General features: G+C 38.3%; 3 protein-coding genes and 1 long non-coding RNA gene across 9 annotated transcripts; 2 read left to right on the top strand and 2 right to left on the bottom strand.

The window, feature by feature from the left end:
- Positions 1–12,345: 12,345 nt before the first annotated feature.
- Positions 12,346–15,053, bottom strand: LOC122142991. Of its 3 annotated transcripts, XR_006158908.1 has the most exons (9): positions 15,016–15,053; positions 14,634–14,698; positions 14,138–14,300; positions 13,882–14,063; positions 13,605–13,764; positions 13,411–13,503; positions 12,930–13,137; positions 12,728–12,821; positions 12,346–12,436 (listed from the first exon to the last, which is right to left on the bottom strand). XR_006158908.1 is itself a non-coding variant. In XM_042753935.1 (7 exons), exons 2-6 carry the CDS (start codon positions 14,685–14,687, stop codon positions 13,415–13,417), a joined length of 648 nt encoding a protein of 215 aa, XP_042609869.1. In that variant the 5' UTR covers positions 14,688–14,698; positions 15,016–15,053; the 3' UTR covers positions 12,869–13,137; positions 13,411–13,414. The 3 variants fall into 3 exon arrangements, 1 of the variants encoding a protein (XP_042609869.1); XR_006158909.1 differs by lacking the exon at positions 14,138–14,300; XM_042753935.1 differs by lacking the exons at positions 12,346–12,436; positions 12,728–12,821 and having other exon boundaries at positions 12,869–13,137.
- A 14,640-nt stretch (positions 15,054–29,693) lies between these two features.
- On the top strand, positions 29,694–44,549 carry LOC109047651. Of its 4 annotated transcripts, none has more exons than XR_006158904.1 (10): positions 29,694–30,575; positions 31,166–31,268; positions 31,633–31,751; positions 31,825–31,917; positions 34,337–34,441; positions 35,482–37,462; positions 39,141–39,245; positions 42,222–42,305; positions 42,410–42,466; positions 43,662–44,549. XR_006158904.1 is itself a non-coding variant. In XM_042753934.1 (5 exons), exons 1-5 carry the CDS (start codon positions 37,051–37,053, stop codon positions 43,892–43,894), a joined length of 891 nt encoding a protein of 296 aa, XP_042609868.1. In that variant the 5' UTR covers positions 37,014–37,050; the 3' UTR covers positions 43,895–44,529. The 4 variants fall into 4 exon arrangements, 1 of the variants encoding a protein (XP_042609868.1); XR_006158906.1 differs by having other exon boundaries at positions 31,828–31,917; positions 43,662–44,546; XR_006158905.1 differs by lacking the exon at positions 29,694–30,575 and having other exon boundaries at positions 30,596–31,268.
- A 9,669-nt stretch (positions 44,550–54,218) lies between these two features.
- Positions 54,219–58,202, bottom strand: LOC109047383. Its single transcript, XM_019065097.2, has 2 exons — positions 54,550–58,202; positions 54,219–54,391 (listed from the first exon to the last, which is right to left on the bottom strand). Exon 1 carries the CDS (start codon positions 58,200–58,202, stop codon positions 54,771–54,773), a length of 3,432 nt encoding a protein of 1,143 aa, XP_018920642.2. The 3' UTR covers positions 54,219–54,391; positions 54,550–54,770.
- Positions 58,203–61,897: 3,695 nt separating this feature from the next.
- LOC122142990 lies at positions 61,898–67,007 on the top strand. The gene is made up of 5 exons (XR_006158907.1): positions 61,898–63,556; positions 63,811–63,930; positions 65,160–65,206; positions 65,642–65,729; positions 66,031–67,007. It is a non-coding gene; the product is annotated as an uncharacterized LOC122142990 (long non-coding RNA).
- Positions 67,008–72,089: the final 5,082 nt, after the last annotated feature.

The following is a 72,089-nucleotide window of genomic DNA, read 5'->3' on the forward strand; positions in this document are numbered from 1 at the left end:
CATTTTTAAAAAATGCCAGAAGTTGCAAACAGATTTAGAATTCAAACCACTTGAGACCTTAGAGGGAACTCAAAGAAACACTATGATGCCAAGGTAGAACTTTAAATGCCTTTGATGGACTGTCCATTTAAGCACGTTTGCATCTTTGCACTCAATCACAAAGTGGATCCACAACTGTAATATTTCACCCTAAAAAAATAAAAATGCCAGCAGCTACAACAGATTTAAAATTCAAGACAATTGAGACCTTAGAGGGAACTCAAAGAAACACTATGATGCCAAGGTAGAACATTAAATGCCTTTGATGGACTTTGTCCATTTAAGCACGTTTGCGTCTTCATATACAATTACAAAGTGGATCTACATCTGTAATATTTCCATCTAAAAACAACCCACAAATCGCTAGTAGATACAGCAGACCTAGAAATCAAGCCACTTCTATGTTAACTTGATGTAGATTTTTCTATTAATACAATTTCTTGGAGAAGAAAACTACTGAAAATGTTGACTCATATCACTTCACGCATCACAATAAACACTGCAGGATTGTGTCTTTACTGTCTGTTACAAAGTGGATCCACCAATGTAATATTTCCCCCTAAAAACATTTTTAAAAAATGCCAGAAGTTGCAACAGATTTAGAATTCAAACCACTTGAGACCTTAGAGGGAACTCAAAGAAACACTATGATGCCAAGGCAGAACTTTAAATGCCTTTGATGGACTGTCCATTTAAGCACGTTTGCGTCTTTGCACTCAATTACAAAGTGGATCCACAGCCATAATATTTACCGCTAAAAAATAAAAACGACGCCAGTAGCTAAAACAGGTTTAGAATTCAAGCCAAATGACTACCTTGAGGGCACTCAAAGAAACACTATGATGCCAAGGTAGAACATTAAATGCCTTTGATGGACTTTGTCCATTTAAGCACGTTTGCGTCTTTGTACACAATTACAAAGTGGATCCACATCTGTAATATTTCCCCCTAAAAACAACCCACAAATCGCTAGTAGATACAACAGACCTAGATATCAAGCCACTTCTATGTTAACTTGATGTAGATTTTTCTATTAATACAATTTCTTGGAGAGGAAAAGTACTCAAAATTTTGACTCATATCACTTCACGCATCACAATAAACACTGCAGGAATGTGTCTTTACTGTCTGTTACAAAGTGGATCCACCAATGTAATATTTCCCCCTAAAAACATTTTTTAAAAATGCCAGAAGTTGCAACAGATTTAGAATTCAAACCACTTGAGACCTTAGAGGGAACTCAAAGAAACACTATGATGCCAAGGTAGAACTTTAAATGCCTTTGATGGACTGTCCATTTAAGCACGTTTGCATCTTTGCACTCAATCACAAAGTGGATCCACAACTGTAATATTTCACCCTAAAAAAAATAAAAATGCCAGCAGCTACAACAGATTTAAAATTCAAGACAATTGAGACCCTAGAGGGAACTCAAAAGAAACACTATGATGCCAAGGTAGAACTTTAAATGCCTTTGATGGACTTTGTCCATTTAAGCACGTTTGCGTCTTCATACACAATTACAAAGTGGATCTACATCTGTAATATTTCCATCTAAAAACAACCCACAAATCGCTAGTACATACAGCAGACCTAGAAATCAAGCCACTTCTATGTTAACTTGATGTAGATTTTTCTATTAATACAATTTCTTGGAGAAGAAAACTACTCAAAATGTTGACTCATATCACTTCACGCATCACAATAAACACTGCAGGATTGTGTCTTTACTGTCTGTTACAAAGTGGATCCACCAATGTAATATTTCCCCCTAAAAACATTTTTAAAAAATGCCAGAAGTTGCAACAGATTTAGAATTCAAACCACTTGAGACCTTAGAGGGAACTCAAAGAAACACTATGATGCCAAGGCAGAACTTTAAATGCCTTTGATGAACTGTCCATTTAAGCACGTTTGCGTCTTTGCACTCAATTACAAAGTGGATCCACAGCCATAATATTTACCGCTAAAAAATTAAAAACGCCAGTAGTTAAAACAGGTTTAGAATTCAAGCCAATTGACACCCTAGAGGGCACTCAAAAAAACACTATGATGCCAAGGTAGAACATTAAATGCCTTTGATGGACTGTCCATTTAAGCACGTTTGCGTCTACATACACAATTACAAAAGTGGAACCACATCTGTAATATTTCCGCCTAAAAAACAACCCACAAATCGCTAGTAGATACAACAGACCTAGAAATCAAGCCACTTCTATGTTAACTTGATCTAGATTTTTCTATTAATACAATATCTTAGAGAGGAAAACTACTCAAAATTTTGACTCATATCACTTCACGCATCACAATAAACACTGCAAGATTGTGTATTTACTGTCTGTTACAAAGTGGATCCACAAATGTAATATTTCCCCCTAAAAACATTTGTAAAAAATGCCAGAAGTTGCAACAGATTTAGAATTCAAACCACTTGAGACCTTAGAAGGAACTCAAAGAAACACTATGATGCCAAGGTAGAACTTTAAATGCCTTTAATTGGCTGTCCACTTGAGCACGTTTGCGTCTTTACACTCAATTACAAAGTGGATCCAAAGCCATAATATTTACCGCTAAAAAATTAAAAACGACAGTAGATAAAACAGGTTTAGAATTCAAGCCAATTGACTACCTAGAGGGCACTCAAAGAAACACTATGATGCCAAGGTAGAACATTAAATGCCTTTGATGGACTTTTTCCATTTAAGCACGTTTGCGTCTTTGTACACAATTACAAAGTGGATCCACATCTGTAATATTTCCCCCTAAAAAAAACAACCCACAAATCGCTAGTAGATACAACAGACCTAGATATCAAGCCACTTCTATGTTAACTTGATCTAGATTTTTCTATTAATACAATTTCTTGGAGAGGAAAAGTACTCAAAATTTTGACTCATATCACTTCACGCATCACAATAAACACTGCAGGTTTGTGTCTTTACTGTCTGTTACAAAGTGGATCCACCAATGTAATATTTCCCCCTAAAAACATTTTTAAAAAATGCCAGAAGTTGCAACAGATTTAGACCTTAGAGGGAACTCAAAGAAACACTATGATGCCAAAGACCCAAACTAGCAGTAGTTTTTATGGTCTGCGAAACAATAAAAAATAAGATTTTGAGTAATTTTGATCTCGAAGAAATTGTTTTAAAAGAAAAATCTTAATCAATGTTATGTTTTCTTAAGCTATGTTAACTTGATCTAGATTTTTATATTAATACAATATCTTGGAGAGGAAAACTACTCAAATTTTTTACTCATATCACTTCACGCATCACAATAAACACTGCAAGATTGTGTCTTTACTGTCTGTTACAAAGTGGATCCACAAATGTAATATTTCCCCCTAAAAACATTTTTAAAAAATGCCAGAAGTTGCAACAGATTTAGAATTCAAACCACTTGAGACCTTAGAGGACACTCAAAGAAACACTATCATGCCAGGGTAGAACATTAAATTCCTTTGATGGACTTTGTCCATTTAAGCACGTTTGCGTCTTTATACACAATTACAAAGTGGATCCACATCCGTAATATTTCCGCCTAAAAACAACCCACAAATCGCTGACAGATACAACAGACATAGAAATCAAGCCACTTCTATGTTAAATTGATCTAGATTTATTTATTAATACAATTTCTTGGAGAAGAAAACTACTCAAAATTTTGACTCATATCACTTCACGCATCACAATAAACACTGCAGGTTTGTGTCTTTACTGTCTGTTACAAAGTGGATCCACCAATGTAATATTTCCCCCTAACAAAACATTTTTAAAAAATGCCAGAAGTTGCAACAGATTTAGAATTCAAACCACTTGAGACCTTAGAGGGAACTCAAAGAAACACTATGATGCCAAGGTAGAACATTAAATGCCTTTGATGGACTTTGTCCATTTAAGCACGTTTGCGTCTTTGTACACAATTACAAAGTGGATCCACATCTGTAATATTTCCCCTTAAAAACAACCCACAAATCGCTAGTAGGTACAACAGACCTAGATATCAAGCCACTTCTATGTTAACTTGATCTAGATGTTTCTATTAATACAATTTCTTGGAGATGGAAAAGTACTCAAAATTTTGACTCATATCACTTCACGCATCACAATAAACACTGCAGGATTGTGTCTTTACTGTCTGTTACAAAGTGGATCCACCAATGTAATATTTCCCCCTAAAAACATTTTTAAAAAAATGCCAGAAGTTGCAAACAGATTTAGAATTCAAACCACTTGAGACCTTAGAGGGAACTCAAAGAAACACTATGATGCCAAGGTAGAACTTTAAATGCCTTTGATGGACTGTCCATTTAAGCACGTTTGCATCTTTGCACTCAATCTCTGTGTGGATCCACAAATGTAATATTTCCCCCTAAAAAAAATAAAAATGCCAGCAGCTACAACAGATTTAAAATTCAAGACAATTGTGACCCTAGAGGGCACTCAAAGAAACACTATGATGCCAAGGTAGAACATTAAATGCCTTTGATGGACTTTGTCCATTTAAGCACATTTGCGTCTTCATACACAATTACAAAGTGGATCCACATCTTTAATATTTCCATCTTAAAAACAACCCACAAATCGCTAGTAGATACAGCAGACCTAGAAATCAAGCCACTTCTATGTTAACTTGATGTAGATTTTTCTATTAATACAATTTCTTGGGAGAAAAAAACTACTCAAAATTTTTGACTCATATCACTTCACGCATCACAATAAACACTGCAGGATTGTGTCTTTACTGTCTGTTACAAAGTGGATCCACCAATGTAATATTTCCCCCTAAAAACATTTTTAAAAAATGCCAGAAGTTGCAACAGATTTAGAATTCAAACCACTTGAGACCTTAGAGGGAACTCAAAGAAACACTATGATGCCAAGGTAGAAATTTAAATGCCTTTGATGGACTGTCCATTTAAGCACGTTTGCATCTTTGCACTCAATCACAAAGTGGATCCACAACTGTAATATTTACCCGCTCTATAATTAAAACGCCAGCAGCTAAAACAGATTTAAAATTCAAGACAATTAAGACCTTAGAGGGCACTCAAAGAAACACTATGATGCCAAGGTAGAACATTAAATGCCTTTGATGGACTTTGTCCATTTAAGCACGTTTGCGTCTTTGCACTCAATTACAAAGTGGATCCAGATATGTAATATTTCCCCCTAAAAACAACCCACAAATTGCTAGTAGATAAAACAGACCTAGAAATCAAGCCACTTCTATGTTAACTTGATCTAGATTTTTCTATTAATACAATTTCTTGGAGAGGAAAAGTACTCAAAATTTTGACTCATATCACTTCACGCATCACAATAAACACTGCAGGATTGTGTCTTTACTGTCTGTTACAAAGTGGATCCACCAATGTAATATTTCCCCCTAAAAACATTTTTAAAAAATGCCAGAAGTTGCAACAGATTTAGAATTCAAACCACTTGAGACATTAGAGGGAACTCAAAGAAACACTATGATGCCAAGGTAGAACTTTAAATGCCTTTGATGGACTTTGTCCATTTAAGCACGTTTGCATCTTTGCACTCAATCACAAAGTGGATCCACATCCGTAATATTTCACTCTAAAAAAATAAAAATGCCAGCAGCTAAAACAGATTTAAAATTCAAGACAATTCAGACCCAAGAGGGCACTCAAAGAAACACTATGATGCCAAGTTAGAACTTTAAATGCCTTTAGTGGTGTGTACTTTTGAGCGTTTGCGTCTTTACACTCAATTACAAAGTGGATCCAAATCCATAATATTTACAGCTAAAAAAATAAAAACGCCAGTAGCTAAAACAGGTTTAGAATTCAAGCCAATTGACTACCTAGATGGCACTCAAAGAAACACTATGATGCCAAGGTAGAACATTAAATGCCTTTGATGGACTTTGTCCATTTAAGCACGTTTGCGTCTTTGTACACAATTACAAAGTGGATCCACATCTGATATTTTTCTCCTAAAAACAACCCACAAATCGCTAGTAGATACAACACACCTAGATATCAAGCCAATTCTATGTTAACTTGATCTAGATTTTTCTATTAATACAATTTCTTGGAGAGGAAAAGTACTCAAAATTTTGACTCATATCACTTCACGCATCACAATAAACACTGCAGGATTGTGTCTTTACTGTCTGTTACAAAGTGGATCCACCAATGTAATATTTCAACAATTCCCCCTAAAAACATTTTTTAAAAATCCCAGAATTTGCAACAGATTTAGAATTCAAACCATTGAGACCTTAGAGGGAACTCAAAGAAACACTATGATGCCAAGGTAGAACTTTAAATGCCTTTGATGGACTGTCCATTTAAGCACGTTTGCATCTTTGCACTCAGTCACAAAGTGGATCCACATCCGTAATATTTCACCCTAAAAAAATTATTTTTGCCAGAAGTTGCAACAGATTTAAAATTCAAGACAATTGAGACCCTAGAGGGCACTCAAAGAAACACTATGATGCCAAGGTAGAACATTAAATGCCTTTGATGGACTTTGTCCATTTAAGCACGTTTGCGTCTTCATACACAATTACAAAGTGGATCTACATCTGTAATATTTCCATCTAAAAACAACCCACAAATCGCTAGTAGATACAGCAGACCTAGAAATCAAGCCACTTCTATTTTTAACTTGATGTAGATTTTTCTATTAATACAATTTCTTGGAGAAGAAAACTACTCAAACCACTTGACTCATATCACTTCAAGATCACAAAGAAACACTATGATGCCAAGGTAGAACTGTTATGCCAAATGGATCCCACCAATGGACTTTGTCCATTAAGGCACGTTTGCGTCTTCATACCAAAAAGTTGCAAAATTTGGAATCAAAGCCATCTGTAATAGAGGGCATTCAAAAAAAAAAAAAATGCCAAGGTACAAGACGCTAGTAGCACGTTTTACAAATTACAAAGTGGCACTAGAAATATTTACCGTCTAAAAACAACCCACTATTTTAACCTTAGACGTTTGAACTAAGGGCACTTCAATTAAAAACACTATTGATTGCCAAGGTAGAAAACTACTCAAAATGTTGCCTTTGATATCACTTCACGCATCCAATAAACACGCTTGCAGGATTGTGTCTTTACTGTCTGTTACAAAGTGGATCCACCAATGTAATATTTCCCCCTAAAAACATTTTTAAAAAATGCCAGAAGTTAACAACAGATTTAAAATTCAAGACAATTCTATAATCAAAGAGGGCACTCAAAGAAACACTATGATGCCAAGGTAGAACATTAAATGCCTTTGATGGACTTTGTCCATTTAAGCACGTTTGCGTCTTCATACACAATTACAAAGTGGATCCACATCTATAATTTTTCCTCCTAAAAGGATTAAAAAATCCCAGAAGTTGCAACAGATTTAGAATTCAAACCACTTGAGACCCTAGAGCGCACTCAAAGAAACACTATGATGCCAAATACCCAAACTAGCAGTAGTCTATGGTCTGCGAAACAATAAAAAATAAGATTTTGAGCAATTTTGGTCTTCAAGAAATTGTTTTAAAAGAAAAATCTTAATCAATGTTATGTTATCTTAAGCTATGTTAACTTGATCTAGATTTTTATATTAATACAATATCTTGGAGAGGAAAAACTACTCAAAATTTTTACTCATATCACTTCACGCATCACAATAAACACTGCAAGATTGTGTCTTTACTGTCTGTTACAAAGTGGATCCACAAATGTAATTTTTTCCCCTAAAAACATTTTTAAAAAATGCCAGAAGTTGCAACAGATTTAGAATTCAAACCACTTGAGACCTTAGAGGGAACTCAAAGAAACACTATGATGCCAAGGTAGAACTTTAAATGCCTTTGATGGACTGTCCATTTAAGCACGTTTGCGTCTTTGCACTCAATTACAAAGTGGATCCACATCCGTAATATTTCACCCTAAAAAAATAAAAATGCCAGCAGCTAAAACAGATTTAAAATTCAAGACAATTAAGACCCAAGAGGGCACTCAAAGAAACACTATGATGCCAAGGTAGAACATTAAATGCCTTTGATGGACTTTGTCCATTTAAGCACGTTTGCGTCTTTATACACAATTACAAATTGGATCCACATCTATAATTTTTCCTCCTAAAAGGATTAAAAAATCCCAGAAGTTGCAACAGATTTAGAATTCAAACCACTTGAGACCCTAGAGCGCACTCAAAGAAACACTATGATGCCAAGGTAGAACTTTAAATGCCTTTGATGGACTTTGTCCATTTAAGCATGTTTTAACTTGATCTAGATTTTTATATTAATACAATTTCTTGGAGAGGAAAACTACTCAAAACTTTTACTCATATCACTTCACACATCACAATAAACACTGCAAGATTGTGTCTTTACTGTCTGTTACAAAGTGGATCCACAAATGTAATTTTTCCCCCTAAAAAACATTTTTAAAAAATGCCAGAAGCTGCAACAGATTTAGAATTCAAAACCACTTGAGACCTTAGAGGGAACTTAAAGAAACACTATGATGCCAAGGTAGAACTTTAAATGCCTTTGATGGACTGTCCATTTAAGCACGTTTGCGTCTTTGCACTCAATTACAAAGTGGATCCACAGCCATAATATTTACCGCTAAAAAAAAAAAAACGCCAGTAGCTAAAACAGGTTTAGAATTCAAGCCAATTGGCACCCTAGAGGGCACTCAAAAAAACACTATGATGCCAAGGTAGAACATTAAATGCCTTTGATGGACTTTGTCCATTTAAGCACGTTTGCGTCTTTATACACAATTACAAAGTGGATCCACATCTGTAATATTTCCGCCTAAAAACAACCGTCAAATCGCTAGTAGGTACAACAGACCTAGAAATCAAGCCACTTCTATGTTAACTTGATCTAGATTTTTCTATTAATACAATTTCTTGGAGAGGAAAACTACTCAAAATTTTTACTCATATCACTTCACGCATCACAATAAAGACTGCAGGTTTGTGTCTTTACTGTCTGTTACAAAGTGGATCCACCAATGTAATATTTCCCCCTAAAAACATTTTTTAAAAATGCCAGAAGTTGCAACAGATTTAGAATTCAAACCACTTGAGACCTTAGAGGGAACTCAAAGAAACACTATGATGCCAAAGACCCAAACTTGCAGTAGTTTTTATGGTCTGCGAAACTATAAAAAATAAGATTTTGAGTAATTTTGGTCTCCAAGAAATTGTTTTAAAAGAAAAATCTTAATCAATGTTATGTTATCTTAAGCTATGTTAACTTGATCTAGATTTTTATATTAATACAATATCTTGGAGAGGAAAACTACTCATAATTTTTACTCATATCACTTCACGCATCACAATAAACACTGCAAGATTGTGTCTTTACTGTCTGTTACAAAGTGGATCCACAAATGTAATTTTTCCCCCTAAAAACATTTTAAAAAAATGCTAGAAGTTGCAACAGATTTAGAATTCAAACCACTTGAGACCTTAGAGGGAACTCAAAGAAACACTATGATGCCAAACACCCAAACTTGCAGTAGTTTTTATGGTCTGCGAAACAATAAAAAATAAGATTTTGAGTAATTTTGGTCTCCAAGAAATTGTTTTAAAAAAAAAATGTTAATCAATTTTGTTTTTTATTAATTTTTGTTAACTTGATCTAGATTTTTATATTAATACAATATCTTGGAGAGGAAAACTACTCATAATTTTTACTCATATCACTTCACGCATCACAATAAACACTGCAAGATTGTGTCTTTACTGTCTCCCTTACAAAAATAACCTACAGGAATCCTGCAGGAATATTATGCAGATTTCCTTCAGGATTTCGTACAGAATTTTCAGCTCATTTTCCTGAAGGAATACCTGCAGGAATTTTATGAAGGAATACCTGCAGGAATTTTATGAAGGAATACCTGCAGGAATTTTATGAAGGAATACCTGCAGGAATTATATCCCTGCAGGGTTTTAAAATATAATATTCAAAGTTCCTGCAGGACTGTTGTGGATATATATGCAGTTATACAGGTCTTCTTATGTCTTCTGTAGGATTACAGTTTTTCTCATTTGCTAAGACACACTAAATGAAACTGGGATCCGCTTGATCTTCATCATCACATTATTAGCACAGCAGAAGTCTTCTCTTGCAAATGTTTTAACACTTTTTCATTTGTTTCACACATTTTTCACACCCTTTTTCAAAACAGTTACCACAGATCTCATTGAAAGGCCCCAAACTCTATTGGATTCACTGTGTTGAACAAAAGAAAAAAATCTATTCACAGCTGATAGAAACTACTTCCATAATTATAAATCTCTATGCACCTGGTGTGAAACTCATTTGCACAACTCTTCAATCAGCAATCAGTCCTCATCCATCTATAAAAGATGCCACCCTCTGTGTTGCTATTTGCAAGCATGGATCAAAGAGGCCATAGGCACGGAAGGAGAGTAAGAGGCCATGGCAGAGGGGCCCGAGGAAGAGGAGTTTGTATGCGTGGTGGAGGAGCTGCAGCAGCAAGAGGACAAAATCGAGCTCAAGTTTCAAATGAAATTCGGGCAACAATTATTGACCATGTCATCAATCATGGCTTGTCCTTTAGAAAGGCTGGAGAAAGGGTCCAGCCCATTCTGAGTCGGAGCACTGTGGCATCTATTGTCAGGCTTTTTCGGAATGAGAACAGGTAATTCACAGTGTTACTGTAATGTATACCACTGTGGTATTTCAGCTTTACTGTATTGCCCTGTTAGCAGAACAAACTGTGTCTACAGTAATGCAGATGTTTTATCAATCCCATTTATGTGACTCTCATACAGTAATGTCAATTTTGACATGCTTTTTGCTTTTACTTTATAGAATCCACACATTGCCACACACTGGTGGCAGAGGAAAGATATTTAGTATTGAAACAGGAGTCTGCCATTGTAGATATGGTAGTGGCAAACAATGCAATCAGACTGCGTGAAATCCAGGCAGCAGTAATTGCAGATCAGGGAGCATTTAGGAATATATGCAGTGTGAGTTTGGCAACTATAGATCGAGTCCTTAAACGAAACCATGTCAGAATGAAGCAGCTGTACAGAGTTCCATTTCAAAGAAACTCTGACATCGTAAAGGAGGCACGATTCCAGTATGTGCAGGTACAGATTTTTTTTTGTAATACCTTGTTTACCATAGTTACATGCGACTGGAATAATTTTCTTTATGAATTTGCTCTTTCTCTTAGAGAATAATGGAGCTTGAAGCTGAAGGGGCACATCACAAATTCATTTTTGTGGATGAAGCCGGCTTCAACCTCTGTAAAGTGAGGCGACGCGGGAGGTTGAGGAACATTATTGGGCAGAGGGCCACTGTCACAGTGCCAGGTCAGAGGGGTGCCAATATCACCATGTGTGCTGCCATCTCCAATGATGGAGTCCTTTGCCACATACCAACTATTGGCCCATACAATACAGAACGCCTCATCACATTTCTTGATGCATTTGAAAGACTTACTGATTCCCACCCGAAGAGAGAGGGCTGTTGAGGCCTGGCATGACTCTGTATGTCATAATTTGGGACAATGTGGCTTTCCACCACTCTCTGCCTTGTGAATGAATGGTTTGCAGCACAGCCTCGTATTATGATACAATTCCTCCCTGCATACTCGCCTTTTCTGAACCCAATCGAGGAGTTCTTGTCTGCTTGGAGGTGGAAGGTGTATGATCACCGGCCATATGAGCAGATGCCCCTCCTGGAGGCAATGAATGCTGGTTGCCTGGCAATAGGTGCAGAGGACTGCCAGGGATGGATACGCCATGCAAGGAGGTATTTCCCTCGGTGCATTGCAAGGGAAAACATTCAATGCGATGTTGATGAGAACCTGTGGCATAATCGTCAAGAACGAATGGACTAAATGTGAAAGATAAAATGTATATATCTTTTTTTTTTTTTTTTTTTTTTTTTTTAAAGGTATTTCCACCCATAAGTTTCCTTTGGTAGCTTTTTTTTTCCAGTATCCATTTGAGTTTGTAAAGTATCATATTTCATATTGATGGCTGCATTTTGTATTTTGTTGTCCATTGGTAATGATTGATTGAAAGAATAAATTAATTTGACCACAAGTTGTGGTGTTTGATGGAAATATTTGCTTATGTTGCATGTTTTTAATGTGTTTTTTGAGTGTTTAGAGCATTTTGCTAACAAAATGAGTCATTTTGGCCATTGAGCTTCAGTTTTATCCTGTGTGTTAACGGTTTTGAAAATGTGATGTCAGAGTGGGCAAATGTATTTAAGCAATCTAGAAAAACTGTAATGAAGGGGGTTTTGCTTAAAAACAAACAATGTATTTTCACAAATTATTTATTGTATTTATTGAAACTGTAAGAGCAGAGCGAAGCAGAGACCAATTCACAGCCAAATGAAGCCTCTACACTGTTTTCCTGAAAAACAAGAAAAAAAGAGAAATTTAAAAATTTGTGTGTGAGAGAGAGAGAGAGAGCATGAGCGTGTGTGTGTGTGTGTGTGTGTGTGTGTGTGTGTGTGTGTGTGAGAGAGATAGAGAAAGAGAGATCATTAACGTGTGTGTGTGTGTGTGTGTGTGAGAGAGAGAGAGAGAGGGAGAGCATGAGTATGTGTTTGTGTGTGAGAGAGCATGAGGGTGTGTGAGGTGAGAGAGAGAGAGAGAGAGAGCGAGCATGAGCGAGTGTGTTGTGTGTATGACAAATTATTACCTTACTCGTAACTTGTGCTCATCATTTAACTTTTCTCTTAGTGCTGCCCTGATGAACTTTTTTGGAACATCAGGGAACTTTTTTTGTACTGTGTCTGTAAATGCACATTCCACTGATCATATGTGATAACATTATTACAATTTTGCACTATAACTGCAACATCATGTTTGCGTAAAGAAAAAAAGCAGGACATTTTTCTCACCTAGGATCAGCACAACTTTGTCCTGGTCAAGAGCTGGCTTTGCCATAGCGCCTGTGTTAGCATTGCCAGCCCTTCCAGACAGCCCATGTGTGGCCAGTGTCTCTCTCCCAAACACTGCCACTGCCAGATCTTTCACCATGGCAGAACATGATGTGCCCCCCCGTCCACAACTTGTCAGGACGGCTGAACTAATTCCTAGCCCCTGTGTCTGTCAAGAAAAAAAGTTAGGGACACTGTATCTAAAAGCATATAACTTTACATACTGTGCAAAAGTGTTAGGCTTGTTAGATTCTTCAACAAAAAAGTGATATATTTTGGTTTAGTGTGCCAGCTGTTTTATAGTCAAGGGGGTGATCATACCAAATGTGTATTTTGTTACAAAAGTAAAATGAAATATGAAGTTAACATGCCTTCTACGACTTCTGCACAACACTTTACGTGAATATAGGCTATATAAACAAACTAATATATTTGTATTCACCTTTTCAGGGGGATTCTTCTGACTTGAATCTTGTGGTTGGTTGAGCAACAAGAGTGTCCTGGTTCATGCTGCACTTGAGCATTGGAAGAATTTCTTAAAAATACAAAATAAATGATTACTAACAGACAACCACACTGACTGATAAATTAATATATAGATGGATAGACAGAAATACATGAAGAAAAAAATAATACCTTGTTGCAGAGCTATATTAAGTGCTCTTAGATTCTCATTTTCTTTTTTTAATTTGAGAATTTCTCTCTCAAGTTGAGTTTCTCGGCTTGAATGCTCTCCAGCTTGACTCTCCATGCTGTTAATCTCTTGCATTAACATACTGTCCTTTCGGTGGATGACCTAAAGATGGACACACAATATTAGTGTCATTAGTGTCATATCGGTGTCATTAATATTTGTGATTTAAATAAGCATAATGAAAAATAAGAGTAGTCATTTAAAAGATGTAGGTATTACTTGATGTTTGACTGGAGGCTCTTGATCAGATGATGAGGACGTTTTGGAGTGAGATGGGGAATGAGTTGGAGTGTACGTTTTTTTTTTCTTTGCTACTCTTTTTGCATCATTTTGCAAACATGGCTGATTTTTTCTTTTCCCCTCTAGCCTAAACATCCTCCTCCTGAGGGTATCTTTGCTCTCTGAAGGGACAAAAATAAAGTAGGAAATACATATCTTCTATATCATGATTAAGTCTTGTTTGCTGAACTTTTACCATCAATATCTATAACTGTGGCTGGGGAACTTTCCTCTTCATAAGCCACATCCACAACATCTCCAGGTTCAAACTTTTTTTTTAGTATGTCCTTTTTAGGGACAATATCATAGGTGGGAGGCTCCTCCCTCCATTCCACCAGAACCCATGTTTTGCTCATTTTCTAAATAAATAAATAATTACATACATACGTATTTACATACATACAATTGAACGAACATGAATACATTTATTCATTAATATAATAAATAATAATAATAATAATAATAATAATATATGTATATATGTTATTTTGTTTATGTTTTTATGTATTTTTATATATATATATTGAATGTGTGTATGTATGTATGTATATATATATATATATATGAATTGTATCATTTTTTATATATATATATATATATATATAATTATTATTATTACAAAACTCTAAAGTCTCATCATTCACATTCATCTGTTGCTCTTCAGCTGATTGTATCCATGACAACAGTGTTACCTTTAACGCAACCAGGCCAGCCAGCGACTCACGGTCTCGTCCGGTGCAGATCATTTATTTCTAATCTAAGGTAACAAAAAGGTACAATGATATCAATTATTAGCAAAAAAAAAGTAATGTTTTTTGTTAGCAATAGTTAAAGCTTACTTTTTATAGTCATTTATTAAAAAAAGTTTTGATGTAGGCGGTATATGGTAGTTATAGGCTATAATATAATACATTGGCCTATAATGTACCATCGACAGCAAAAAAAAAAAGAAAGAAAAGAAAAACATCTTCATATGTTTTAGTGTTACAAATACACATTATTTTAGAAATTTATAACAAAACAGTAATTTAAAGCATTATAACGATATAATTATATAATAAAAGGCGGACTTACCTTCACGATACAAAGTGACAGTTGATGAATGACGTGCAATGATGTCACGTGAATCGGCTACGCGAAGCAGATGGGCGTCAATGAAACACGTCACCTCAGTGAAAAGATTAATTTACCGGTTCTTTATGTAAATTACACGAGCTTCTTTTTGTCAGGGTGAAAGACAACACTAAGACTTTTACGACCAAACTTTTCTTTTCTTTAAAAAAAATTGCCTTCTAAAATAAAAAATATGTCTTCCAATTAACTAAGTCCATTTTGTCAAATACCCAGATTCGTTATTGTAGTCATTTTTAGGAAATGTTCTCATTTGGATTAAGCTATTCGGGTAATGCAAAAAATATATTCTTTATTATATTTACAAAGAAATAACACTGACGTGTTTCCTTTTGAAGGATATGGAGTATAAAGTGTACTTAAATGAAAGGCACCTGTTCCCGCAGCTACAAAAAGGCGATGGACACAGAATATAATAGGTTGCTGAATGCAAATAACTGTATTTTAAGCAATTTGTTTCTTATTGTACAATTACATATTGACTTACATTAATCAAATAAGCAAGAAGTCTGCTCTTTTTTTCTTCTTCAGGAGCAAAAAAGAGAAGATCATACAAGACATGGCTTATTACCGATATAGTTGAAGTAATTCAGGTTTTAATGTTGGCCTAAAAAACATTTTTCAATGATAAATTCATGGCCATTTGTTGTAGTCAAGAAACCATGTCTAACATGCTCCTGTATGTTTATAATTTCATACTTATAGGAAAACATTTCCAATGATGACAGTGGTGACAATATCAGCAAATCTGACAGGAACTGCCCTGATGCTCATGTGAGAATAGGTTTTTTTTATTTTTTTTATTTTTCAAAGTTAATCTTCTTTAGAATTGTGCTTCCTTGTTGTCATAAGGTTGGCAATTCTTTGATCCTTTATCAGCCAGAACATTTACAAAATTTAAGTACATGCATAAAACTAGTGGCTCCAAGTACCTGTACATGTCTCACAGGGAAACTTTTCTACTGATGAAGAGAATGAGGTCGTCAGCGATGCTGATGGAAACTTTTCAGATGCTGATGTGAGAATGAATTTCTGATATTTTTTTTTAATCCAGTGCTTTTGCATACATTTTGTAAATATCGGTGTTCATATGGATTTTTGTTTTAATGTGCAATAAATGCACAATTTCTGACAGGAGGGCTTTTCTGCTGATGACGAGGGTGATGTTTTTAGCACAGCTGATGAGAACTTTCCACAGACTCATGTGAGAATAAAGTTTAGAATATGTATCTAGTCTATAGCCTCATGCTTTTTTTAAAGCTCACACTTCTTTATGTGTCAGCTTGTAATTAGTGCAATATTTTACTTTCTAGATTGTCAGAAACCACAGTGCAGTTTGTGAGGGAAGCACAGAAGAAAGAGAGGAGTGTGCCAGTGAGGAAAAAATATATCCAAATGCCAAAATCACTAATGAAGAATCTCTGCTGTGCATACTTGCCTACAGCCTCAGGCATACAACATCCAAAGTGGCTTTGAGTGACTTGTTAGATCTTATCAATCTCCACTGTCCTGATTCAACCAATGGTGTTCCAGATAGCTTATACAAGTTCATGAAATCCTTTCACTGTGACACTTTTGAAGTCCAGTATATTTGCCCATCCTGCCAATATTTGTTTGGTAGTGAAATCCCCACCCATTGTGCTTCATGCAATGGTACCCCAGGGGACATGGAAAACTTAATCAAATCTGGCTCTGTCTTTATCAAGTTATCTATTTCAGATCAATTAAGAGGTAAATTTCAAGATACAGATTTTTGTCAGTCTTTGAATTACAAATGGTCAAGGACAAAGCGCAACTCACAAAATGTTTGAAGACATATTTGATGGCACTATGTACAAATCGATTGATGCACTGAATGACCCAAAATTGGCGAATATTTCAGTGTCCTGGAATGTTGATGGTGTTTTCCAATTTTCAAATCTTCTCCTTTTCATATCTGGCCTCTTCAAGTCACAATCAACGAGCTCCCCCCTAATCTGAGGGCAAAGCATGTCATTCTTGGCGGTTTGTGGTTTGGGCCCAAAAAAGCCAGAAATGAACTCGTTTCTGCAATCATTTGTTGATGAATTGCATAGTCTTGAAAACCAAGGGTTACCTTGTCAGTGGAAAGGTGAAAAAGCAGTAGTCCATGTATACAGTTTGCTTTGCATTTGTGATTCAGTGGCTAGTTGTGCTGTACAGAATGTCAAGCAATTTAATGGAGAGCATGGTTGTAACTGGTGTTATCAAAAGGGTGAAGTTGTAAAAAAGGGTAATGGGTTTACAAGGGTGTATCCTTTGCAGTCAACAGGGCCAGAGCTGAGATCACACAGAAAACACACTGAAGCAAGCTGTTGGTTCTGGAACATGCATAAATGGTGTAAAAGGTCCATCTCCTCTAATGCTGCTGATGTTTTTTAATATGGTTTCTGGATTTGCATATGATTACATGCATGGCATATTACTTGGTGTTTGTCGCCAGCTGACTACCCTATGGTTTGACTCCAAATACCATACAGAGCCTTGGTACATTGGAAGAGAAAACGAGCAGATTGAAAGAAGGTTACTTGCCATTAAACCACCTACAAGTATAACAAGACCACCCCGCTCAATTTCTTTGCGTAAATATTGGAAAGCTTCGGAATACAAGACACTTTCTCTTATTTTACCAGCCTTCCCTGTTTGTTCGGCATTTTTACCCCAGACAATATCTTGACCATTTACTACTTCTAGTACAGGCTACATACATTCTCCTTCAAGATTCAATTTCCCCCCACGACATTGACAAAGCTGATGGCCTTTTAAAAGCATTTGTGGGCCGTTTTGAGTCTCAGTATGGAAAGTGTCATGTGTCTTATAATGTCCACATACTTGTACATGCAGCAGCATCTGTGAAAAATTGGGGTCCTTTATGGAGTCACAGTGCATTCTTATATGGGTCTCAGAATGGACACCTTCAGAAACTCTTTCATGGCACACAAGCTGTAGCAGAACAAATTGTTAACATGTTTAACCTTTACCAACATGTTCCACGACTCATTGCTGCTGTATTCAATGATGAACAAACACAGCAAAGCAAAAGCTTTGTTGAAAAAATGTTGGGAGGCACCAGTATTGTGACAAAGTGTATTGGTAGTTCTAGCGTGATGTTTCTTGGATGCCCACATGTACGACAGCCAACCCCAAGAGAGTCTCATATCCTTCAAGAGTCAGGTTTTAGTGCAAATAAAGCTTTCAGTTTTTATTCTAGGGCTGTGGTTAATGGCAAGCGAATTCATTCAAAAGGAGCTAAATCTTTATCTAAAAGAATCAACCATGCAGTTCAAACCAAACATGGGTCTATAGCATTAGTACGATCATTTATAGACGCAGGCAACGCACAAGGAGAGGGTCATGCCTTCATTGATGTTATGAAAACAACAAGTAATGACATCAGCAAAGACAGAGAATCAGGGATAACAGCAAAAAGCATTTTAAAAGAAAGAGGGATTGACTCAGTTGAACTTATCAAATGCACAGACATACATTCAACCTGTGTCTACTTCAAGGACCTACCAGGTCTTGCAAATAATTTTTTTTGCATCCAACCAAATAGATGGGAGTTAGATTAAAAACAAAATAGTTGCATCTTCATGTTATAAAAGGTAAAAATGTACAGTATACAGACTCATATCTCTTGAATGTTGACATGTCGTGGATGTTTGCAGAAATGTATAATTTTTAAATGATTTAGAGAAATGTTTTTTTTTTTTTTATATAATTGCCTATTTATTCGTACTCTTAATTTTTTAATTTACTTGTTAAGACTCATTTTGTCTCATTGCTGCCAACAGCCAGAGCATAATATATCCAAAATAGTTCCATGAAATGTACTTGAATCTAATTAAATAAAAATTGTATGAATAAAACTACAGCAACTATCAGAGTTTTATTCTCTAGTCTAGACATAACCTATCCTGAATCCAAAACCTGTTTTTCATTTACAAGGAAAACTCCTGTAAGCAAACATTTTGTTTCTGCGTGAGGTGCACGGCAGTCCTGCAGGAAATTTTTTTAAAATTCCTGTATGATTTTTCACTTGTGCTGTACAGCGCAGTATGTGCAGCAGTATGTGTAGGACATTCCTACATGTTCTAGAATGAACCCTTCAGTACAACAGAAACATGCAACACACGTGAAAAAATCCTGCAGGACTGTATAATTCCTGCAGGACTGTTGTGCAGTACAAGTGAAAAATCCTGCAGGATTTTATAATTCCTGCAGATTTTTTTTAAAATCCTGCAGGATTTTATAATTCCTGCAGGACTGATGTGCAGTACAAGTGAAAAATCCTGCAGGATTTTATAATTCCTGCAGGACTGATGTGCAGTACAAGTGAAAAATCCTGCAGGATTTTATAATTCCTGCAGATTTTTTAAAAAATCCTGCAGGATTTTATAATTCCTGCAGGACTGATGTGCAGTACAAGTGAAAAATCTGAGCTGAGCTCCGTCAGCATGAGAGATCCATCTCGGATTATTCCATCGAGTTCCGAACTCTGGCGGTGGAGTGCCATTGGAACGAGGAGGCACAGTGGGACATGTTCCTGCATGGGCTGGCTGACTGCGTCCAGAAGGAGATCTACGCCCTGGATCTTCCGACGTCACTAAATGGGCTGATCGAACTGGCTTTGCGGGTCGACGTACGTCTGACGCGAGTAGAGAGGCGGAACTTACCCAGCTCCACATCCAGGACCCAGACTGACGTGCGGTCCAGCGGCGGGTACGCGGCCAGCCCCTCCTACGATCACGAGCCCATGCAGGTAGAGCGAGCTCCGCTTTCCCGGGAGGAGAAGGAGAGGCGGAGGTCCCTGGGCCTGTGCCTCTACTGCGGGGGAACCGGACATCACGCTTACACCTGTCCGGCAAAAGGCCAAGCCCGGTAGTACGTATGAGGCTATCGGGTGGGATCTCCGCCGAGAAGACCTCATCATCCACGCTCCCCCCGGTAAGACTAAAATGGTCAGCACAGACTTACGACTGTCAAGCACTAATGGACTCAGGGGCGGAAGGTAACTTCATGGACAGTACACTGGCACACAGACTACACATTCCCCTCAGAACCCTCCCGCACCACATCACGGTTCACACCCTCAATGGACAGAAACTACCAGTCATATCGCACGTCACTGAAGACAGCACCCTCATCACATCAGGCAACCACTCTGAAACTATTTCCTTCCACATTCTTGACTCTCCCCTGGCACTATATTGATCACCCCTGACCCAACACATCAGTTTGTGGTAGAGGTCGATGCGTCAGAGGTGGGGGAAGGAGCGGTGTTATCGCAACGTTCTCCCTTAGACGACAAGGTCCACCCTTGCGCGTATTTGTCATATAGTTTATCTCCTGCCGAACGAAATTACGATATTGGTAACCGAGAATTGTTGGCAGTTAAGATGGCATTGGAGGACTGGCGACACTGGTTAGAAGGATCGGGGGTTCCTTTTATTGTATGGACAGTCCACAAAAATCTAGAACACATTAGCACTGCCAAAAGGTTGAACTCCAGGCATGCTTGGTGGGTACTTTTTTTCGGACGTTTTGATTTTACTATCTCGTACCGTCCGTACCGCCCGGGTTCCAAAAATATTAAACCCGACTCTTTGTCACGTATTTTTGACCATTCCGAACGCCCGTCCACTCCCGAGTGTATTTTTCCTGAGACATTAGTGGTCTCCACACTCACATGGGAGATCGAATCGAAGGTCAGAACGGCCTTAGAAGGGGTAACGCCTCCACCCGGGTCCCCATCGAATCGCTTATTTGTGCCGGAGGGATTAAGGTCCAACGTTATCCAGTGAGGACATTGCTCTAATGTAGCTTGCCTCCAGGGGTTAACCGCACTAGATTTTTAGTCAAGCAACGATTCTGGTGGCCCCTTATGGCTCGCGACATTCACAGTTTTGTTTTGGCTTGCTCGGTTTGTGCCACTGGTAAGACTTCCAATCGGCCCCCTGATGGGTTACTTCAACCGCTGCCGCTCCCTTCGAGACCCTGGTCCCACATCGCTCTAGATTTTATTACCGCCCTCCCGCCCTCCAGGGCAACACGGTAGTTTTAACCGTGGTGGACCGGTTCTCGAAGGCGGCCCACTTTATTCCCTTGCCCAAATTACCCTCAGCCAAGCAGACAGCGTTGACCGTCGTAGATCACGTCTTTCGTTTACATGGCCTCCCGATAGACGTGGTTTCCGACAGGGGACCCCAATTTGTGTCCAAATTTTGGCGAGAAATCTGTAAATTGCTGGGAGCGACTGTAAGTCTGTCCTCAGGGTTTCATCCCCAGAGCAATGGTCAAACCGAGAGAGCCAACCAAGATTTGGAAAGGGTGTTGCGATGTTTGGTTTCCAAGAATCCTTACTCCTGGAGCCAACAATTGTCTATGGTGGAGTACGCCCACAATACCTTACCAATATCAGCTACGGGCCTATCTTCATTTGAGTGTAGTGTAGGTTACCAGCCACCTATTTTTCCCAGTCTGGAATATGAAGTCATGGTCCCCTCCGTTCACGCCTTCGTCCAGAGGTGTCACCGCACTTGGACTAGAGCCCGCGAGACTCTACTCCAAGTGGGGGCGCGCACCAAGGCTAAAGCCGATCTCCACCGGTCTAGGCCTCCCGTATACGCCCTGGGTTAAAAAGTGGGTCTTTCTACTAGGAACATTCCTCTCCGTTCCGTCTCTAACAAATTGGCTCCCAAATTTATTGGCCCGTTTACTGTCACCAAGATCATTAGCCCGGTGGCAGTCCGCCTCAAACTTCCTCCTGCGTACAGGAGAATTCATCCCGCCTTCCATGTGTCTAAAAGCACGTTAGTGTCTTTGAACTAAGTTACGAAGTGGATCCACATCTGTAATATTTCCCCCTAAAAAATAAAAAATGCCAGCAGCTAAAACAGATTTAAAATTCAAGACAATTGAGCCCTTAAATGTGAATTAAACATTGAAAGTTAATGTGATATAAAAACTGCTACTAATCTTTCATTGATCAGAAAGAGAGCAAATAACATTTACATAATCAAAGATCATTTTCACTGACAGTCTAGAGTTCAATCACTCTCAGAAACTCCCATTAAAATCACTGAAACTGTTAACACTGTGAAATCAATATCTTATTAACAGATTTGTACACACATCTGCACTTTGTTGTTTCTGACGAGAGAATTCAACAGAAAGAGGTCTCCAGTCAGCGAGCGAGTGAAGGAAGCACCGGCATTTTAGTGATGACTCATCTGAAAGCCTCTGATTGGCCATTGCATTCAAAAGCTCAACAGCATCTTGTGTGATTGGTTATAATGCGCAGAGATGTAAAAACGCATCTATGTCTGGCTCAGCGCCAGCCAGCGAACACAGATCTGAATTTAGCAGCTGATGATATGACTCGCTGAACGTAATAACACCTGTATGATTGTATTAAAATTAATAAAATCTTAATCGGCTATTTTTTGTCTTTTGGAAGCTGCATTCAACTTGGTTCCCATCTGTTATAAATCACACATACAACAAACTAATGTCAAAGTGGTATCGTGTACTGTAATCGAATGTAGCCGAAGTTATTACCTGTTGAACAGCACACGCGGTGTTCATCTAATAAAGATCTTCATCGATAGCAATAATAGCCTTTGCAGATTTGCTTTCAATTCAGTGCAGTTCCTATAGCCACGTTTTCAACGCTGCTGATGTTAAACGTTACAACTCTGAGTGAACCGCTTCAGATGCTCAGCGCGTGCGGCAGGGATCTGAATGAATCATTCAAACTGATTCACATGAACCAATTCACTCGTTTGCCAATTGGTTTGATCAAGCCTTTGAACAGAATTGACTCAAAAGAATGAATCATTCGTGAATGAGCATCGCACATTTATTTGATCAAAAAGCTCCAGCTCATACTCTGGGACCATCCTGGACTGCATGCTACAACTGAGTGCATGAAAAAACTTTCCGTGATTGATTTTTATTTGTCTCCCACCAGTTTTCAATGGAACCCCCTTAAAAACACCATCTTGAACAGCCTGACAGGCTATCTGGTAATGAGGGCCTGGTGTCTCCATCATTGCTAAGAAAACCGTTTAACTTTTTTTAATCCTTCTGAGAGAAGAATTTCTCTGTTTTGTAATTCTTCAGACAAGTCTTTAAGCTCTTCTAGAGCATCCAACATTAGTCCCAAATTGACAACAAGACCCTCTTAGGATAATTTAGCTGCAAGCCGGTCATACATGCACCTTTTAGTCACTGCAAGTTCTGTAATGCTAGATAGGCCTATATATAACCACTATTTAGCATTTAATGTTTTGAGGTTGATTTTGAATTAGTCAGATGTTAGATAATTATATACTTTTTAAATATTTTATTTTTAAATATCAAATTGGTGTAAAACTAATCTGAACATTTTAGTAACTAAGCAGAATTGTATTAGGTTTAGTAACAACTATATTATATATTGTTTAGATGGTACAATTTCTGATTAAGATACTTTTTTATTGCTTGACACAAATTTTATGATTTCAATTCAGTTCAGTGCTTGTGATTTGATTCAGTATTGACTCATTTGGATAAATATTAGGTAGCCTACACAAGATGTATTCATTTTTCTCAAGACAAGAAAAAAAAAACTCACCCAGCCCAGACATATAATGCATTTTTAAATTTATTATAACAACTGTATTTAAAATTGTTCATTAGCCAGAGATCATCCGTTCACGTGACGCTGTAGGGATCTGTCACGTCACATTTACAAGCGCCAAAACGGTATTTATTGCTTGAATTTCGAAATAAAATTGACAGAATCTGAGAGATTAGATTTTTTTTAGAACATAAGTATCCTGCTCTGTCTTGTCTGTCGGTCTCTGTGTCCTCTTTGCTTTGCGATTTTACTGTGCATGAGAAAATGTATGTGTGGCGTCACGTGAGAGTTGGCAGCTATGGACTTAGCAGACAAATCAAATGAAAAACTAAACAGTACAAGCGAGGCTACATTAGTCACATTAGAAAATGAAGTTGTAGGTTGTGTTTGAATAATTACGTATCTTTAGGTAAATTAAACCAAATAGAGGTCGGGATCGTTACGTCACGTCGCAATGCATTGTGGGAATCCGGGTACGAAAGTAGATGTACTGTATAATAGCGTATAGTAAGCGGTAGGTAACGTCGGTCATTTGGTCATTAATTTTGGTTATTTTTTGGAAAATGCTTCAGTATTGCTGTATTGTGAACTACTGTAATCGGTCTCATGATCGACAGGACAAACGCCTCGTGAATCATATTAGTTTTCACCATTTTCCTACTTGAAAAAAAAACACAAGGAGTGTCTGAAATCACCAAGAGGCTTGTCTTGGGTCGCCGCTGTACGGAGGAAAACCATCACCTTTGATAATATTTCCACATCCATAATTCACAGTAACCATGTATTGTGCTCTCTCTCTCTCATTACATTTTCTCTAGTTTTTGGCCAGTAAGGGAGTCAGTTTAGTGTCTATATGTTTTGTTTAAAAAAATTATTTTGACCCAATCCTGAACTTAATTTGCATTTTGATATTTTTGTGCTGACTGTATTTACCAATTTGAACAACTTGTTTCAAAATAATAAAAAAAGAAACGAAGTCAAGTGTGACAAATTTATTTATGTCATTCTCCTGGACCCTAGACCTGGGACGTAATGCACAATAAGAACATGTGTACAGAACATGGATTTTTAAACAATAAGAAGAAGTGCAGAACATGTAAGTAAACAAGTAAAAAAGTGTAACAAACCCGCATAGACAAGCTTCATAGCTTGCAGAAACTGTGACACAGAAGTGTGTGTACATGTGTGTCACCACTGATGCTTGGTTAACGTTAACATTACCTAGTGCGAACGATTGTTTTCTCCACGTTTAATATGCAGATCTTGCACCCATCCATTTGTGAAGTGCAGGTGAGCCTCCAGTGACTTGACATTTTTTAATTGATAGGAGGTGTAAGCGCTCATTGCACAGACCGGGTAGGAGAAAATATAGGAAACTGAGGCTTGGTAAACTTTCATAATTATTACACCAAACATTGTGTTCATAGGGATCGATTCCGCTTATAACCACGATTTTTTTAAGTAGCATGTTTGGCTTCGTTATTAAGTTTGTCCGTATATGGTATAGCCAACTTTATTTTTGTCACGTTCTATAACTTTTTCTTGACACTGGCTGGCTATGCTATTATCTTATTACAAACCAGCTTTGCATTGCCTCTAAAATTGCCGCTGTTACCCACAATGCACCATTCCATGACGTCTACGCCCGAGCTCTATACACAAATCCGGCGAAACACAGAAGTAAAGCAGTGCCGCCATTACTGCGTGCCTTGCTGCTAAGGAAGTAGCAGAAATAGTGTGTTGGTCCCGTAGGCAGCTATAGCAGATGTTAGTTGTACGAAAAGTAATTTTTATTAGGGGTGCGCCAATCTAGATCAGCCCATCGTTAATGCGCATCTCGTCAGTAAAGCCTGTTCTCTAATCAGCGGTAAATTCCATCAGGTGTGTGATTTCACATAGAGCAGCTGTTACTACACAGAGCTGTTGTTAACTGAGTGTTTGCGCTAGTGTGTGGTGGTGATTTGATTGGGTTTGGGCGGTTTTTAATTTGCATCTCTTCAGTAAAGCCGGTTCTTGCTCTATGTGAAATCACGCACCTGATGGAATTTACCGCTGATTAAGAGAACCAGCTTTTCTGACGAAATGCGCATTAACGATCGAACCCCTAATTTTTATTTAGTTTTTTTAGTACGTATGCTGTTCAGTGATGCCGGGAAGAGCGTGTTGTGTGGCAGCACAAAACTACAGGCCTGGAATAAAATCGTTCGTGAAATTCACGAACCTTTGTTGCACATTGACTGTCCATGTTTACGGCCATATGGATTACACAGAGTTCCTGGTCGAGCGGAGGACCAAGGTGTGTGTCAAAGGTGGATGAAACACATAAACCGAGATGGCTTCAAGCCAAACAAGAATACTGTGACAGAATCTGAGAGCTGAGATTTTTTTTCTATCATAAGTAACCTGCTCTGTCTAGTCTGTTGGTAGGGTGACCAGATATCCCGAAAAATTCGGGACAGTCCCGAAATCTAAACTATTGTCCCGAATCCCGAATCTGGCCCTAATTGTCCCGAAAATTATACTAAAGCAAAATCTTGAGTAGCTATTGTCTGATAAACATTAAAAACTGTCTGCGGAGGTTGAGTCTTCCTGCAGCCAGCCCCTGCTGGCTGCTCATTGGCTGCAGACAATACAATATTTTTGTCCCCTTTTTGTTTTAAAGCTTGATGAAGAGAGTGCAAGTTGCTGCAGCTGCGAGGAGGACAGTGATGTACGCGTTTTTTATAGGCTACACAGTCTAATATCATAGCCATCACCCAAGACCGCAGACAAAAAAAAAAAAATTCGTCAAGTCGGTCAGACTAAAAGGGGGAAAAAATTATGAATTGGGTGGGTCCTAAATTGACAGGGTCGGTCGGGTTATGGCAAACAAGAATATTTTTAAGGATGGCCTAATAGTTATTTGAAGGTTGTGAACATATTAGCAACACAGCTAGTAATGACAGCGTTTGGTTTTATTGTTGTCATCAATTAATAGCTACACTTCTTAATTACATTACATATTTTTACATTATTACATTATGTTGTCAATAAATTACCTTTATCAGTAAGTTCTGATTTACGCACTGTTACAACAGTACATTTTCGCAAATAGACATCAGTTTTGCCTCACTGATGTGTTACATTTGACTGCTTCAGTCACGGAGAATGAAAGAAAAACACTATAGTTTAAATATTTAATATATTTAATATTCACAGATGAAAGTTTGGTATTTATGAAGTTATGTGCATTTCTTAGAATGAGAAAGCTTATATTTTCTAAGCTACATGGTATTAAACCATATTTTAGATTGGACACATTTAAAAGGTGTGCAGTATTATTTATATTATATTAATTATGCGTTATATTATTCAGAAATTGAGAAATTAAGATTAAGAAATTGTTGCATGTTTAAATGTGAAGCACTGTATAATTTCGTTCCCATTATTTAGGCCTAATTTGCCTAAAACAAGAAACGAATAAAATTAAACCGGCAAGATTAAATCTTTGAAACTCTAAAGAATTAATAAAACGTCCTCACGATTAAACTCAAGTTCTCTCATTATAATCAACAACATTCACACGATTGTTGACGTGGTGTCTCAAAAAAAAGCTTTAGTAATTGACAACTAAAGTAATTTTAAAGGGAACCTTCTTTACTTGATTTTAAAGTAGGGTAATATCATATGGCCTAAAAAAAAATCCAATTTTTCTTTTCTTTTTTTTTTAGAAAAAAAAATCTGATTTATGATTTAAACCGATTTTTAAATCAATATTCAAATGACGAAGAAATTTTACAAAACAAGTTTTAATATAGTTCTTTATCATTCATTTAGCAGTCAAATTTATAACTGCAACAAGATGATTAAAAAAAAAACAGCAGGGTGAATACTGGTAAAGTGGGACACTTTCTGATAATTCATATTCTGCATACTTTTTTATCATGATCCAAATGTCTTAGCTGCTCATATGATACTATTCTAAATAGCTTAGGAGCTCTACTATACTATAGACAATAAAAAAGAAAGAAATATTAAACACAGGATGGATGACTCTTCCTCAAACACACAATGACCCCAAACCACATTTTTCAAGGCGCTACTGTCAAACTGGGACACCTTTATTGGAAAACTGGGACACTTAAAACACATTCAGTTGTTATTCAAGTGTAGGCCTTAAAAATTAAATACACAATAACAATATAAACAACAATATAAACAACAACAACAATAATATAAACATCACTTTTTTTTAAGAAGGGGTGCAGGTACAGCAAATTCAACCCACCCCCTCCCTCGCCTGCCCACAAAATTTTATATTGGGTTAAATTTATTTCATACAAATAAAAAATAAAATAAAAATAACCTTCATTAACATATCTTCTTGTAGGAATTAACTGATTGCACACAGGTTTAATTTAATTTCTGTATGGTAGGTTAATCTACACGTCAATACAGCCAGTGCAAGTGAACGCCTCCCCGTCTTCAATGAGGCCATTCTCCTCGCCACACGTCTCATGGAACCAGTCCTCGCAAACAATGCACATGATCCAGTCCTCTGTCTTCTTTGGATCATTTGCATCACCAAATTTGGCTTTACAAATATTGCAAAAGTCATGGCCATCCGAGCTTGTACCCTCCATCTTTCTTGCTTTTGTTTTTTTGTTTTTTTGGTAGGCTTTGTTTGTTTTTTGAAAAGCGTTAATTGCGTTTGTCTCACGGTGAATGCGTGATAGCTGGCGTAGTTTAAGTCAGTCTTTGTTGAAATAACTAGCTAACTAAATAAATGTATGAGGGACCAGGGCCGGCGCTCCGCACACGCACATCACGCACTGCGCGTAGGGCACGAAGTGCTTGGGGGGGCACCAAAAAATCTGGGTCGTGAGGAAAAGTCATCACAATAGGCTACTAGTATAAATAACAAATAAAATATTTCTAAACGCATGTTAATATACAAAAGCAATACAAAAGTAATATAGGCCTAGACCAAATTAGTCGAGAAAAAGGTGAATCTCTGTTCCAGTCTCCCTCTGGTGCCCCCCCTTCCCCACCTCCCAGTGGTCTGTTCGATTATGCCTCAAAAAATGTCAAATTTGGCAGACACCGACCTCAGACATGGCCTCGAAAAGGCACCAAAAGTCGGGGGCGGAAAAAAGAAAAAAGAAGAGACAGCGGGATGATGCTCGCGCGTCGCTTGCAGGTAAGACAATGTTTTAAATAAAAATGTTTGTTTTGTAGCCCTTGCGTGTAGTATGCATGTCCAGGGGCGTCGGCGCGTCCGCGTCGCTAGTAGTGCAAAAGATCCGGGGCTTTTAGCCCTGCATGTTGAGTCTTTTATTTTAACGGGGTCCGGGGAAATTGTGAAACTTGAGCTAAAAAAGATGCAGTTTGTTTGAGAAGGAAAGGAATGCCAATCGTTGGGGTCCTCATCTATTTTTAATAATAATTGACAATAATTAATGACAACAGAAAAGAAGAAATAACAAGAAGAAAATATAAAGACAGTCTGCGTGTCTCTCTCTACAGACCATGGAATAACTAACATTTACTAATGGAACCTTATTCTAAAGTGTAATTGTTTTAAAATATGTTCAAGAGTGTTTCACTTTGGTCTGTTACTGTAGGAACATTGGCTTTACATTTCCATACTCCTAAACATGACACTGAACAAAACAAACTGTGGTTGTTTTACTCATGAACATAAAATGAGTAATGGACAAAAGTTCATATCTATCAAGAATTTGAATCTGCTCAAAGTGCACCCAAAGTGTTGGATGAATTTAAACATGATGATGTTTTGTCAACAACTAAGTTTTTGCAACTTTTACTGGTAATGTGGTTTAAGTGGTACATTGTCCTAATGAATTTTTCCTTCTCTTTTGCAGGTCTAAGACAGCTACAATGAAGCCACAAACGCAGTTCATAGTTCCTGTATTTCTATAATGCATTAATGAATAACAATAATTTAAAAAAAATGTAATGTCAAGAGGTCAAGGTGTTAATTCCAGCCATGTTGAGTATTCTGTGAATAATTTTGATTTTAGGTGCATATTCTTAATTCTTTGCAAAACAACCTGAACTGTTTGCTATTGAAAGGTTGGTATGTAGTTTAAATAAATAAAAATGATATTCTTGACAAAACCTGTGTATAGTTGTATTAATAATTAAAATTATTTAATTAATCAATGGCCTAATTACCAGTTATCAGGTAAACATTTAAATCAGAACCAATACAAAGCTGCAACGGAAACCATTAAATATGTGCAAATAAAAACTAATAGAAACTTGTAATGGAACCATCAGAACCAATACAAAACTGTGATGGAAACCATTAAATATGAGCAAATAAAGACCAATAGAAACTTGTAATGGAACCACCAGAACGATTACAAAACTGTGATGGAAACCATTAAATATGTGCAAATAAAGACCAATACAAACTTGTAATGGAAACACCAGAACCATTACAAAACTGTGATGGAAACCATTAAATATGTGCAAATAAAGACCAATACAAACTTGTAATGGAACCATCAGAACCATTACAAAATTGTGATGGAAACCATTATGTGCAAATCATGACCAATACAAATTTGTAATGGAAACCTATACAAACCAATAAATCCTAATGGAATATGCCCAAAAACACACTACGTAATGGAAACCATTTGGTAATGGTTTTAATGGTTAATTGCTGATGGTTTGTAATGGTTTTGTAATGGAAACCATTAGAATTTCTGTAATGGTTTCTATTGTTTTTTTCAGCAGGGTAATTGGAGTACAGAACTCACTTAACCTGACAGCCATTTTGAGATGACAGCGACACGAGCAACATCTTCTCCAAGATATTCCTTTTTAATGGATGCAGCATGGAGGAAATAAGGTAAGAATGTTGTTATAGAAATATAAATTTTGAATTCTATTAATAGTCGTACTATGATGAGGTAGATCAATTAAACAGATTAAGCTTACTGCTTCTGATTAAGGTAGCTTTAGGTAATTAGCAAGGCTAGTTAAGGTTAACTATCAAGCGCGTTGGTTTGTGTCGTAATTAACGCTCGGTAACGAATTTGCTTGATAATGTAACGTTAATTATAGTTTAGACAGGAATGTACATCGACTTCACATAAATACTCAATGGATATAACCTAGTTTAACGTTACTGTAATAGACTTATTTGAAGGCATTAACCTAAAGGCACGTGCGTTCTGAACGTTAACGATAACGTTAACGTTACCTCAAAGCGCATGTTCAGGCCTGCTTTACAGAATCAGCGCGGTATCAGGGGTTATTAACTGTTCATTTTGTCAGTCGTCGTATTCGCTATCCAAAAGACAATAAATCACGTTTTGTTAGAGTAACGTTACTTCCTTTTACTTAATTTGATAGCAAATAGCCGCTTCTAGGTGTATGTGGCCTAATGGTGAGTTCATGGGGTGTACAGTTAATGAGTTTATTGTATCTTCCCAACAGACCAAATAAACACAACAAAAGGATCAGCAGGTTTAAACGTCGCATCACAAAACTGAGAAAGCATCATGATGCATGCGCCAGGAGACTATCAGCTAGACAGAAGGTGATTTTTTTTATTTATTATTATTTATTTATTTATTTATTTCATGCATGGAAATTGAAGTAGCCTAAATCATTGCCCACATTAGTCCGTATAATAATCTGTATAATATCGCAGTTGAATTGTTTGTGTTGTATTGTGTTAAGAAATGTTTTGTTTAAATGTAAAATATTTTGTTATTATGATTATACAAAGATATTTACAAAAACATTGCCTACATATTTGCCAAGACAGAAATTTAAATATTCATATAAAACCAAATATTGCATGCACTATACACTTAAAGCATGTGAAGCTGCAAAGTAAAGTGAAACTAAAGGATTTGAATGATTACAGTTATGCATTAAATTAACTTTGCCAATTTCAGGCAAAGGAAACCTCAAGTACTGGATCGTTATGCCCCACCAGGTCCCAGATGATGAGGTCCCATCTCCCCTCAAGCAGGACATCCTTGACTTACAGCTGATTTGTAGAGAACGATCCTTGGTAAGTGTGTGTTTTTAAAAATTCAAAGCTATTGCAATAATTTATAACAACAGACTATTTCTTTCAACCTGAGCAGGAGGATTCAAAGGCAAATATGGACATTTCCGTGCCTTCAGATGTTACCAAGCACCTAGCCAAACAGTCACTGTCTACAAAGAAATCGGTGGTAAGTATTTGTCATAATGCCCCTTCTGCCCCGCCAGAGACAACATAGCCAACACGCACAGTAAACACACATTAGTTTGGTTGTGCTTTATCTGACGGTAGCCTGCGATTCAGTAAGCTCAATTTAATTAAAATTTAACGGTTTGTTTTCCCTTCTTAATATAAAATGTTGCTTAATATATGCTTAATAGAAAACATTATTAATAGAAAATATTAGCTTTGTTGTTACGTTAGTGTTGTTAATTTCTACACTGCTCTTACCCAGTATTTGAAATGAATTCCGTTTTGTGAAGACAACTGTTGAATTGAATTGGAAATCAATAAATCGATGCATCGCAATTTTCTCTCCAACGATTCTGGATCGATTCTGAGCTTCGTTTTTAACCGGATGCGCGATGACGCTGAGTTTGCTTTAGAAACACCATACCATGCTTGCTTTCAATTCCTCCCACACATACACAACTCGAAACTTCCCTGAAATAATCTTTCATAAAGTTCAGAAAGGTTGAAGTGAATAATAACGATATTCGCGGGCTTCATTGCACAGGATGCTTTACACTTGAAGTGTGCAGTCTCGCCCGTAGGTATTTTCCTTACAAATGCTCTACGAAGTCATAATTTATGTGGTTTGGAATGCAGTGGACTTATAAATTTAAAATATGAACCTCACTAACAGAAGGCTGCTTTCAATTTCAAATGCTGACGCTCGCTTGTTTGTGAAGACTGCTCGCATGCAGCTGTGTGCGACTCTGTGTAAGTGGTTTAATGCACTTGCATCTCAAAATGGTTTTATGGCGCAAAATCAATGTAAACGCAGCCATTTATGTCTTGAGGGATTAAACGGACAGGCAAAGCACATTACAGATTGCCGCACACACGCAGCCTGTCTCGTAACGCTCAGTTATACTCACGCTCGCTCCACACCGCAAGTCTCTACGAGTGCATCTGGCAGTATGGACAAGCTTTGATGCATGCGCGAAACCTGTGTCAACTCACGCCTCACTCCGCGTTTAAAACAAGTGTAAATTTAGTCTAACTGCTTGCTACACTGCTTCACTTTTTCCCGCTTGTTCTTAAAATCCCAAATAATTCAAAATGAATAAATCAGCCTATGTAACCTATGTAATACTTTAATAATTGCCTAAATAAATACAGTTCTTTATTTACACAAATAAACTAATCTTAAAGTAAATTCTGTAAAAGTAGTAATACCATTATAATATTCCCTGCTGAAAAAAAAACAATAGAACCCCTCCCAAAATACAATAAAAGGGTAATAATGGTAATTTATATTGGCTTTAATGTAAACTATAATGGTGTCTACTGGTATTTGATGGGTTCTATTGGTGGGATGTACACAGTAATGCCCAAAACACACTATTAAAAGAAATTTTGTAATTGTTTTAATGGAAACCATAAGAATTTCTGTGAATTTCTGTTTCTATTTTTCCAGCAGGGTAACGATACCCATACTGTGCTGCACACTATTGACAATATTAAGCAAATATTGCTTGACTTTGCTAAATTAAAATCAAATTGCAATATCTTTTTTTTTCATGCACCTATCAAGTTTGAGATGTTGGGCTTTTTGGTTTTTCTTAAGTGTTTTTTGAGACTAGTGGAAAGAAAATAACCAAAATACACTGTGTTTCTTTTATAGCACTTTATTTATTTGTCAATAGATTTCAATTACAATACATATTTTTAAAAGATGTTTTCTCTAAATGAGTTCTTTCTCCTACACTGAGCCATAAATCTCCACTTCGGTAGCACTTACACCAAACTTTACATTTTTATTCCTGTCTATATCTTGAAGGATTTTACAGAGGGATTAGTTCATATATAATTTGCTTGATTACATTTTATCCCCCCCAAAATTGTGAAAATCTTAACTGTCACTGTTTTAATCTTTTAATTAAATTGAGCTTACTGAATCACAGGCTACTGTCAGATAAAGTGCATCCAAACTAATGTGTGTTTACTGTGCGTGTTGGCTATGTTCTCTGGCGGGGGCGGGGCTCGAATAGACGATGTTATTAGATATTGCAATATTTATTTAGGCGATTATCGATACATCGCGATACTTGCAAGACATCGATATACAATAATATCACCATATCGCCCCGGGCCTACATATACAGATTTGTCTCTTTTAGCACTGGAGTCTGTCATATTCATTGATTTTAATTTGTTGCTATTCAACTTGGTTAGCATTTATTGGCTGTATTGTTCAAGTTATGTTTTAATGTCCTTTTATATCATATCCCTTTTATATCAAGTTTAACCCAAAGCAAAAGCAGTAATATTTGTAATACGGTTTCCTTGCAACGAGTTGAGAATGATTAATATTGGTAAAGCAGGTAAGGGGACATGTAAACTTATATTAAAATGTATTTGATTATATTTATCTCTTTGTCCAGGACACGGAGAGTGATACAGATACAGTAATTCTAGAATTGCCCAGTTCTTCTGTATCACCAAGAGCCTGTGATATCCCAGAGCTAAAGATGACTGACAGTGTATTTGTAAGTTTCTCACACTTGTGTGTGCTGATCATTTTGTCTTAAGTCTACATTTAGTCTACAGTATCAGTTGTATTACTGAGGTTGTTTGTTAACTGTCTCATTTGTTATCATGGCTATAAGCAATTAAACACGAGCTCCTTTTGTCAAAGCTTAGACATAACATGAAGTACACGACAATGGCAGTGTGAGCTAAGAGGCCCTATTTTAACGATCTAAGCACATGGTCTAAAGCGCACGGCACAAGTGCACCTGGGGCATGTCCGAGTCCACTTTTGCTAGTTTAACGATGGAAAAAGTTACATTTGACAGGACTAGGACTAAGATTAATTTAAAAATTAGCTGACAAAATTAACACTCATGAATACCAATTTGTTTTTTTTGTTGTTGTTTTTTTACAGTTCAGGTCTGCCCCAAAAACTTTTCCAATTGACTGTGAACTGATTATTGATTAATCTGATTAATATATATATTTTATTTAAAGAGCGCGTTAGTAATATGCGACTATAGGCGGGTGCACAACGTGCATACACTTTGCTTATTCGTAGGAGTGTTGGGATACTTAGCAGACAGTCGTCACTCAATGGCTGGCTGTCTAAGTGGTGTCTGCAGATTAATCAATAATCAGTTCACAGTCAATTGGAAAAGTTTTTGGGGCATACCTGAACTGTTGAAAAAAAAAAAAAAAAATTGAAATAAAAAGCCTACAAAATGTACAATAAAACACCTTGTACCACTTTCACAAACCTAGGGTCCTATCATACACCATGGTCTAAAGTCAATGCCACAATATTTATTTATTTATATATAATATTGTGGCATTGACTTTAGACCAGGTTTTAGTTGGTCAATGGCACAGTCTATTATTGTGCCGGGTGTATGATAGGGCCCTAGGTTTGTGAAAGTGGTACAAAGTGTTTTATTGTACATTTTGTAGGCTTTTTATTTGAATCTCTGATATACTCTGAACTCACAATGGACCCTTCGTACAGATATCCACTTTGATTATGGTTTTAAACTAAAGCAAGGTTATTTATTTACAGCTTACCAAGAAATCATTGAACTTCAGTTCCACTTCAGATGACTCGATAAGCAGCATTGACAACAGTGAAGATGATTATGTGCCTGAATCGGAGAGCTGTTCAGAAGAATCTGAAGAGAACCTTCCACAGCCTTTGTCCAGTCCCTCATCTCCCAATGTGGCATTAGATGGGGATGTTGATATTTCCTCATCCATGAATGCAGACAAAGAATGTTCCCCACTTGAAGATAAGGAGAAAACTACTCATTCAGACAATGATTGTAGTAGTGAGGTTTCCGTAATGAAACTGAAAAAGACTGCATATGGCCAAAGAATGTACAACAAAAAGCAGTATTGCTTTTACTGCTCCAAACCATTCTGCAAAATGGCAAGACACTTGGCCCAAGTTTATAAGAATGAGGTGGACGTAGCAAAAGCTCTTTCTTTTCCAAAGGGATCTAAAGAAAGGAGGATTAATCTGGATCTTTTGAGGAATAAAGGGAACCGTGAACACAACACAAATGTTCTGAAATGTGGCAAAGGAGTGTTGGTGCCACGTCAACAATCCACTGCTAAACATGTGAGTGTTAAGGACTACATGCACTGTTTGAACTGCCAAGGGCTGTTCCGACGAAAAGCACTTTGGAGGCATATGTCAAGGTGCAACCTGGCCAAGAAGTGCCAGGTTACAAAACCAGGTAGATCCAGAGTTCAAGCACTCTGTGCTTATGCACAGCCTGTTCCTGAAGGAGTAACTAACAAATTATGGAAACTGATCAGTGACATGAAGCAAGATGAAGTAACATATGCAGTTAAAAGTGATGCATGCATCATCAAATTTGGGGAACACTTGTGCAACAAAATGGGTAGCGACAAAACCAAGCACGAATACATCAGAACTAAAATGCGTGAGGCTGGAAGGCTGTTGGTGTGTGCTAGGAAAGTGGGAAAGCTGCAGAGTATTAAAGACTTCTTCATACCCACAAACTTCTATCACGTCATCAAGGCTGTTAAAGATACCTCGGGATTCCGAGAAGAAGATGAGGTCTTCGCAATTCCATCTTTGGCATTAAAACTGGGGCACAACCTTAAAAAAATGGCCGATATTGCAGAATGTGAAGCAATGATTGCAGGAGAGGAAAAAGATGTCCGAAATGTAAAAATGTTTAAGCAAATGTATACCACAAAATGGAATGAATTTGTGTCCTCCTCAGCCTTGAAGACGCTTAATGAAGCGAAATGGAACTCTCCAGAACTTCTCCCTTTCACTGAGGATGTTAAAAAAATGCACATACATCTCAGCAATCAAACTGAATTGTACCAAGAAAAGCTCAAACTTGAGAAAAGTCAGAAGAACTGGTCAGATCTTGCACAAGTAACTCTGTGTGATGTAATTGTGTTTAATCGCAGGAGAGCAGGAGAAGTTTCGAAAATGAGGTTGAATTCATATCTTCTCCGAAACACATCTGTCTTGCATTCCGATGTCGCTGATGCTTTATCTGAAGTTGAGCAGAAGCTCTGTCAGCATTTCCAACGTGTCGAAATTAGAGGCAAGTGAGACCGAAAAGTGCCGATACTCCTGACCCCAAGTATGCTGGACTCCATGGAGCTACTTGTAAAGAACCGTCAAGCATGTGGCGTACTGGATGAAAATATATTTTTTTTCGCAAAGCCCTTGACTGAGACATCATACTACAAAGGTACAGACTGCATCAGGAAGGTTGCCCACCAGTGTGGAGCCAAACATCCAAAGACTTTGTCATCCACAAAGCTGCGGAAACATATTGCAATGCTATCTAAAGTCCTAAATCTGACAGATACTGAGTTGGACCAGTTGGCAGATTTTATGGGACATGATATAAGAGTCCATAGGAAGTTTTACCGGTTGCCTGAAGGAACGTTACAACTAGCAAAGATCAGCAAGGTGCTGATGGCCCTTGAACAGGGAAGAGTATCAGAATTCAAGGGGAAAAACCTTGATGAAATTAACCTTGATCCTTATGGTAAGAACCCATGACATAATTTTTGCTCTTATACATACAGGTGCATCTCAATAAATTAGAATGTCGTGGAAAAGTTAATTTATTTCAGTAATTCAACTCAAATTGTGAAATTCGTGTATTAAATAAATTCAATGCACACAGACTGTAGTTTAAGTCTTTGGTTCTTTTAATTGTGATGATTTTGGCTCACATTTGACAAAAACCCACCAATTCACTCAACAAATTTAGAATACTTCATAAGACCAATAAAAAAAAACATTTTTAGTGAACTTTTTGGCCTTCTGGAAAGTATGTTCATTTACTGTACATGTACTCAATACTTGGTAGGGGCTCCTTCTGCTTTAATTACTGCCTCAATTCGGTGTTGCATGGAGGTGATTAGTTTGTGGCACTGCTGAGGTGGTATGGAAGCCCAGGTTTCTTTGACAGTGGCCTTCAGCTCATCTGCTTTTTTTGATCTCGTTTCTCATTTTCCTCTTGACAATACCTCATAGATTCTCTCTGGGGTCAGGTCTGGTGAGTTTGCTGGCCAGTCAAGCACACCAACACCATGGTCATTTAACCAACTTTTGGTGCTTTTGGCAGTGTGGGCAGGTTCCAAATCCTGCTGGAAAATGAAATCAGCATCTTCAAAAAGCTGCTCAGCAGAAGGAAGCATGAAGTGCTCCAAAATTTCTTGGTAAATGGGTGCAGTGACTTTGGTTTTTAGAAAACACAATGGACCAACACCAGCAGATGACATTGCACCCCAAATCATCACAGACTGTGGAAACTTAACACTGGACTTCAAGCAGCTTGGGCTATGAGCTTCTCCACCCTTACTCCAGACTCTAGGACCTTGGTTTCCAAATGAAATACAAAACTTGTTCTCATCTGAAAAGAGGACTTTGGACGACTGGGCAACAGTCCAGTTCTTCTCCTCCTTTGCCCAGGTAAGACACCTCAGGGTGGCTTAACCAGAGGAATATGACAACTGTAGCCAAATTCCTTGACACGTCAGTGTGTGGTGGCTCTTGATGCCTTGACCCCAGACTCAGTCCATTCCTTTTGAAGTTTACTCAAATTCTTGAATCTATTTTGCTTGACAATCCTCATAAGGCTGCAGTTCTCTCAGTTAGTTGTGAATCTTTTTCTTCCACACTTTTTCCTTTCAATCAACTTTCTGTTAACATGTTTGGATACAGCACTCTGTGAACAGCCAGCTTCTTTGGCAATGAATGTTTGTGTCTTACCCTCCTTGTGAAGGGTGTAATGATTGTCTTTTGGACAACTGTCAGATCAGCAGTCTTCCTCATGATTGTGTAGCCTAGTGAACCAAACTGAGAGACCATTCTGAAGGCTCAGGAAACCTTTGCAGGTGTTTTGAGTTGATTAGCTGATTGGCATGTCACCATATTCTAATTTGTTGAGATGTGAATTGGTGGGTTTTTGTTAAATGTGAGCCAAAATCATCACAATTAAAAGAACTAAAGACTTGTCTGTGTGCATTTAATTTATTTAATACACGAGTTTCACAATTTGAGATGAATTACTGAAATAAATGAACATTTCCACAACATTCTAATTTGAGATGCACATGTATTATATATTGCCACTGTTTAGTTCAGTTACAAGGAACTCTTTTATGCAACTTTTATATGGTGCATGGAAACAAATGCTTTTCTACACTTTTCTGCAGAGAAAGTGAATGTAGATCCTGATGTTTCTGAAAGTGAGGATGAAGAAAGTGAGAGTGAGCTGCCACAGCCAAAAAAGTGCCGTCAGTCCTCTTCAACATCTACAGGTATGGTCAGCTGTGATTTGATGTGAATTCCTGCATTTACAAGTAACCTATTATGAGTTTGGTTGGGTTAAATAATAAAGAATAATAAAGATTTAGATTTTGGTATTTGTATTATAAAAATCTCTGTGGCTGTCCCTGATAATCTGGCATAAAACAGGTTTGCAGCCCTTTGACTCAGAAAGGTAAGGAACTCTTGGAATAGTCCTCTGTTCCACCACTACTGGTTTATTTCTACTGCAACCTGTCTCCCACACACTTTTCACTGGTCGCCTCCGCTTTACGTCTTGACACATTTTCCTCACCTAGAGGTCAATGATCCCACAGAGACTCTCTCTCTACACTAAGCTCATGTCTGGACAGGCTGTGTCCTTTGACTGATACCATCTGAAAGCTGCATACTGATCTCAGGGCTGCTGAGAGAAAATCTGAGGGTTACCTTTCACTCCTATCTTCCTTATCCAGCATTAGTGCTGCAAAAATGTGCCACTAACCTCTCAGTTGATCTATTTGCTTCTTTCTTGACTGAAAAAAATGGCAGCCATTAGTAACCAATTCTCTGAGCCACTCAGAGACGATCTGTCTTCCTAATCAACTGTGTATCACTTCCATCATTTGCTCACAGACTTGTGGCCATCCTACTGCATGTCCACTGGACCCCATTCTTACTAACCCTCATCCAAGCCATTACTTTTACTTTTACCATTGCATCAGCCATCACACATGATCAATTTTCCAGAAGCCAGTGAAACATTTTTGTATCGCATTCAAACGGGCTTGGGTAGCTCCCCTGCTCAAAAAAACTTTCCCTCAGTCCTGCTGAAGTTGAGAAATATCGGTCAGTTTCATTTCTCCCATTCTTAACTGAGGCTTTCAAAAGAGTGGTTTTCAAACAGGTCTCTGAATTCCTCTCACAGAATGACGACCTGAATCCAAACCAGTTGTGAGAAACCAAGTTTGCGAGAAAGCTGACATCATGACTTACTGACCAGTTTTAATTTTTACAGCCCATGGTTATCTCTTGCCTTGACTAAAATAATGCCCTTGTGTCGGCTTTTCGTAGTAGGCTGTTAATTCAGGTAATGGCGATTAGCATATTTTGCATGCACTCCACTCTAAACACTGTCTTCATTTCTCTAAATTAATTTAGTTCATTAAAAGCAAAAGTTTTCATTTCTTAAGTTTATAATTCCAACAAACGAAAATCCTAGTGTTTGAGGTAGGTTTATCAGTATTATGAGTTCATGTGAAAGTAGAGACAAGTTTAAAAAATATTTGACTCTAAAGTTCAGCATACTGCTTCCATTAACAGACATAGCCTTTCTAGTTTACTTGTTTGAGTCTCCAGGCGCACAGTATGACCAAATCCTTTAGAATCAACCAACGTTTGTGTAATGCATCCCAGGGGCCAAGAATTTGTAGGTGCTGCTTCATAAACCACAAGATCTCTGATGCTGAAGTTTCGGCATGGTTTATTCCACTTCTGCTGTTGTTGCATTAAAGGGAGGTATTCTTTCACCCACCTTTTCCAAAACAAGGCAGTTAAGTATTGAACTTGTCTCCAGCATCTTTGAATAAACAAGTCTTCTTTCTTAAACAGACCAGATGGTAAATCTAGTTTTGCTTTGAGCTGTAAGATGTGATTGGGTGTCAATGCTTTGAAGTCTTCCATCTTCAGATGATCTAGAATGATTGGAAGGTCATTCAGTACTGTTTTTGTTGCATAAAACTGAATGCAAGGCTTCGTCCAGCATCTGCTGTTTCACTACTGAGTTAAAGCACTTTCTTGATTTGCTGGACTAAGCTCTCCCCAAACACCACCATGATGGCCACCATGAGGTGGGTTGAATGTCCATTTAATGCCGTTTTGCCGTTTGAGTTTTACTTTGTTTCAACTCTTTCAAAGCAATTTTCAATTCCCAATTATCACCGACTAAACGGGTGCCATTATCGGCGCGAATTTCCTTTTACTTGCCCTTGTCGACATAAGAATCTTCTGATCATACAGAGATAAAGCTTGGTCCACTGTATTTACAGCTTTTCAACAATTATTGACAGAAATTCTGCCTGATGGTGTTAATTACATCATCTGCATAATCCTATTTTATTTTTAAAATTGTGGTACATACCACTGCCAACTGGTCTGCACAAGCCTTCAAGATAATAAATAAACTCCATTTCAAACTTATTACAGACAAATGGCTACAACAGCTCTACTTGCAGGTCTGCCAGCATGCACAGTGAAACCCTTACAGATGGTCCAGAAAGCGATGGTGCTTATGTCTTTCCACTACTTTGTGACCTGCACTGGATAACCATGGCGGAACGAATCCAATTCAAGTCACTAATGCTTGTCTACAGGGTGACGTCTGGGTCTGCTCCCATCTACCTAAACACGATCATACAGGCTTCTTTTCCGTCTCGGCCTCTCCATTCCTCCAATGAACAACATTGTCTGGTGATGCCATCCCTACACTCAAAAGCAATCTCAATCCAGACTGTTCTCATCTGTAATTTCCTAATAGTGGGACAAGCTACAAACTGCATCCAGAACAGGAGCATCCCTCTCTATTTTCAAGAATCTCCTGAAGGCTCCTCTCTTCCAAGAACACATCCTCTCCTGACACCTGTAACACCCTAACTTGCCTAACTCACGTTTCCGCTGCACTTCTTTACCCATCTCCTTGCACTCTGTCCTTGAATAGATTAGTATGTATTGTTACTCCCAGGTCTCCTACTTAACTAAAGCTTGTGTGTTGTTTCTTAAATATAAGTCGCTTTGGATAAAAGTGTCCGCCAATTGAGTTAATGTAATGTGCTCATATAATTAGTTGAATTGTCAGTTTATATAAACGATATGTAGTGTGAATAGACTGGCCTGGCCTTGTCTTGCTTAGTACAACCTGTATTTCATTTGTATTTCTGTTTGCTTACATTTGGTTATGGTATTCAGTTGAAGTCTTATTTTCTGTCCTTCAGAGGAATCTTCTGGCAGCAAGTCTTTAAATGAGAGTGAGATGCCATCGCCAAAGCAGCAGTGTCAGTCCCCTTCAACATCTACAGGTAAAGCCAAACCTGTGCTCTGAAAATGAACTTGTCTGCTCATCATTGAAGCTTTTGGTTACAGTGCGGCAAATTTTGAAGAGTTTAATTGCTTGTTCTTCCAGAAGAACATTTGTTTCGGCACAAGTCGGCAAAGGAGAGAGAGACTCCTTCAAATTCAGGTAAAGAGTCAGGACTGTGCACTGCTAAGAACTGACTTGCCTAGTTACAGTTATTGCGACTTTAATTAAAGTGCCCCTATTATGGTAATTTGAAAGGCTCCTAATTTTGTTTTGGAGATCTCTTACAACAGGTTTACATGCATCCAAGGTAAAAAAACATTTATTTTCTCATACATTGCATATCACCACATTGTTCAATATTTCTCAAACGACTTGATGTATGAATCAGTCTCTCTAAATCCCTCCTTTCCAAGAGCCTGCTCTGCTCTGATTGGTCAGATGTCCCAGTCTATTGTGATTGGTTATCCACAAATGAGCTACAGTGTTTGGGGGTTCTAGTTTTGAAGGAAGTCCACGCAGAATGTAGTTAGGCATTATGCAAATGTGTGTTGCAAACTTTATTTATTAACATTATGCAAACCTGTGATGTGTGAACTTTGCGAAGTGGGATTCGAACTAAAAATGACTTGTTTAAACAAAGTCGACTCTTTCTTTTGAGAGAAAATGACTATTTATGATGCACTTTTTTAGCTTTACAACTTTTTGGTCTGTTTACATTGACATACAGCTACATTACACACTGCATGAAAGGTCATTTTTAAAGATCAATGATAGGGGCACTTTGAGGTGGTCTCTGTTAATCCAGTTAATGTAAAATATTTCTTGATTTCATTAACTGTATTTAGGATATATATATTTATGTTTGCTGAAGCACAAGAAGAAATATTAAAAACAATTTGTCTGTCTCTATGCATTTCTAAAGTTAACAAATTCCTCTACATGTGATTCTGTACAATATTTACTTTTCTTTACACTTGATAAACAAGAAGTGGATGGCTACAATTGCCACATACCCTTTAATAACATAAATCAAACACACAGCCTGAATGTGACACACATGCACAGGCCACATAAACTGCATCTACAATCACATGTCTCTGTGACCTAGCCAGCAGCTGCATTGAATGCAGTCCGAATTATTATTATTATTTAATTATTTATTTATTTTGCAGATGTACTATAAATTAAGATATCATAGGTCTCAATAGTAATGGTCTGGTACTCCTCTACTTGCTATTGAATGTCGATGTCCTAGTGTACATTACCTCTGTCGTATACTCTACACTCAGCTTTTTAAAGTAAGGCGAAAGATTGTCTCTCTTGAAAGTGAAGTTAAAATTATTTTCATTTTTAGGTGCGTCAAGATGCCCAAAAAGAAAATGGACAGAAGAGGAGGTGAAGGCAGTCGAGAACAAACTTTCGGATTGCATCACATCTGGCAGGGTACCGGGGAAAAGGCAGTGTGAAGACTGCATCAGGTCAGCGCCGGTATTGCTTAAACATAGAACCTGGGAAGCAGTGAAGTTTTATATCAAGAACCGAATTACAGCATTCAAGAGGGAGTGTGAGAAAAGAAAAAAAATGTGATCATGGCTCCGTTCAGTTTTTCTTTGTCAGTGAAGTTTAGCACTTTCTAAGATGTAAGAAGTTTTTGCACTTGTTTTTGTACGCCTCTTCTCTTTTTGTACGCTTCTTTTAAAACCCTTTTCTCTTCTGCTGTTGGGAAAAATAAGATCCTCATCGTTGTCATGAGGGGTATTGAGAGTTAACCTTTCAGTTTGGAAAAATTAAGGACTTGTTTAGTCCAAGGGGATTCAGTGTTTCAACTGTTGCACTTTACAGCCAAAATGTTTGTCCAAAAGCAATGACAAATAAAATCAGTCTGAAATACTTTTGCCAAAGAACAATTTATTTGAATGCAATTTATTTGAATTTGAATGCATTTGTAATACAGTTGTGTGTAGTGGTAGCAGGTAGCACCTGTTGACCTATATGAAGATGCTGATTTAAGAAGTTTGAGGTGAGGTCCCCATTGGTAACCTTTTAAACACACACAGTGATGTCATTAATTAGCATATCAAAACAACTGCGAACAACGCACAACACTGAGGTTGGGCTAGACTCAAACTGCACAACACAAGCTTTCCAACGATGTGATAAACATTCTGATTGAATATTGTTTTAATGAACAACTAGATAAAAAAGTTTGTCAAGACAAACTTTAAGTTGGCTTGAGAAAGCCTGACCAGAAAGTTTGAAAAGTTTGAAAATGTGAAAAGTTTAAAAAGATTTAAAAGTTTAAGAAGTTTAAAAAAGACAATGATTAACATATTGCTAGCATAACAAGCAAGTGACTACCATGTCATTAGCATGATTAGAAAAGTTGCTAGCATGTTGCTAGCATGATTAGCAAGTGACTAGCATGTACTTAGCATGATTAGCAAGGTATCTAGCATGTCGCTAGCATAATTAGCAAGTGACTAGCCATGTCGCTAGCATGATTAGGAAGTTACTAGCATGATTTTAGCATGATTAGCATGTTGCTAGCATGTTTCTTGCATGAATAACATGTTGCTAGCATGTCGCTAGCATGTTTCTAGCATGATTAGCATGTTGCTAACATGACTAGCATGCTAGCATGATTAGCATGTGACTAGCATGTTGCTAGCATGATTTTACCATGATTAGCATGTTGCTAGCATGTTTCTACCATTATTAGCATATTGCTAGCATGTCGCTAGCATGTTTCTAGCATGACAAGCATGCGACTAGCATGTTGCTAGCATGATTTTAGCATGATTAGCATGTTGCTAGCATGATTATTTTGTTTGTTTTTTTTGTCTAGCATGATTAGCATGTTGCTAGCATGTCGCTAGCATGTTTCTAGCATGATTAGCATGCGACTAACATGTTTGCTAGCATGATGTTAGCATGATTAGCATGTTGCTAGCATGTTTCTAACATGATTATCATGCAACTAGCATGTTTCTAGCATGATTAGCATGTTGCTTGCATGTTTCTAGCATTACTAGCATGCGACTAGCAAGTTGCTAGTTTGATTAGCATGTTGCTAGCATGATTAACATGTTTCTAGCATGACTAGCATGCGACTAGCATGTTGCTAGCATGTTTCTAGCATGATTAGCATGTTGCTAGCATGTTTCTAGCATGATTAGCATGTTGCTAGCATGTTTTTCTAGCATGACTAGCATTCGACTAGCATGTTGTTAGCATGATTTTAGCATGATTAGCATATTATTAGGATAGATAGATAGATAGATAGATAGAAATAGTCAGATAGATAGATAGATAGATAGATAGATAGATAGATAGATAGATAGATAGATAGATTAGATGAGATGAGATGAGTTTGAATGAGTTTAAATTGATTAGCATCAAAGCTTGATTGAGTCTAATGGGATTTGGAGCTTGGGTCATCTGAACATCCTGTCAATGAAAGTCTATGGGCATTTTTATGATTTTTAATATTAATTTTTAAGAAAACCGTAACTCAAACCAGTCTGAAAAGATATAGCACACCAAGTCAGAACAGTATGAAGGTCTGACCCGAGTTTGGAGTATGTAGCTTGAACTAGATGTTATATTATATGGAGTAGGAAGAGTATGGGGGTCTGACCGGAGTTTGGAGTATGTAGCTTGAACGGTCTAGGGGCCGGGTCGGGTCGGGCCCTTGATAAAGCACATCACGTGTCATGCGCAGCGTCTCGTCCACACTCGCATTCGCAGTCTCGCACGCGTGACGCATCACACCTGCTGTGCGTGCTGTACTATTCAGTAGCTTAAGTGCCACATGGAGCTTGAAGAATCAAAAAAAAAAATTAAAACAGGAGAATTAACTTTGAGCAAGTTTGGAGGAAAATCGGAGGTATGGAAACATTTTAAACTAGTCGTGGGGAGTGACAACATATGTGTTGGACTTTGTCTCGTGCATAAAATGCGGCACGGCTGCTTGCCTATGACAGCAAAAAAAAAAAAAAAAAAAAACCGGTCTTAGGCCATCTTTTCTGGGTTCATCATTGTTCACTGTTTATCTTTTTTATTTTTATTTTTTTACGTTTCTTCATCATTCGGAATTTCAGATCCATTTACGATCCATTCAGTTATATCTGAATAAACAAACAACGCAGTTTACATGCTTCTTCCTTGTCGTATTATTCATTAAGATCATAATTAAAAAATGCACGCACAATTATGAACTTGATAAATGTTACAGATATGTTACTATGCACAAACAAATGCCTTTCAACTTACATGTGCAAAATTCAGAATTTAAATGAATGTGCTGCAATTTGTACAAAAAGAGTCTGTAGTAGCATACGTGTTTTTTAGCCATTAAATAAGCACATTTAGTTTCAAGTTTAAGTTTTGTTTTGAAGAAAGATTTTCTTTAAGGTGAATTTTCGTTTAGTATAAATTGTATCTTAATTTTAATACATTTTTCATCAACCAATTGCCTGGATTTAATACATAAAAAGCAATATAGCAGACAATATAATAATGACATGGAGGCGCCGGCGCGCCACGGTCACACATACACATTTAAAACTCACCGAATTTACAAATGCACATCTGCGCAGCTCCCCCCCTGTAGCCTAAATGATCTAGCACAGCAGCACCTGCGTTAAAAAAAAATCTGGCGCCGCCCCTGGTTATAGCGGCCCACATATTAAAAGGGCTCATAATTAGAGTGAACGTGTCGGGGCCGGGCCGGGCTCGGACACAACGTGCTCGGGCTCGGGTAGGGTCGGGCTTGATTTGTTGGGCCCGATCTAAGCTCTAGCTTGAACGGTCTAGGAGGAGTTAGTGTCCAAAAATTTTCCGGCCAGAAAAATAATAATAAGAAGAACTAGACAAAATAGTTTGTCAAGACAAACTTTAGGTTGGCTTGAGAAAGCCTAGCCTGAAAGTTTTAAGCAGTTGTTGCCTGACCAGAGAGTTTAAAAAAGTTTGAAAAGTTTAAAAAGTTTTAATTTTGATGGCAAGTTACTAGCATGTTTCTAGCATGATTAGCAAGTGACTAGCATGTTGCTAGCATGATTAACAAGTGACTAGCATGTTCCTAACATGATTAGCAGGTGATTAGCATTTTGCTAGCATGATTTCCAAGTGACTAGCATGTTGCTAGCATGTTTCTAGCATGATTAGCAAGTGACTAGCATGTTGATAGCATGATTAGCATTTGACTATTATGTCACTAGCATGTTTCTAGCATGTTTAGCAAGTGACTAGCATGTCGCTAGCATGTTTCTAGCATGATTAGCATGTTACTAGCATTTTACTAGCATGATTAGCAAGTGAATAGCATGTCACTAGCATGATTAGAAAGTGACTAGCATGTTCCTAGCATGATTAGCAGATGATTAGCATTTTGCTAGCATGATTTCCAAGTGACTAGCATGTCGCTAACATGATTATTAAGTTACTAGCATGTCGCTAGCATGTTTCTAGCATGATTAGCAAGTGACTACCATGTCGCTAGCACGTTTTTAGCATGATTAGCAAGTGACTAGCATGTTTTTAGCATGATTAGCAAGTGACTAGCATGTTCCTAGCATGATTAGCAGGTGATTAGCATGTTCCTAGCATGATTAGAAGGTGATTAGGATGTCGTTAGCATGATTATTAAGTTACTAGCATGTCGTTAGCATGTTTCTAGCATGATTAGCATGTTACTAGCATGTTGCTAGCATGTTTCTAGCATGATTAGCATTTTACTAGCATGTCGCTAGCATGTTTCTAGCATGATTAGCATGTTGCTAGGATGGATGGATGGATGGATAGAAATAGTCAGATGATAGATAGATAGATAGATAGATAGATAGATAGATAGATAGATAGATAGAAATAGTCAGATGATAGATAGATAGATAGATAGATAGATAGATAGATAGATAGATAGATAGATAGATAGATAGATATAGTCATATATATATATATATATATATATTGAGATGTTAGATAGATAGATAGATAGATAGATAGATAGATAGATAGATAGATAGAAATAGTCAGATGATAGATAGATAGATAGATAGATAGATAGATAGATAGATAGATAGATAGATTAGAAATATTAGATGACTTTGAATGAGTTTAAATGGATTAGAAATAGTACATAGAAGGGAGGCTTAATGGAGTCTAATGGGCTTCAGTTTGTTTAGATTTGAATTTTGACGTTAAATACACGTGAAATACACGAGAAGTATGTGTTAAAAATCAGTCAAACCACTTCTGTGTGCTTAGAGGGGTGTACCATTCATAGACAGGCAACCACCATTTAACATGCTATAGATCAGCTTATTCAGCCTTATTATTTAGTCTTTTTTCTTTTCTGTTTTGTATAGCCTATAGAAATAATATATTTAAGTTTCAGTTTTATGAAGTATTTATTTTTAAATAAATATTAATTAAAATTTTGTGGTTTGACCCAAGTCCTCAGCAGCCAATGACATTGACCTGTTCAAACTGATTTTTAACACATACTTCATGTGTATTTCACGTGTATTTAACGTGTATTTAACACGTGAAATACACGTTAAATACGCGCTGATTTTTCACGAGTGAAAAATCATGAGTGAATACGCGTGAAATACACGTATTTAATGTGTTGTTGACGCGTTAAAATTCATGTGTATTTGACCCTCTTGGCCTTCATACACATATAATGAAGGGAGACGTGAAAAAAGGACATCGCATTGTTTTGATATGGATTACTTTATCACAGAATATTTGTTCGGCAGCACTTATTTAGTTTAAAAGTAGACATGTAAAGCTTTCTATAGATATATCTCTCATGTCTCTTCGTTGAGTATTCATGGAGTTACAGTTCATTTTAATGACGTGTTTGTAAATGAAGATCAGCGCAGACAAAGGCTGCAGACAGCACACCTTGTTTGTTATCTTTATTTTATAAGTGCCCAAAGTTTTGTTGTTATTATGTTTGTATCCAAAAAAAAGTAGACCCTTTACAGAGACGCGTTAAAATTCATGTGTATTTGACCCCTCATTAAAATGCGCAAAAAGATTTTTAATCGTCTGGACATCGCTAAGACTAACTTTTAAAATTCAGCACATTAGCGCAAATATATGCTATGATATTAAAAAGTTGATTCGGTTATCCTATAATTGGTCTATTCTGTGCTACACTCATAGCGCTATAGCAGATGCGGCTTTAACATAACACAGATAACAAGCAGTTACAGGCAAATAACAGCCTGCTATCTACCAAGCAAACAGCATTTCACTTGCACGTTTAAGTAATAGACAGTAAATTAGAATAAACGCATAAAAATAGATGTACGTAATAAACACATAGACACATAAAAACTTATGTGTGGTAGCCTAGCTGGTCAGATAAATCTCCGTTGACAGCTTGGTTTGATGATATTTTTTATTATTTTTTGGCGCTTCTGACTGAAGTCCGTAGTACGGATGTGGACCGTATCTGCAAGACGACAGTCAAGAGAGACCCAACGTTTACTTGGCACTTTTGGCACTGTCGTAAAACGGATCTAAAACGGAGCTCAAACGGACCTGTGCTGTAACGGACCTTATAGCATCACAAAATGTTGCTGTATAGTTTTTAAACACTGATAATATTGCTCAGCTTAATGACAATCCATTTATCTCATGCTCTAGATAGAAAAAAAAATGCAGACAGGTAACCATGTTGTTTTGAAAATGTTTATTCCACGGAGTTCTTCACACAGTTTGAGAAAAGTATTTCGGATGTGGTCCACATCAGGTAGTCTCTGACAGTCTATGGTCAAAACAGTGTTGGCTCAAATCCGTTTTGCAGATATGGGCCAGAGCAGTTTTTAGCCCTTTTTTAAATGCAGTCGGCTCAGATATGTATCACAGATTCGGGCCACACCAGTGTAGCCTATGTGAAAACAGTATCGGCTCAGATTCATATTGCAGATCTGGACCAAATCAGTGTCAGACACAGCTAATGTCTTTCGGTTACCTATGGGAAAAGTGATCTGGGCCAGATCTGTAAAATGATATAAATACTGAACTGATGGCAGTTAGAATGTTTAAGCTGAAACCTCTATCTGGCACGGATCTGGTTCACTATCAGAAAACATCTCTAAGATAGAAAAACGGAGGCAAGGGGCTTAAAACGGATCCGGGCCAAATGTAATTGCTATCTGGGTCGTGACTTTTTTTCCTTCCAGTATTCATAAGCTGTATTACGCTGTCATATGGGCTGCTGATGAAGCGCTCATTTCGCTCTCGTCTTTCTCTCGGTTCTTTGGCCTGAGACGTCATAATTTATTAATGAGATCCTATACGGTAGGTTTAGCTTGGCAGTGTGAATGAAATGTGTATTTATTTATCCGATCTCTCCCCGAAACGCTGCTGTCATGTGACTTTTTCTCCCTCGATGTCAAATGATATTTCGTTTTGCACGGCTCAACAAACACCTGGATTTTGCTCTTGTTTTGTTCTAATGAGTGGATTGTATTATTTTAAGAAGCTCTTAAAAGTATATAAATTAATTTTACCATGTTGTGATGATGGCAATTGATGTGACGTACAGCTGACAGATAAAGTTTAGCATGGAAGTATTTAAGTTTGTTTTCATGTGTATAATATATTCTTCTAATTGTTTTGTGCCGTTTCGCTGAAGTGTTTTAATGTGACAGGCTGTAAATTCTCTTCAAGTGTTCAGAGAAATACATTGCGAGCTCGCGGGCAGTTGCGCTGCCGCGAATATATTATGTTATTACTTTAAACAGTTCAGAAACATACTGTTATAGCATAACAGTATGTTGGCTTGTTGCCAAGCCAACATAACTAGAAAAAAAAGTTTGTTGAGACAAACTTTAAGTTGGCTTGATAAAGCCTGACCAGAAAGTTTGAAGAAGTTTAAAGAAGTTAGAAGTTTATAGTTTAAAGTTAGATTGATAGATTAGTTGAAAGAAAGATATATTAGTTAGAAAGAATGACAGCTAGATTAGTTAGAAAGAATGATATAGATTAGTTCAAAAGAAAAAATGATAGATAGATTAGTTTGACAGAAAGAATGCATGCGACTAACATGTTTCTAGCATGATTAGCAAGTTACTAGCATGCTGTTAGCATGACTAGCATGTCACTACCATGTTTCTAGCATGACTAGCATGTTGCTAGCATGTTTCTAGCATGATTAGCATGCGAATAGCATGTTGTTAGCATGACTAGCATGTCGCTACCATGTTTCTAGCATGTTTCTAACATGATTAACATGCTGCTAGCATGTTGCTAGCATGTTTCTAGCATGACTAGCATGCAACTAGCATGTTGCTAACATGATTAGCATGTTAATAGCATGTTGCTAGCATATTGTTATCATGACTAACATGTTGCTAGTATATTTCTAGCATGATTAGCATTTGACTAGCACGTTGCTAACATGTTTCTAGCATGATTAGCAAGTTGCTAGCATGTTTTAGGCATGATTAACATGTTGCTACCATGTCTCTAGAATGATAAGCATATTGCTAGCATGTTTCTAGCATGATTAGCATGTTGCTAGCATGTTTCTAGCATGACTAGCATGTTGTTAGCATGTTTCTAGCATGACTAACATGTTACTAGCATGTTTCTAGCATGACTAGCATGCGACTACCATGTTGCTAGCATGATTAGCATGTTTCTAGCATGACTAGCATGCGACTAGCATGTTTCTAACATGATTAGCATGTTGCTATGGTTGTTTCTAGCACGACTAGCATGCGACTAGCATGTTGCTAGCATGATTTTAGCATGATTATCATGTTGCTAGCATGTTTCTAGCATGACTAGCATGCGACTAGTATGTTGCTAGCATTATTTTTTTTTGATTGGTTTGTTTGTTTCTTGTTTGTTTGATTATTAACATGTTGCTAACTTGTATGTTTCTAGCATGATTAGCATGCGACTAGCATGTAGCTAGCATGTTTCTAGCATGATTAGCATGTTGCTAGGATGTTTCTAGCATAAGACTAACATGTTGTTAACATGACTAGCATGCGACTAGCATTTTGCTAGCATGATTTTTCCATGATTAGCATGTTGTTAGCATGTTTCTAGCATGATTAACATGTTGCTAGCATGTTGTTAACATGTTTCTAGCATGATTAGCATGCGACTAGCATGTTGCTAGCATGATTAGCATGCGACTAGCATGTTGCTAGCATGTTTCTAGCATGATTAGCATGTTGATAGTGTGTTTTTGGATTTTTTATAGTGTTATTAGTATGTTTGTTGTATTTTGTTTTAGTTTTATTAGCATGTTGCTAGCATGTCACTAGCATGTTCCTAGCATGTCACTAGCATGTTCCTAGCATGATTAGCATTTTTCTAGCATGATTAACATGTTGCTAGCATGTTGTTAACATGTTTCTAGCATGATTAGCATGCGACTAGCATGTCGCTAGCATGTTTCTAGCATGATTAGCATGTTGCTAGGATGTTTCTAGCATAAGACTAACATGTTGTTAACATGATTAGCATGCGACTAGCATGTTGCTAGCATGATTAGCATGCGACTAGCATGTCGCTAGCATGTTTCTAGCATGATTAGCATGTTTCTAGCCTGACTAGCATGTTGTTAACATGTTTCTAGCATGATTAGCATGCGACTAGCATGTTGCTAGCATGATTAGCATGTTACTAGCATGTTGCTAGCATGTTGCTAGCATGTTTCTAACATGACTAGCATGCAACTAGCATGTTGCATTGTTTCTAACATGATTAGCATGTTGCTAAGATTTATTTGGCATGTTGCTAGCATGTTGTTAGCATGATTTGGATTTTTGTTGAATTTTTTTTAGATTTTTTTGGATGCGACTAGTAGCATGTTGCTAGCATGATTAGCATGCGACTAGCATGTCGCTAGCATTTTCTAGCATGATTAGCATGTTTCTAGCCTGACTAGCATGTTGCTAACATGTTTCTAGCATGATTAGCATGCGACTAGCATGTTGCTAGCATGTTTCTAGCATGATTAGCATGTTACTAGCATGTTGCTAGCATGTTTCTAACATGACTAGCATGCAACTAGCATGTTGCATTGTTTCTAACATGATTAGCATGTTGCTAACATGTCGCTAGCATGTTTCTAGCATGATTAACATGCTGCTAGCATGTTGTTAGCATGTTTCTAGCATGATTAGCATGCGACTAGCATGTTGCTAGCATGATTAGCATGTTACTAGCATGTTGCTAGCATGTTTCTAACATGACTAGCATGCGACTAGCATGTTGCGTTGTTTCTAACATGATTAGCATGTTGCTAACATGTCGCTAGCATGTTTCTAGCATGATTAACATGTTGGCTAGCATGTTGTTAACATGTTTGCATGTTTCTAGCATGATTAGCATGGGACTAGCATGTTGCTAGCATGATTAGCATGCGACTAGCATGTCGCTAGCATTTTTCTAGCATGATTAGCTTGTTTCTAACCTGATTAGCATGTTGCTAACATTTTTCTACATGATTAGTTGTTTCTAACCTGGTTGCTAGCATGCTTTCTAGCATGATTAGCATGTTACTAGCATGTTGCTAGCATGTTTCTAACATGACTAGCATGCAACTAGCATGTTGCATTGTTTCTAACATGATTAGCATGTTGCTAACATGTCGCTAGCATGTTTCTAGCATGATTAACATGTTGCTAGCATGTTGTTAACATGTTTCTAGCATGATTAGCATGCGACTAGCATGTTGCTAGCATGTTTCTAACATGATTAGCATGTTGTTAGCATGTTTCTAACATGATTAGCATGTTGCTAGCATGTCGCTAGCATGATTAGCATGCGACTAGTATGTTGCTAGCATGTCGTTAGCATGTTTCTAGCATTATTAGCATGACTAGCATGTTTCTAGCATGATTAGCATGTTGCTAGCATGACTAGCATGCGACTAGCATGTTGCTAGCATGATTTTAGCATGATTAGTGTGCTGTCCTCACTGCAGTGTAGCAACTGTAGCTATACAGCCAGCTAACTCTGATGCAAAATGACGACAAGTCGTAGTGAGCGATTTCTTGCTGTTTAATGTGGCTTTCAACATCATCTTACATGACAGAGTGAAAACTGTAACAAAGGAAAAAAAGTTCGAATGTTTTAACAAATCTTGTCTAATGAAATATACCCTGTATCTACATGTAAATAACCACTGTAACTATGTTTGGTCTTTTCTTTTTAAACAGTATTGTACATTAACTTATTAACATAATGAATTTTGTACTTACGACATTGCTTCTAGTGCTAACAACAGATGGATTACATGTGCACACATACTGTCAGCTTCCTTTCTTCTATACAGGAAATAACCTCTAACCCCGAACTCCAGGTCTACATCGTATCAAAATAAAAGTCCTTAACATTTTGCCTTAATGGCAACACACTCCCCGCCTGGCATCTGTGAGGTCACTACACTTAACAAATTATGTATTAACTAAACATATGAACATCATTCTTTACTCAGAAGCAAAACAAGTTCTGTAACTGGTCTAAGGTACTTTTTTGAATGTCCTTGATCTGTGGTCTTCAATTCCACCTTACGGACTTTCCCGTCTTCTCCAGGAATAGCCTTTGTGATTATCGCCATAGGCCAGTTGTTGCGGACAACTAGGTTGTCCTTGAGGAGGATAACATCTCCTTCTTGCAGATTTTGGTGGGACTTGGTCCATTTCTTCCGGCCTTGTAAAGTTGACAAGTACACTTGTCTCCAACGGCGCCAGAACATGTTTGACAAGGCTTGTACTTGTCTCCACTGCTTAGTTAGGAGGTCTCTGTCCGTAAAGTCTCCTGGAGGAGGTGGAGTACTGACTTTCTGAGTTAACAACATAGATGGTGTGAGAATGAATGGATCCTCTGGATCATTTGAAACTGGAACCAGAGGCCTTGCATTCATAATTGCTGCCACCTCCGCCATTAGTGTGCACAAGATTTCATGGGTCAGGCGAGTGCCATTTTCAAGAAGCATTGACTCCAGGATCCTTCGAGCCACTCCAATGAGGCGTTCCCATGAACCACCCATGTGCGAAGCATGTGGTGGGTTAAACACCCAGGAGCATCCTTGCTGGTGTAGGTACCTCTGCACAGCGGTGTCTGGTTGGTCTGCGCTCATCCCGAGTTCTCTGCAGGCCCCTATGAAATTCGTGCCACAATCTGACCGTAGTTGTTTGGCTGGTCTTCTTATGGCGAAGAAACGCCTTAAGGCATTGATACAGCTTGAAGTGTCCATTGAGGCAATCACCTCAATGTGAACCGCCCTGGAGCTCATACAACAGAATAATATGGCCCACCTCTTGCTCTCAGGCTGAACTCCTCTTGTACGTCTGGTAGTGATGTGCCATGGTCCGAAGACATCTAGCCCCACATACGTGAAGGGAGGGCAGGCCTTGAGACGCTCTGGTGGCAAATCCGCCATTAGTTGCTCCTGCATCCGTCCTCTGAGTCTACGACAGGTCACGCATTTGTGAAGAGTTGAGTTAATGAGCCTTTTACCTCCCAAAATCCAGAGTCCTGCAGCTCTCACAGCGCCTTCTGTTAAATGGCGACCCTGATGTTTTACTTGGGTATGATGATGTCTGATGAGCAGCAAGGAAACATGGTTGTCTTTTGGGAGAATTACAGGGTTCTTTTGGTCAATCTCTACGTCTGCGTTTTTCAGACGGCCTCCGATACAGATGAGGTCATTCTGCAAGATAGGGTTGAGACGACGTAGACAGCTGTTTATAGGAATTGGCTTGTCTCTTTCTAGAGTTTCAAATTCCTTTCCAAATGCTTTTCTCTGAACGGCTCTAATGATGACTTCTCTGGCTTGGGAAAGCTCATCCGGAGAGCGAGGCAGCTCACATTTATGCCATCCTCTACACTTGTCCATCATGTTAGGGGACTTGTAAGATCTTGCAACATGAATTAAGAATGCCACAGCTCGCTGGAGAGTGTTAAAGGTGGAGAACCTCTCAAAACGCTCTATGCTGAGACCTTTCTTTTGTAGCTGGGTGGCATAACTCTTCACATCCGGACGAATCTCCGCATCCAATTCTGGTGAGACTAAACTGAATGACTGAATAGGCTCTGGTTGACTGGAAAGCTTACGCAAAAAGGTAGGTCCACTGAACCACATTGTTTGTGTGAGACGTGATGCTGGAACAGACCTTGACGCAATGTCAGCTGGATTGTCCTCTGTGCGTACGTATTGCCACTGTTCAGGATTTGTGGTCTGGCGAATACGCTGGACTCGATTGTGGACATATACATAAAACCGTCTGGATTGGTTATGAATGCATCCAAGGACCACTCTGCTATCAGTGTAAAACTTAATGGAATCTAGCTTCAAGTCCAGTTCATCCTGAATCAGTTCAGCCACTTCCACAGCGAAAACCGCAGCACATAGTTCAAGTCTCGGTATGGTTGGCTCTGATTGAGGAGCAAGTTTAGACTTCCCCATGACAAATCCAATGTCAACAATGTCTTCTTGGATGGTCTTCAAATAGGCTACAGCCCCAATGGCCATAGTAGAAGCATCACAGAACACACAGAGTTCTATGCGTTCGGCCTTGGTTAGAGAGAGGCCTGTGTACATCCTTGAAATATGGAAGTGCTTCAACTCTTGAAGTGAGTTTCGCCAAGCCTCCCACTTGCCTAATTTCTCTTCAGGTAATGGAGTGTCCCACTCTGAAGCCTCAGAATTCAGCTCTCTGAGAAGGGCTCTGCCTTGGATTACAACAGGAGCCAAAAAACCCAAGGGATCAAAAACACTGTTCACCATGGAGAGAACTCCACGACGGGTAAACGGTTTTACATCAACTGACACAGAAAAGGTGAATGTGTCCGTAGCTACCTCCCACAGGAGGCCTAAGCTGCGTTGGATGGGTGACTCCTTCCCACAGAGGTCTACCTCTTTTCCAGCTGCCACACAGTCCTCACTTGGGAAAGCTGCCAAGACTGCCGGACTATTTGATGCAAACTTGTGGAGCCTGAGGTTCGACTCAGCAAGTGAAGCCTGAGTCCTACGCAACAAGTCAATGGCTTCAGCATCAGTAGGGACAGAACAAAGACCGTCATCAACATAAAAGTGACGTTCAACAAAGTTGACTGTGTCTTGTCCATATCTTTGTGCACCCTTTCTGACAGCCCTTCTAAGCCCATAAATTGCCACTGCTGGAGACGGGCTGTTCCCGAACACATGGACCTTCATCCTGTAGTCTACGACTTCACTTGTCACATCATTGTTCTTGAACCATAAAAATCTCAAATAGTTCCTGTGTTTTTCTTCTACGAGGAAGCAGTAAAACATCTGCTGTATGTCTGCCATAACAGCCACCTTTTCCTTTCGGAACCGCATGAGTACTCCCAGAAGGGAGTTGTTAAGATCAGGGCCAGTCAATAGGACATTATTTAAGGAGATTCTGGAGTGTTGGGCACTCGAATCAAACACCACCCTGATTTGACCTGGTTTTTGTGGGTGAAATACTGCAAAGCTTGGTAAGTACCAACACTCTTCGTCTTCCCTTAGTCCTGGTGCCACCTCAGCATGATCATTTTCCAGCAGTTTTCCCATGAATGCCACATATTGCTGTTCCATCTCCGGCTTTCTTCTCAAATTGCATTGAAGTGATTCGAATCGTTTGAGTGCTTGGCTGCGGTTGTTGGGCAACCGTTCTCTAGGCTGCCTGAACGGTAGTGGAGCGACCCAACTGTTTGAATCATTTCTGTAGACTTCTTTGTCCATTATGTTCAAGAAAGTCTCATCCTCAATTGATGGTGCCAGCTTGTTGTCCTGTTCGGTGCGGTCAAATACATTTTTACCCAGCCTGTCTTCTTTAGCCCTGCTGAGCCCTAAGACACTCTTCCTGGGCTCTTTGCCATGAAGTTCATCACTGACATGCATAAAACTTGTGCATGGTTGGAGGAGCGAGGGCCGTTTACAATCAAGCACTGTTGTCCTGTAAGTGCTGACATTTGGCTTGTGCGCATTTCCTAGGCAGACCTCTCCAATCAACACCCAACCTAGGTCAAGACGTTGAGCAAAAGGGGCGTTGGGAGGGCCATTTACTTGTTCCCTTACCTTGTGCACTCTAATTACGTCTCTACCAAGCAGCAGGAGGATCTCCGCAGTGGGGTCCAACTCGGGAATGTGTTCTGCTACTTTGACGAGGTGAGGTTGATGAAGAGCGGCGTTCGGCGTGGGAATTTCAGCCCGGTTGTCAGGTAAGTCATTACATTCAATAAGTGGGGGGGAGAGGGATTGTCACTTTCCCATCAAGTGCTTTGACCATAAAATCTTCAGCCCTTCTGCCAAATGTTTCCTCTGTGCTGGAACACATTCTCAATAAGTAAGGATATGGCTTACTCTGAACGTTGAAAAGGTCAAAGAAACTAGACGTCGCCAATGACCGGTTGCTTTGGTCATCTAAAACGATATATGCCTTGATGGCTTTATCTGGAGAGCCCTTGTGATACACCTTTGCTAGGCATATCTTGGAACATGACCTCCCAACTTGTCCTGCACCACATACTTCAGTACAGCTTGAACTGACGACTTCCCTACTGTCATTACCCTCTTCTCCCTCCCCGCCATTCTGCGATGAGGTTACAGGAGCTGTGGTCTGTGGTGGAGGGCCCGGATGCATAGCGGAGACATGTTTGGTGCTGTCACACTCAGAACATTTCACTACTGCAGTGCAGTCCTTCGCCACATGACTATTTGAGCCACAGCACTTAAAGCAGAATCCTCTCTCTTTCAGAAAGGCTTTCCTGTCTTGAAGGTCTTTTGCTCTAAAGGCTTTGCACTTCTTCAGTGGATGTGGCTTTGCATGTATTGGGCAGCTCTTATTTGGATCACTGGAAGTGCTTGACTCTGCTGGGGAGAAATTGGTCTTATGAACTGCAATGGGGTTCTTGGTGCTTTTAAGATAGGGACTTTCAACCTTTACAGAAGATCCACTAGCATTTAAAAAGGCAAAACTGGGATCATTCCTTTTCTTTGACTCATAGCAGATGAATCTGGTAAAGAATTCAAATGGTGGAAACCGTCCTCCGTTTTCTTCTTTATACTTTGAACCCGCAGAGATCCATTTTTCTTGAAGTCCATAAGGCAGTTTGGCTACTATAGGTTCAATGCCTCGTGCAGTATCCAGGTAGGACAAACCTGGAAAGTAGCCGTCTTCCTTAGCACACTGCACTTCCATCAGCAGATCTGCTAGCTCCCTTAACTTCAGATTTTCCTTTGCCGAAACTTTAGGGAACTTATCGAGTCGAGTGAAGAGGGCTTTTTTAACTACCTCTGGTGCTGCGTAGCATTCCTGAAGACGTTCCCAGGCTTTTCTGAGTGCTATGTCTGGACTTGCTACATGCACTGAACGCAGGCGTTTCACTTGGTTGCTGGATTCTTTGCCAAGCCATCGAGTCATTAAGTCTAGCTCCTCAGTCGCAGTGAGAGCCAGCCCTTGTGTAGCATTTTTATATGAAGACTGCCAAGCACGATAATTTTCCGGTTTATCGTCAAACTCATACAAGCTTGCGCTCACCAGGTCACGTCAAGCTAAATATTGCGCAAGATGTTCAGTTGCAGACACGCCCTGGTCGGGTTTTAGTTTGGGGTAATAGCACGGAGCAGAAATATTCAAGTCAGTATGAAACTTCTTTGAATCGACTTGAGCATCCTCTCTGTCAGGTCTCACCGTATGAAAGTTTGACTGCTGGTGGAACATAAGTATCGTCTAGAACATCCTCTGATATATTCACATTTCCTATGTTATTAGCCTGTCGTGGCTCATGTGAAGGAACATGGACCTGCCGGTATGGAGAGAAGGGATTGTTCGGACTGAAAATGAGAGTGCCATCCGCAGCAGGCTGAAAAGCCTGTGAGCAAGCCTTCGTAGCTGCTCGCTTTGTGGAGCTAGTGGGGCCAAAATGAGTTTGGACGTATTCGCTTGTCCGCTCCATTTTATCTTCTCCTGAAGCGCTCGTTTCATCCAACAGAATACACTTCGCAATTGTGTCAGCCGATTCCCAAACGGCTGCTTCAGCCTCAGCAGCCGCTGCTTCACGACACATGGCTAGTGTTTCAAGCTCAGTCTCTCTTTTTACTTTCTCCAACTGTGATTCAGCTTCTTTAGCTGCCTTTTCTATTTTAGCTTTAGCCTCTCTTTCTGCATATTCAGCACGTACTTTAGCAGCTGCTGCTTTAGCCCGTGCACGGATTACTGCACGGCTTGATGACGCAGATGAGTGAGAACTTCCACTTGCTACAGAAGACTTAGCACGTTTTCCTTCCATCTTGTCACGATGTTCAACACTAACTTCTCTGTCTTTTCACTGTGCTGTCCTCACTGCAGTGTAGCAACTGTAGCTATACAGCCAGCTAACTCTGATGCAAAAATGACGACAAGTCGTAGTGAGCGATTTCTTGCTGTTTACTGTGGCTTTCAACATCATCTTACATGACAGAGTGAAAACTGTAACAAAGGAAAAAAGTTCGAATGTTTTAACAAATCTTGTCTAATGAAATATACCTGTATCTACATGTAAATAAACACTGTAACTATGTTTGGTCTTTCTTTTTTTAAACAGTATTGTAACATTAACTTATTTACATAATGAATTTTGTACTTACGACATTGCTTCTAGTGCTAACAACAGATGGATTACATGTGCACACATACTGTCAGCTTCCTTTCTTCTATACAGGAAATAACCTCTAACCCCGAACTCCAGGTCTACATCGTATCAAAATAAAAGTCCTTAACATTTTGCCTTAATGGCAACACAATTAGCATGTTGCTAGCATGTCGCTAGCATGTTTCTAGCATGAATAACATGCGACTAACATGTTGCTAGTATGATTTTAGCATGATTAGCATGTTTGCTAGCATGTTTCTAGCATGATTATCATGCGACTAGCATGTTTCTATCATGATTAGCATGTTGCTAGCATGCGACTAGCATGTTGTTAGCATGTTTCTAGCATGATTAGCATGCGACTAGCATGTTGCTAACATGACTATCATGCGACTAGCATTTTGCTAGCATGACTTTACAATGATTAGCATGTTGTTAGCATGTTTATAGCACGATTAACATGTTGCTAGCATGTTTCTATCATGATTAGCATGTTTCTAGCCTGACTAGCATTCGACTAGCATGTTTCTAGCATGATTATCATGCGACTAGCATGTTGCTAGCATGTTTCTAGCATGATTAGCATGTTGCTAGCATGTTTCTAACATGACTAGCATGCGACTAGCATGTCGCTAGCATGTTTCTAGCATGATTAGCATGTTGCTAGCATTTTGTTAACATGTTTCTAGCATGATTAGCATGTGACTAGCATGTTGTTAGCATGATTAGCATGCGACTAGCATGTTGCTAGCATGTCGTTAGCATGTTTCTAGCATGACTAGCATGTTGCTAGCATGTTTCTAGCATGACTAGCATGCGACTAGCATTTGGTAGCATGATTTTAGCATGATTAGCATGTCGCTAGCATGTCTCTAGCATGATTAGCATGTAGCATCATTACCATGATTTACCATAGTTTACCACGATTTACCACGATTTAGTATAGTATACCATGATTTACCATGTTCAAGTATGATTTACTGATTTTAGCATGATTTAGCATAGTTTACCATGATTTACCACGATTTACCGTAGTTTACCATGATTTACTATAGTATACCACAATTTACCATGTTCAAGTATGATTTATTGATTCTAGCATGATTTACCATAGTTTACCATGATTTACTACAGTATACCACGATTTGCCATGTTCAAGTATAATTTACTGATTCTAGCATGATTTACCATAGTTTACCTTTATTTACCACGATTTACCATAGTTAACCATGATTTACTATAGTATACCACGATTTACCATGTTCAAGTATGATTTACTGATTCTAGCATGATTTAGCATAGTTTACCATGATTTACCACGATTTACCGTAGTTTACCATGATTTACTATAGTATACCACGATTTATCATATTATGATTTATTGATTCTAGCATGATTTACCATAGTTTACCATGATTTACCACGATTTACCATGATTTACTATAGTATACCACGATTTACCATAGTTTACCATGATTTACCATAGTTTACCACGATTTACCATAGTATACCACGATTTACCATGTTCAACATGATTTACCATGATTTACTATAGTATACCACGATTTACCATAGTTTACCATGATTTACCATAGTTTAATACAATTTACCATAGTTTACCATGATTTACCATAGTATACCACGATTTACCATGTTCAAGTATGATTTACTGATTCTAGCCTGATTTAGCATAGTTTACCATGATTTACCACGATTTACCATAGTATACCACGATTTGCCATGTTCAAGTATAATTTACTGATTCTAGCATGATTTACCATAGTTTACCACGATTTACCATAGTTTACCATGATTTACCATAGTTTACCATTATTTACCACGATTTACCATAGTTTACCATGATTTACTATAGTATACCACGATTTACCATGTTCAAGTATGATATACTGATTCTAGCATGATTTACCATAGTTTACCATGATTTACCATAGTTTACCATGATTTACTATAGTATACCATGATTTGCCATGTTCAAGTATAATTTACTGATTCTAGCATGATTTCCCATAGTTTAGCATGATTTACCATAGTTTACCATAATTTACCATGATTTACCATAGTTTACCATTATTTACCATGATTTACCATAGTTTACCATGATTTACTATAGAATACCACGATTTACCATGTTCAAGTATGATTTACTGATTCTATCATGGTTTATCATAGTTTACCATGATTTACCACGATTTACCATAGTTTACCATGATTTACTATAGTATACCACGATTTACCATGTTCAAGTATGATTTATTGATTCTAGCATGATTTACCAGTTTACCATGATATACCACAATTTGCCAAAGTTAACCATGATTTACTATAGTTTACCATAGTTTACCATGATTTACCATAGTTTACCACGATTTACCATTGTTTACCATGATTTACCATAGTTTACCATGATTTACCATGTTTATCCTGGCCTTAGTCATATTATAGTTTATTTTGTCAATACTGACTCCCTGTGGACATTTTAAGTAGCACGTTTCCTATAAAAATACAGCAGCCATTTTAGGATGTTAGAACTCATGGCAGCAGAGTGTGAAGGTGTATCCACGTCCTTCCTTCCTTGTTTTGCTCTTGAAAACAGCACAATCTGTAAGTTTAAAATGTTTATCTAAGCAGTAAAATATTGTTACATGTATTTTGATAGGTTGTACTCATGTTTGAGAACTAGTTACATCTGACATGTTAACTGTAAATAGGGGTATATATTGAGATGCTTGATTGTTCTTGATTTACATCATAGCTATCTTCTAAGTTATATAAAGGTGATTTATGTTTGATCTATGTGAACTGAATGTACCATGGTAAGAGATATGTTTTCATATTATTGTTCATTTGTGTTACAGTTTCACAAATTGGGCTTCAGTAAACAAAGTTTGACCCTGAAAACTGTCTACGACTTTTACTAAGGCTTTGTTTAGCTCGCTGCAAAAGCAAACTTAAGCTGAAGGCAGAAGAATGTTCAAGTATGATTTACTATGATTCTAGCATGATTTACCATAGTTTACCACAATTTACCAGTTTACCACGATTTACCATAGTTTACCATGATTTACTATAGTATACCACGATTTGCCATGTTCAAGTATAATTTACTGATTCTAGCATGATTTACCATAGTTTAGCATGATTTACCATAGTTTACCATGATTTACCATAGTTTACCATTATTTACTATAATATACTATGATTTACCATGTTCAAGTATGATTTACTATGATTCTAGCATGATTTACCATAGTTTACCACGATTTACCATAGTTTACCATGATTTACCATAGTTTACCATTATTTACCATACTTTACCATTATTTACTATAGTATACCATGATTTACCATGTTCAAGTATGATTTACTATGATTCTAGCATGATTTACCATAGTTTACCATGATTTACTATAGTATACCACGATTTACCATGTTCAAGTATGATTTACTGATTCTAGCATGATTTATCATAGTTTACCATGATTTATGATCTATGATAGATAGATAGATAGATAGATAGAAATAGTCAGATAGATAGATAGATAGATTAGATGAGTTTGAATGAGTTTAAATTGATTAGCATCAAAGCTTGATTGAGTCTATTGGGGTTTGGTGTTTGTTTAGTCTGATGGTCCTGTCAATGAAAGTCTATGGGCATTTTTATGATTTTTAATATACATTTTTAAAGGGGGGGTGAAATGCTCGTTTTCACTCAATATCCTGTTAATCTTGAGTACCTATAGAGTAGTACTGCATCCTTCATAACTCCAAAAAGTCTTTAGTTTTATTATATTCATAAGAGAAAGATAGTCTGTACCGATGGAGGCGTGACGTGTGGGCGGAGCTAAAGAATCACGAGCGCCAGTAGGCTTTTGCGTTGAGAGCGTTTGGAAGCTGTGACATTACCTTGAGGAAAAAACCATCATCCAAAACAAACCATGGCTAACAGTCAGATTTAGCCGTTTATTTATGATCCAGAATCAGATCCCGAGGCTGAAACTCATCCAGTCTTATAGACAGATTCAGATATTTACCATTGTGAGTCAGTTGGGGTGAGTGTGAACGAGAGTTATTTCATAAGCGATTTTTTAGCACTTCCGTTTCTGACGCGCAGACTCAAACGAAGCTTGATGACGTCAGCAACCTGTCTGACAGATGTAAATCTTCTAGTAGCTGTGCGTGCAAACTGCCATCGTTAATCTTGCAGAGACGGCGAGCTTGAACGGGGGAGTTCTTTGGCCTGAGTGAGCAGGAGTAAGTATTCTGATTAATTATTTTGTATAGTATTTTAAAATGTAACGCCAGTACGCCATATTAAGTTAATGCATACTAATAAGAAGTCATGTAAAATTATGTTCAAGAACTGATATGAATTCATACCCAATAGTTATTTAACGGCCCAGGGATCGAATATTTTAAATATAATTTAATTTTTGATGCACATGATGTTGTATAACGTTAATGGGCGCCGAATATAACCACAAAATGGCGTTAACTGTTATCTACACATCTACATCGCAAGAGAAATGGACGAATCAGTCATATAAAAAAGTTATTCAGTAAATCGCTTGGACAAAAGCGTCTGCTTTGGCCTGTTAAATAACATATAGATAATAAATGGACAATAACGAATGTCACCAATAACATCTATAACTAATGGTTGCCCTTTTAATTTTTCTTTCCTCATAGGTAAAAATACAAACTTTTCTTCTGCTAACACCAGAAAAAGAAGAAAGAAAAAAAACTAAAACCATGGCTAACTACGCTACCAACAAAGGTAAGCCATATTAATACAGTATCATTTAGAATATATAGTATAAAATATGGAAAGCAACACTGTAAGAGAGAATAAAATAATAAATTAACCTTGTGTAATACCTATATTGTTACTATTATTTCAATGAACAGATAAGAGCAATTAATTTGTATTTTATTGTATATTTGCATAGACTTTTTTTCTGTTTTGTTCGGATATAAATAAATCAATGGCCAGAGACAAAGTTACTTGTGTGTTAAAATCTGTTTACTCATACTGACAAAACAGTGTTTTGATTGTGATTGCTGTATGCTATTAACAGGTCCAGTGATTTGGATCATCGGGAGTAGCTACATTCTTCGTGGGGAAGAGAGGGCCAGAGAGACCATCGGGGCCAATCTTGGCCTAGTGGCCAAGGTTTACTGGTTTGGCTGGGGTGGACTTCGATGGCACGGACTCCTTCCTTTCTTCTACTGGTCCCTCAGAGGAAGAGCAGCCCCGGATGTCCTGCTGATTCACTGCGGCGGGAACGACTTGGGATGCAGGAAGAGCATCGATCTCGTCGCAGATCGGCAACATCTCTATCGGTGTTTCCCTCAGATGACCATTGTGCTGTCTCACATCACCCAGAGACGTCGGTGGAGATCGGGTCTTCCGGGGAAAATTGACAAGTCCCGTAAATGGGTGAACAGTGTCATGGCTAACTTTGTCTTGGGAATGCAGGGGGGTATCATGCATCACCCTCAAATTGTATTTAACAAGCCTCAACTGTTTCTAAGGGACGGAGTTCATTTATCACCTAGGGGTAATGATATTTTTTAAAATAATTTAGCTGAAGGCTTGAGAGTCTTAATCCAGTAGGGGTGATGCTGGATTGAAACTCTCAGGATGTTTTTAACTTGAAACAGTTGAAGATTGTTAAATTGTTTTGGGCTTGTGTATCTGCCTTTTTTCTTTAGTTTAATACATGTTCACATTGGTAGACATAACACTGTTCAATAGTCACTGCTCTTTCTCCCCTCCGTGGCATTCATGTATCACCCTAGCCATCCACCCCATGGCCTCTCACTTTTCTTCCCCACGACGAATGTAGCTAGAGAGGGGATCAGGATTAAAAAAAAAAAAAAAAAAAAAGTATTACTTTTTTAAAATTGTTTTTGTTTCAATAAATAAATATTTATTAACAAAACACACAGTAGACACTTCAAGTAGACATACTTTGACAGAAATGTCATGTGGTTTTATTACTTATGGTTTAGAACTTCGTAATTATACATATTCAGTCAGTAGCCTTCACAGTGAATATTGATAAGGGAGATGTCAAGAAACCTTTAGATTACATTAGATTATCTTTATTGTCAATGTGTAGAGTACAGTACAGAGACAATTCAATGCAGTTAGTGTCTAACCAGAAGTGCAAAAAAGTGTGGTATAGACGTAGTGTATTATAAACAGTAAATGACATGAAAGTAGTATACAGTTAACCTAGTGGTACGGTTTACAGTAAGGATGTTCATTTCAAATTTATTTGAACACACACATAATATATATATATATATATATATATAACAGATAACAAAGAACATGTACAATCATCCAAAATTATTAAAAGTGATTCAAATAGCACATGCACACATACATGCATGAACGCACACATTAAAAAAAATGTTCGTTTCCTTCTATCTACATCAAACCGAATAGTAACTCATCCAAAACAGACATATATAATCACAGGAACCATACTGTCAGTATACAATATTCCCTCGAGTCATTTTCGTATGCGATTCAATATAGGCTGTTCATTTATAGTCTCTTAAAAATTGCTTATTGTTCTACATATCATGATTTCATCTCTTCACGTAAAACATTTGGCCATATAATATTCAAATAATTGTGAGCTAGGTGTTAAATCATGCAGTTTTGGCTAATAAATCATGGTCAAAAACACTTGAACAAAAAACTTTCTTTATTTCACGTTATGTAGGCTATGACATTCTGTAGATGGCTTCCGCCAGGATGAAAGGGATCACATTCATCTTCAAGCGTAGATCTGTAAATAAATAAAACGTTACACCGCGAATGACATTGAGATTTTTCTTACACTGCCTGTATAATTTCCTGATAATTTCTCCATTCCCCGTATATATACCGGCCGTTACCCATACTTCATTATTTAATGAAGTAGGTAAATTATTAAAGTTCGTGGGATAAAAGCTACTTCATATGTATTCCCTTGCCACATACCGAATTATTTCCAATTCCTCCAAAAACGTTGTTGAAATATTTTGTCCCGTTGCTTTTATGGACATTTATATTCTATGGGCTTCTTGACGTCTCCCGGATTGCCTGCGCGCGTCCCTCTCCGTCGGTACGGGTACTTTCTTTCTACTGTGGCGACAGAGAGTCCGAGTGGTGAACTGACGCAATCGTTTATCCTATTTTTAACAAACACTGTTTTCTAACGCGGCCAATAATGTAGACATAGAAGGTAATGAGCCCTTTATACATTGTCGTGATGGAGTCTTTAAACGCCTCAGATGTAAAGTTATTCGCTGTCAAAGTGACGCCAAAATGAATGGGAGTCCAATGGGATGCTAACAGCAGGTGAAGTTCTGCAGAACCGGTGAATCGGTTTTTCAACCGGTTTATTAGTCGAACTGTCCGAAAAGAACCGGTTGACGGGATCTCGTCATCTTCAGCGCCAGTTATTCAGCCCAATAAAGTGTAGACCTATGTTCATTTCTGTAAAATTGTTGTCTAGTACTATATAAATTACAAAGGTTTAATTGGCATCTTTATTTTCAAACGATCCGACCGTCCATCCGCTGACCAATGTCATTAAAAATATTTTTGATGACTCGGAAACCCGCTGGTAACCGCTTTCATTTTGGATCAACCGGCGCATCACTGGTTCACACCATGGTTCACACATGGCTTCAGCAGTCGACTCAGATACATGTGAGTTATCATTTAATTTGCTAGTTTTATTTATTTTGAAATTTTTGAAAAATCGTATCAAATGTGACAAATGTGTTTGTTAAATGTAAGATATGTTATTAAAAATGCTGTAGATTTGGTGCTTATAGCAGGTATTTTTAGTGATATGCTATTTAAACTGCAAATAACTCAATTCTATTTACACACATATGCGTAGCTTGTCAGTCAAACAAACTTTTAAACACATTTTAGCATTTCTGTAGTAAACCTACAAAGTCACAATCCATGTAAGTTACCATTAAAAGCGGTTTTACTATGATTAGCGCACATCAGCAAGCTGAGGTTGTCATGGCAACCAGATACATTGCACGCGTAATTACTTGTAAAGGCAGCTGTCTATTTATGCTTCACTAGCAATAAACAGGTTGAATAGCAATGCAACCATAAACATCCGCAACATATTCGCGCAAAGTAGATTTTAAGCAGATCAACGAGTGAATTACCCACTGCTTTAAAACAGATATCTTTTGGACATTATTCCAGTTAAACGCACAGGAACACAAACACATTTAATAACGTTACTGAAAATGGCCGATTAAGCAGTTTATATTCTGAAATATATTTATAGGTTGTGTTCTGTGTGCATTAAATTACATTTGGATGTAAATGGTCCTTTTTTTTTCACTGAGCTGCTAAGGGAGAGTCTAATGAATCACCTTTATGACGCTGTCGGGGTCTGGAGCATAGACTGTAAAAAAAATACTGGTCTGGAGTCGGGCATCTAGCTTCATCTGTCTTTATTTTGGTTAGGTACAGATTCCTCTGCAGTTTTTTTTTTGTTGTAAAAAAAAAAATTGTTGCAGTTATCTGCACCTCAGCATTGTAATACATTATAAACCAGTTGAGTGCAAATTGAGTGTAAATTTTAATTCAAATTATTAAATGGATGCCACCTTATTGGGAAAAAAGCCCTCCCTAATCCTACCCAATACTTAATTTTCAACTTTTTGATGCTTTTCTAATGTGATTTGAAGTTTGAAAAGGGAGAAAAAAGTTCGCCAAAAGGCAGATTCGAACCCAGTTCGATCAGCGTCAAAATGGACAGAATGACACCCTCGCTTTATCATCTACACCACTGAAACTTAACAGTTAACGGCCGCCTTATAATCTTGACGCACAATCACAATCGGCCACAAATACCAGCTACTTGCATTTTTTAAAATGTAAAATAGACCGCCGATTTTTTTTTTCTTTTTTTGTTTCAACAGTTAAACAGTTGCCCTAAAAACAAACAGGTGCTGCAGCACCCTCAGCACCCCCACTTCCTGCGCCTATGTCGTTGGCCTAAGTTGATCGTAGCTGCATTGATTGAACAATGGTTCTATGGTTAACTTTGCCTTACAATTGTTGGAAACTCAGAAGCTTAAGACCAGGAGACTCTTGGGTAATCTTCAGCAGAATTCTTATTGAGAACACTCTGTGTGGCACTGTAGTCATCAAAAGTCTCACCAGTCATTAATACATTGTAGGTTATATACATTTCAAGGGGGCGGGATACACAGAGGTGGAGACAACCTAAAACAAAGCATGCAAATGCAATAGAGGGATCGGCCTGATACTGGCCATTTTCCCCCATCTTTGATCTTGTCAGCATAACAGTGTCATTTAAATACAGAGGTGCCTGACAGTATCGCTGATACCTTCACATTATCATAGAAACAAAGGCACAACTGCCTTGAGAGCTTAAAATGCCAAATGCCAAGGAATAGCACAAAGATATATATATATATATATATCCTCATTCAGGTTTGTAACACCATTATGACTTTTCATTTTTGGCTGAACAATCCTTTTAACTGTAATGTTGTTAAAATTTCTATTTTAAATCATTTTTTTTAAGACCACATTGTTAAATTGTTAAAAAACAATTATTTAATCTGTTTCTCTCTCCATTTTTCCATAAAGTTCACAAATCCCAACCCACAGGATCCTCACAGAGCCTTAAAACCGGAGATCACCTGAGAACTACCATCGGCTCATCCTGCTTCTTCACGATATAATTCTGTGTTACTCTCCTCATACACGTTATTACAAATTTTGTGCAGAATGTGAACTATTTCAGAGTCAAACCCCCCACCCTTGCCTCCTCCAACTGCTTCCAGTACAGCCCGTGCATCGTTATCACAGACACCCCCTACCATCTCCGTCCCCTCCTTTGCTGGACCGAGTTCTGGTAGCTTTAATTGCAGAGTTAGCCGCTGTTGTCTTCGCCCGTCATTTCCCAGTCCCTCTTGCAGGAGAACCCTCATTACTCCCCTGATTTCTACCCACTGCTTTTTCTGCCGTAGCTTCTTTACAGACATATCCGTTGACATTTTCGCGAGTGATCCCTAGGGACCGTGTCCAGTAAGAAGGAACGGTGAGCTGGGTCACCCAATCTGACGTTACATCACTGGAGGAGGATGCAGCATCTCTGTCCCTTCTGCCGAGCAGAAGCCTCCACCCCATGCACACGTGCTCACACATGGGCTGTGCCCCAAACCGCTTTGACCCAAGAGGGCCGGTGGATGGAAACTAGTTCCAGAGCTTGAACATTTCAGGACTTGTGTATGCTCATACCTGGATCACTCCCCACTGTCCTATTCTTCTTTCTTCATGCTCTTCCTCTGCTGGGTGGGAATAGCGGGCGGAGAGAGGACAGGGAATAGCGTTCAAATATAACCAATAACCTGGATACAAAGACCTGGAAGAAAAGAGGAAAGACAGCTGTGTGGGGCCTGGTACTTGGAGAGAAGGTGGAGGCAGATGTAGTAGCAAGGTACAATGAGGAGGCAATGGGTGGTGGTGACCTCCAGAAAGAGCTGATCTCAGCCCAGACTCCGACCTACCCCCAATCCCTCTGGCACCTGCCAGCAAACTCTGGGGTCAAAATGCAATGGGAGATCCATTGGGGGTCCTTTCGAAGAATAAACTAAAAAAGGGGCAAAGTTCTCTTTGCGCATGGGCCGCTGGAGCAACTCCTCCAGTGATCGCCCCTCAGAACTGCAGCTCGGCTAATTCTGCCCCCTTCCTTCCAGAAGCCACACGGCTACACTACAGGCCTGCAAGATGGCAAGAGGGAACCTGGCTGCGCAGGGCGTTCCTACATCTCTCCCTGTCTCTCTTGACGTTCCCTCTCTCTCTCCCTCACTTACCCGCGTCCTCTACATTGCCCCCCCCCATCATCCCTCCAGTAGCATCACCTCCCTCCTCACTCTCCGAGGCCCATAACTGCCGGGCTGAAGCAACAGCAAGAAGGAGAAGAAACTGCGATTGTCCCGCGTCACTAGCGCCAAATCACTGTTCCACCACAGCCTCCAACTTCCTCTTTAGCGGTCGCCCTCGCCATCACCACCAAGTAGCTTCCGGTACTAATGCAGGGAAGTAAGGCGACGGCTGGTAAGG

This window comes from Cyprinus carpio, unplaced genomic scaffold (assembly GCF_018340385.1).
Source record: "Cyprinus carpio isolate SPL01 unplaced genomic scaffold, ASM1834038v1 S000000527, whole genome shotgun sequence".
In the NCBI taxonomy this organism is placed as follows: Eukaryota; Metazoa; Chordata; class Actinopteri; order Cypriniformes; family Cyprinidae; genus Cyprinus; species Cyprinus carpio.

Coding starts and splice junctions, on each gene's coding strand:
- LOC122142991 (XM_042753935.1), bottom strand. CDS start 14,687: ATGATCTGCACCGGACGAGACCGTGAGTCGCTGGCTGGCCTGGTTGCG. Junction 13,765..13,881: donor AGCCTCCAGTCAAACATCAA/GTAATACCTACA, acceptor GTCCATCTTTAG/GTCATCCACCGAAAGGACAG. Junction 13,504..13,604: donor TAATATAGCTCTGCAACAAG/GTATTATTTTTT, acceptor TGTATTTTTAAG/AAATTCTTCCAATGCTCAAG.
- LOC109047383 (XM_019065097.2), bottom strand. CDS start 58,202: ATGCATGTCAGTGATGAACTTCATGGCAAAGAGCCCAGGAAGAGTGTC.
- LOC109047651 (XM_042753934.1), top strand. CDS start 37,051: ATGCTGGACTCCATGGAGCTACTTGTAAAGAACCGTCAAGCATGTGGC. Junction 37,463..39,140: donor AATTAACCTTGATCCTTATG/GTAAGAACCCAT, acceptor ACTTTTCTGCAG/AGAAAGTGAATGTAGATCCT. Junction 39,246..42,221: donor GTCCTCTTCAACATCTACAG/GTATGGTCAGCT, acceptor TCTGTCCTTCAG/AGGAATCTTCTGGCAGCAAG.